The sequence below is a fragment of the Zingiber officinale genome, chromosome 8A, assembly GCF_018446385.1.
Source record: "Zingiber officinale cultivar Zhangliang chromosome 8A, Zo_v1.1, whole genome shotgun sequence".
Taxonomy (NCBI): Eukaryota; Viridiplantae; Streptophyta; class Magnoliopsida; order Zingiberales; family Zingiberaceae; genus Zingiber; species Zingiber officinale.
Genome location: NC_056000.1, coordinates 101,632,634 through 101,703,818, shown reverse-complemented (window position 1 = coordinate 101,703,818; position 71,185 = coordinate 101,632,634). Strand labels below are relative to the sequence as shown.

Sequence of the window (71,185 nt, the reverse complement as noted above, 5' to 3'; positions counted from 1 at the left end):
AAAAAAAAAGGAAAGAAATGGAAGTGGAGCTGGGCATTCAGACAGAGATGATAGATGAGACCACTCAGGCTATCCAGAAGATCAGACAGAGAATTGAGACTGCCCAGAGTAGACAGAAAAGTTACGCTGACACACGCCGTAGGCCACTTGAATTCTAAGTAGGGGATTCAGTTTGTCTCAAAGTTGCACCTATGAAGGGAGTGATAAGATTTGGCAAAAAGAGCAAGTTAAGTCCCCGCTACGTAGGACCCTATCCGATCACAGAGAGGATTGGGAAAGTAGCTTACAAGTTGGACTTACCACAAGACATGTGAGCAATACATAATGTATTTCATGTCTCCATGCTAAAGAAGTATCTTCACGACCCTAGCCAAGTGATTCAACCTCAGTCAGTGCAGATCCAGGAGGATCTTAGCTATGAGAGCAGACCTACACAGATAGTGGACAGAGAAGTTAAGAGACTAAGGAACAAAGTGTAGGACCGTGATCGTTCGATAGAGGGGGGTGAATATCGATTCGAAAACTCGAGTGTAAAAGTACGCAGCGGAAAAGTAAATGAACACAATTGATTTTACTTTGTCTCGAGCTGATTTACGACTCTCCAAGGCCCGTGGTGACCACTTTCGCTGGGCAATCACTAGCAGCAACTGAATACGACTAAAAGAGTACAAGAAATGTTAATGAAACAAAACACAAAGCTATACACGGAAAGGAAAACTTAAAGAGCAAGGCTGTTGTTCGGAGCTTTCACGTCACCACACGAGAGCAAAAAACCAACTGAATTCGAGATGATTATCAAGCTCCACCCGGCTGCTCGCCTGGATCCCTTCCGGGCGCCCTGGTGCGACGTGGCAAGTCCAGTCAGGATGCTCCACGTGGCGAGGCGACGCAGAGGATAAAAGTTGCCTCCGGGCGCCCGGATCCCCTCCGGGCGCCCGGACCACCTTTTTCCAGAGATTCCTTCTCCTGCAAAACAAGGTTAGTCCGAGGCAAAATATATCCTGCAACACAGATTGTTAGCACAATTTATAAAGTATGAATTAACAGAAAAAGTATGACTTAGATTCCGTCTTTCCGAGACCGGAATCTAGTCACGATCTCGACTTAGATATCCGAAATGGATCTAAGCCGGATCGACGCCTAATGTTCCCTTCCCGGGAACGCGTCCTCGCAATCACTCCCCTCCAGTGACTTACCTTACTTACCTGCCAGACGTCCGGTCAGCCCTTCGACCCGTCTGGACTTCTCGCCAGCTATCCGGTCACAGCGTCCGGTCCGCCCGCTTGGACTTCTCGCCAGCTATCCGGTCAGCCCGTCGACCTAGCTGGACTTCGTGCCAGACATCCGGTCAGCCCGTCGACATGTCTGGACTTCTCCTGCACACTCGATCAAAGTGACAGATAACAACAAAACTAACTTAACCTATTTGTCATTCATCAAAACCTAGGTTAGACCGTTAGTGCTACCCGCACCAACAATCTCCCCCTTTTTGATGAAATGACAACCTGGTTAAGTTAGTGAAAAGACGCAAAAATAAATAAATAAAACAGGTACATGGGTACATGGTTTCTAAAGTTAGTTTTAGTGTTTTCAATTAGGTTTAGCTAACTTAACCACCTAATCCTCCCCCTTTGGCATTCAACAAAAATATGCAAGGGTAAACAAGAATAGTGTAGAGTTACTGTAAAAGTTTATTAATTTAAGAAATAGCTAATTTTGGAAAATTTCTAAGTTTGATTCAAAATTCAAAGATATTGAAAAATACAATTTTAAAACCAATTTAAAAGGATATTCAAGTTGACTTGGGGGAGCCAAGTTGAATTTTGAAAAGTATAAGTTTAAAGTTAATCAAGTTTAACTTTTCAAACGTGTAAAATTTTCAAATCCGGGTTTTCAAATTTAGATTTTTCAAAGCAAGATTTTCAAAAAAAACAAGTAAAATTTTAGCCAAAATAAATTGTTAAGGCTAAAAGCTAAGTTTGAAAGTTTAATTTTCAAGCATATGTTACAAAACTAAATAAGTTTAAATTTGTAATAATTTTCAACTTTAAAATTAAGTTTTAAAAAAAAAAAAATTAGGTGGGGTTTTTAAACTTCTAATTTTTCAAACACTCGTTAAATTTAACTTTTGAGGACCTGTGTTCAAAAATAAGTTAGTTTTAAAATAGATGTACAAAAACATACAAGATTTTAATTCATTTCTCCCGAACTTGACACTTAAAATTAAACAGCTGTCTAACCAATTAGGTACTAACTAACTATCAGAAGATAGTAGCTTTCACTTGGTTAGTCATATTAAGTTGATTATAAGCAGTCAGTGTTTGACTTGACTGATGAACTTAATCTGATTACTGTCTGATTTGTATTTAACGTCCAGACTTATGCTGATGCACTGAAATAAGCATCTTAAGTCCAGACAGTTGGCCTATGCATCTCACCCCTTTCTATGTTTGTCAAACACAAGCAAGGTAAACCTAAGGTGTTGATGAGATGCTCAAAACTAGTTCTATGGGTACATGCTTTCTAAGGATTCAAAACTAGTCTAAGGTCAAAACTGTTTTTGAAAAACTAAAAATGGAAAGTTTTGAAAACAAACAGGTTTAACTTATAATTTGAAAACAATTATTTTTGAAAACGATTTTGAAATTCAAAATTCCTAGGCTACCAAGATAGAACATAATCAATGCAAGTCTGAAATATCACTAGATAGATCCAAAGTATTTTACAGGTAGTGTAGCTACATAACCAGAGCTACCGAGATGATGAAGGGGTAGTCCAGATCCCAAGGATCGGAGAGCGCCATCACCTCAGTGTGTCGGGTCTCCTCGGCAGCTCGTCCCGATGAAAATCAGAGTTCTCCTGCTGGAGACTCACCATAGCTCTCTCTAGTCCGGCCATACGGTCGACTAGAGAGCGGGGAGCGTGACGTGGTGCTCGAGCCGGGGGTGGAGGTGGAACATCGGGCTGGTGCTGTGCCCTCCTCCGCCAAGACATAGTCCCGTCATCCCTATCTACGTGGATACCAGCTAGGGAGAAGTTCCTAGCTGCTATAACATTGAACTCGGTCATATAGGCAATGTCTTCTCTAGTGACATCAATGTGCAACGAGGACATATATTCTGTCAGAATGTGACAGAACGGCATGTGGACTCGTCTATCAGTCACGTATCCGGCTGAGTAGATAATGGTGGAGAAGATATGTAGGCTGATGTCAATATCTAACCTATGACTCAGGGCATAGAGTAAAAATGAATGGAATGGGTGCATCACAGCGATGTCCCGAGTAGTCAGTGGTAGAATGCAAAAGACTAAGACCCTATAAAGAGCGTAGTCCTGAACTCGAAGTTCTACCGACCTAAACTGGATCAGAGTGGGATCCCGCTCTCCCCCAAAAAAATACGAATAAATCGTATCGAGAGTAATATGTGAGTAGGGATCTCCGAATGGTAGATCCCTGGGAGGATAACACAGGAAAGGACAATCAGATAGACGTAACTCTAAAAACTCTCGGATAGTCGTAGGGGAAAACGTGATATCAGTACCCGCCGCCCTAGTGGTATAGGTGAGATCGTCTACTTTCACTAGGTTATTGCAAAATTCAGCACACAGACTTATGTTTACTGGACTGGTACATTTGACAAGGTTCTTTAAGTTATAGTGGTTTATAACCTCTATAACGGAGGTACACGAATTTAGAAAGAACGATCTATCTATACATTTAGTCCTAATGGCCTTATAAATGGTTGACTCAAACTTAACCCTTAGTTCATTTGTGGGAAACCTAGGGTCAGTGCTAGCATTAGAGGGTCTAGCACCAGTATTTGTTCGTTTCCTACTGTATATAAAAAAGACTTTCTAAGAAAAAATGAGAAGACAAATTCTAATAAATTTTTCAGATAGGGGAAGAAGATTTACCGAGGAGTCATCGACAAATAAAGATCTGACGACCTCGGTTGAATCGCAGCAGCGTCTTCACCGCAAGAAAATTTTGATTTCAAATACTCTCGCACTGAGGTTCGAAGTGAACCTTGGCAAAAGTAAGAGTTTGTGGGGCAAGGGTTGGGGGCGCCCGCTGCCCCTTATTTATAGGGAGCTCCGGGCGCCAGGAGCCTTTCCGGGCGCCGGGGTTGATTTTGGGCGGGGCGCCCGGATCCCCTCCCGGGCGCCCTGGAGGAGAATACCAGGGGCGCCCGCCCCTGGTGTTTGACGTTTTTTTTTTTTAAATTAAAATTTTGAAATTGAGTTTTAAAATTTGAAATTAATTTTTCTAAGTTTAAAATTAAAATTTTGAAATTAATTTTTAAGTTTAAATTTTTTAATTTTTTAAGTTTAAAATTAAAAAATTAATTAATTAATTTTTAAGTTGAAAATTAAAATTTTGAAATTAATTTTTAAGTTTAAAATTAAAATTTTGAAATTCATTTTTGAGTTAAAAATTAAAATTTTGAAATTTATTTTTGAGTTTAAACATTAAAATTTTGAAATTAATTTTTAAGTTTAAAATTAAAATTTTGAAATTAATTTATAAGTTTAAAATTTAAAATTTTAAAATTAAATTTTTAAGTTTAAAATTAAAATTTTGAAATTAATTTTTAAGTTAAAAATTAAAATTTTGAAATTAATTTTTAAGTTTAAAATTAAAATTTTGAAATTAATTTTTAAGTTTAAAATTAACATTTTGAAATTAATTTTTAAGTTTAAAATTAAAATTTTGAAATTAATTTTTAAGTTAAAAATTTTGAAATTAATATATTTTTTTTAAAGTAAATTTAAGCCTTATTCATCTCACCCGATCTATATTATCAATCAGGGAATCCTATGATTTTGTGAGATTAAATTGGATTTTTAATTATGGAGTTTTGGTTTAACTTGTGTTAGATTCAGATTTAGCTTTGGTCTCCACAAATAGGCAATCTTCGGATAAACTTCTAAGCTTGGTGAGTCACGTGGACGTCATTAGAAGTAACCAACCTTTCGAGGTTTTCCGAATAGTCCTATCCACGGAGCTTAGTACTAAATCTTGGTCTAACTGGTTAGATTCATTTAAGGGTAGCTTCGGTCAGTTCCACTTGGCCAAATGCACCAGATCGAAACCATATCTTTCTAGACATGCGATGCCCAAGTTTCCCTAACGTACTATCATCCAAAAACTTCACCAGTACCATGATTCAAGTTAAACTTGGTCTCTTTTTAACTAATCCTAATTACCCTGCCGGGTTAGTTTGTTTTAGGTTACCCTGTCGGGTAAGTTAGTTTTGGAGGTGCCAGCTATTCTGGAGCCTCCCCCTGAATTATTAGCTATTTATTTAAATTTTGGTTTTAGGTTTGTGTCGATTCCTTTTATAGTTATAATTAACTTGGTGATAGTTTATATTTTGTTGAGTTTTAAATTTTGAATTTTTCGATTTAGGTTTGTATTTTGGTTTTTTATTTGGTTTAATCGAGTTTATATAATATACTTTTTCTTTAAGTATATAATATTGATTAAGTCCTACTTGCGTGGTCAGACACGCTTTTGGAACCCAAGCTTGATTAGTTGATTTGTATTGAGTCATTAATGACTTAAAAGTTTTATTTGAGTTCGACTTGTATCCGAGTCCGGTTTTATTATAACATGCTTTTTGATTGCTTAGGATTAAGTCAAGATTTTTTGATCTTGTTGTAAATTTTTCTAGCATTTCTTTTAAATTGTTAATCTCATTTTTTAATGATAAATTCTCCTCCTCAAGTGTTAGATCTTGAGTTGGATTTGAATTTTTGATCTGTTCCTTGAGGTTTTGATTTTCCTCAAGAAGTGATTTGTTTTCATTTTCTATTTTGATTAATTTACTATTTAAAAAGGAAATAATTCTAAAAAATTTTTTGTTTAAATTAAAATATACCTCATTCAGGCCTTCGGAAACGAGTACGGACTCGTGGCTTGTTTCGGGTTCAGACCCGTCTTCATCTTCCGACTCGTCTTCTGTTTCAGCTTCGCGGGCCATCAGTGCGAGGTGGCTCTGATGTTTCTGCTCTTCTTCCTCCGATTCGTCCGAGGAGTCGTCCCACGTTGCTTTGAGGGCCTTCTTTTTGGTTGGTCGAACTTCAGTTTTGTTATAGTGTCCCTTTTTATTGCAGCCGAAGCAAGTCACATTCTTTTGTTCTGAGGGAGAACTGATCTTTTGAAGGTCCTTTTTGCTGAAGCTCCTTTTTCTCCTAGTGAACATTTTTCTTACCAAGTTCACCAGGTGTTCTTCGTCTTCGGAGTCTTGGTCGGAATCTTCCTCATATTCAGGCTTGCTCCTCTTTTCTTTGGAGGAACCTGCAAATAACGCTATACCTTTCTCGGCTCCAGCATTAGTTTGTTCATGTAATTTTAATTCACAGAAAAGCTCGTCTAATTTTAACTTAGAAAGATTTTTTGAAATTTTGTAGGCATCTACGATTGATGCCCACAAACTATTACGTGGAAAAGCATTTAATGTGTACCTTATTAAGTCTCTATTTTCCATCTGGTGGTCTATCGCATGAAGCCCGTTGAGGATATCCTTGATCCTCGCATGGAGCTGATTCGCCGTTTCACCTTCCTACATTTTTATATTAAGAATTTTATTTAAAAGCAGGTCTCGTTTTGTTACCTTGGCGTCGCTCGTTCCCTCGTGCAGCTCGATCAATTTGTCCCACAGCTCTTTAGCATTTTTGTGTGGACCGACTCTGTTCAGTTCTTCTCTTGTTAATCCGCACTGTAGAGTGTTGATCGCTTTATTTTCTGTTAACGCCTTTTTCTTCAAATCTGCTGTCCAGTCTTCAGGATCCAATATATTCCCGGAGTTGTCTGCTGGAATTTTATAGGGTCTCGTAACGCTCATCCATTGGTCGAAGTCTGTTTTGAGGTAAACCTCCATGCACTTCTTCCAGTACGGAAAATCGTCCCCGTTGAAGAGTGGAGGTCGTATTGTGCTGAATCCTTCTGTCTGAGACATTTTAGTCCTGTGCACAGAAGAAAAAAAAGGAAAAAAAATCCCAAGACTTGGTCTTGGATTAGTAGTGCGGAAGAAAATAATAGAAGTATCTAAATTGGTGTTGCACCAATTTAGATTTAATTGCAACGTAAAACTGAAAACCGAAACAAAAAAAATTAATTTTTCATCCCCTGTCTGATTGGTGGTTGCACCAAATCAGAGCGGTACCTGCTCTGATACCACTTGTAGGACCGTGATCGTTCGATAGAGGGGGGTGAATATCGATTCGAAAACTCGAGTGTAAAAGTACGCAGCGGAAAAGTAAATGAACACAATTGATTTTACTTCGTTCGGAGCCTGTGACGACTCCTACTCGAAGGCCCGTGGTCCTTGACCACTTTCGTTGGGCAATCACTAGCAATTCGAATATGATTACAGAAAAGAGTACAAGAAATGCTAATGAAACAAAACACAAAGCTATACCGACAGAAAGGAAAACTTAAAGAGCAAGGGCGCGTTATCGGAGCTTTGTCAGCGTCGCTGGAGCACAGAGCAGCAAAGCAATCTGGGAATTCTGAGATGATTATTGAAGCTCCACCCCTGGGGCTTCTTTTATATGCTGCTCCGCACTGGATCCCTTCCGGGCGCCTGGTGAGACGTGGCAAGTTCACCCGGATCCCTTACGGGCGCTCGGACCTCCGGGCGCCCGGACCACCTTTTTTCAGAGATTCTTCTCCTGCAAAACAAGGTTAGTCCGAGGCAAAATATATCCTGCAACACAGATTGTTAGCACAATTTATAAAGTATGAATTAACAGAAAAAGTATGACTTAGATTCCGTCTTTCCGAGACCGGAATCTAGTCACGATCTCGACTTAGATATCCGAAATGGATCTAAGCCGGATCGACGCCTATTGTTCCCTTCCCGGGAACGCGTCCTCGCAATCACTCCCCTCCAGTGACTTACCTTACTTACCTGCCAGACGTCCGGTCAGCCCTTCGACCCGTCTGGACTTCTCGCCAGCTATCCGGTGAGCCCGTCGACCTAACTAGACTTCTTGCCAAGCGTCCGGTCAGCCCGTCGACCCGCTTGGACTTCTCGCCAGCTATCCGATCAGCCCGTCGACCTAGCTGGACTTCGTGCCAGACATCCGGTCAGCCCGTCGACCTGTCTGGACTTCTCCTGCACACTCGATCTAAGTGTCAGACAACAACAAAACTAACTTAACCTATTTGTCATTCATCAAAACCTAGGTTAGACCGTTAGTGCTACCCGCACCAACATAAAAAAGTACCACTAGTGAAGGTCATCTGGCAGAACCAGAAGCATGAGGAGGTTACTTGGGAGCGTGAGGACAGTATGAGACAGAAAAATCCAGAATTATTCTAAGTTCGAGGATGAACTTTTATAAGGTATGGAGAATTGTAACGACCCAAATTTCCTCATTACGAGTCATAATAGTACTTAAAAATATTTAGAAATGCTTTAGAAATATTCTAGAGATTTTAAGAAATTTTAGAGTATTTTTATGCAATTTTCAGAGTTCGTTTAGTATTTTTAACAAAAGAAACGAATTTGGGGCAAAAGAGGTCGTCCGAGGATCAAACGGAGACCTCTCGTTAAGCAAAGTCTTAAGTTGTTTCGGATGACCAGGAACCCAGCAGGGCCGTGCGATCAAAAATAGATAGCGAAAATACTTTAAGCAAGAGTAGATAATAGAAATATCTAGGTATTAAAAGAGATAAGTTAAGGGAGGAATTGGGGTTTTATTTCCGTGACCTAAAGTTCCTCTCCTCTCTCGCGGCGACGTCGCTCCCTTCTCGGTGAAACCGAAAAGAGGAAGCTAGGGCTTCTCTCCCATGACCGGTCCAGGGTGATCTCCGAGGGCCTTCTCCACCATCGCGATCACCTTGTCGAGGAGAACATGTAGACGAGAAGAAGTTCGAGATTTCGAGTTTTCTCCAAGCCCTAGAAGCGATTTCAGTTGTAAGTCCAAGAACAAGGTAAGTGCTTCTCACCTGCAGTAGGAGTAGCTCACGAATCCTTGTTCTTCTTGTTTCTTCGAAGCATGTTGTAAGGAGTAGTGTTTTGATGTTTGCTGCCGTGAGTCTCAAGGAAAGGAAATGTATGGTGTAGGTTAAGCATGTGAGTTGTTTTCTTGAGGCTTTGTAATTAGAAATTCAGATTTCGATGTAGATTTTTCTACTTGGGATCTTAACAGGTAGGATCGGTTCATGTAAGAGCCTTGTAGGTTTCGGATGCTACTACTAGGCAATGAACATAAGATAGCTTGGATAAATTTCGAGCATGTAGTTAGTTTTCTTCCTTACTGCTAGCTTTCGGTTTTGTGTTATGAAATGAAGATGAACAACCTTTGGTTTTGGGAGCATTCAGTTAGATCCCTTAGTGGTGTAGTTAGACCTGCAGCCTTGATTTCTGTTGCTCTATAAAAGTATAAGCTTGAACAAGTTTTACATGGGTTTTGTTTAAAATTCCAGCAAGCTTCACATAGGCTTTAATTCCAACAAGTTTCAATTTTGTTTTGTGCTGTAAAAGGGGCACAAACAACCCCTTTAGAGCTTATAGTGCAGATTTTGTTGAGCTTATAGTGCATATTTTGTTAAGCTTACAATGCAGATTTTGTTAAGTATTATAGTGCAGATTTTTGTTAAGTATCATGGTGAAGTTTTTTGTTAAGTATCATAGTGCAGATTTTGTTAAGTATTACAGTTTTAGAATTGTTTAAGCGTGGCATTTTTAGAATTTGTTTAAGTATTGCAGTTTCGTATGAGGCAGTCTTTTATTATAAGTATTAACAAGTAATAAGTATTTTATTTGAGAAGGATAGTACCCGACTTCCGAGGTTGTCGTTAAACAAATTCAGGTGACCGGTTCTGAGGTCTCGACCCTGGTAAGACCAAGGTCTTTACCCTCGTAGGGCTGGTGGCTCGCTACCTCAGTTTCTATTAGGGAGCGCGCAATGGTACTAAGCCTGGGCCAAGAGATTATTATTTTGAAGTATAAAAGTATAAGTTTTGAACAAGTGAAATAAGTTTCACATAAGTTTAAAGATCAACAAGTTTAGTTTTCTTTTATGCTAGCATGTTGTTTAGATTGTTCTTACTGTTATTTACTATTAGTTGAGCAGATTTACATGTTTAGCATTTCAGTCTGTTTTGGTTTCCTTGTTATTAGATGAGCATGAGTAGTATTCCTTTTAAAGCATTCAGTTCTTAGATTTCTTCCTGTTCAGATGCATATTCGAGTTTTGTGAGTTAGATAGCGCTTACTAAGCATTCTGCTTATAGTTGCATTTTCCTCTTACTGCAGATAAAGGGAAAGGAAAGTTATAGTGAAGGAAGGCGACAAGGAGGTGTGGATGGATGTGTGATGTCTGGACTATGGAAGCCTTGGGATTTTGCTTAAGAATTCATTAAGATTTTGTATTTAGACCGTTGGGATTATTCTTTCATGTTCTGGATTTGTTCATTGAATATTTTAAGTTTTAAAATTCTTCCTTTTATTTGCTATGCGCATTAGTTCCGCTTATCCGAGTTGTATTATTGTTGCATGCATGTTCGGATTAATGTATAGTTTTAGCATGTTGATTAATATATATAGTTTTAGTTGGGAACAAATAATTAAGTAGAATGTATTAGATGAGTTATTTATGTTTCCAGCTATTACTTATTGCATGTTTCGAGTTTGTAAAGAGTTATAAGTATAACTATCAACATGTGAGCAACACTAGATAAGAAAAGTTAATAGTACAATAACGTCCCATTCTCACAGACTAGTAGAGTGGAGGGTGGGGTGTTACACCATCTTAAGGGAGAGTATTAAGAAATAATTATTATTAGTAAATACTTATTTGTTTCCTAGTTATTAAAGAATAATTATTATTAGGTAGTACTTATTTGTTTCCTAATTATTAGAGAATAATTATCATTAGGAATTACTTATTTGTTTTATAGTATTTTATATGTTTTCCTATTTTATGTGTTTTCCTATTTTTCACTTTATAATGGTATTTATATATCACATATTATCATTAATAAAGTGTATGAATTATATCGTCAACAAAACGTAGGACATCTTTTTGATTTTTACCCTATAAGTTTTGTTCATATTAATTACATTTATTTGTGAATAGATTTTTAACTATATGTTTATAAAAATATCAATAAATTAACCTAAACTCCCTAATAGCAAACTCAACTTCCTCTTTAGTCCCTACGTTAGAAAAAAATTATTCCCACTCCCTATATGCATACTTTTCATTGCTTCAACTCCTTAATGCACTGATTTATTCCCACTCCCTATATGCATACTTTTCATTGCTTCAACTCCTTAATGCACTGATTTATTTAATTGTCCTCATTTTTTAGATAGAAAAGTCTTAAATGATGTATAATTTCTTCTAAATTCAGCACTATTTAATTAGAATCTAGTATATTTTTTATTAATTGGGCAGCTCCAATTAATTAGGAATCAATCAGTTTGTCGTAAGGGAGCAGAAGCCCTCATAATTTTTTATAAGTATAAAAGTCTAAAATGAGGTATAATTCCTCCTAAATTTAACACAATTTAACTAGAATCGAGTATATTTTCTATCCAATTGAGCATAATTTTTTTTTGCCTGACCAATCAATTGAGAGTCATACCAATCGATTGGATTAAGCTGGATCGATTAAGCTAAAGTTAATCGATTGGTATGAGCTCCCAATCGATTGATCATGCGAAAAAAGAATCATGTTCTATTTAATAGAAAATATACTAGATTATCACATTTAAGAGGAATTACATCTCATTTTAGACTTTTTGTATCTAAAAAAATGAAGACAATTAGGTAAATTGGTGTGCATTAGGTAGTTAAAATGAAGTTGAAGTAAAGAAACTTTTGTATGCAATGAGTGAGAATAAATTATTCTGATGTAGAAACTGAGGAGAAAGTTGAGTTTACTATTAGGGAGTTTATGACAATTTGCTTAAATATCAATATTATTCTTTTATTATTTAATGACACCAAAATTATTGCTGCAATGAAACTCACAAATGGTTAGGTTCAACCAACTTATTTATATTTTACTAAATGACTAAGTTGTTTTAATATGTTTAGAAATGGGCTTAAATTTTATATAGTATTGTGTATATTAAGTGTATAAGGACATAGTAGCTAGAGTGCATATGAAGCTCGTGGTTTGAGATAGTTAAGTTTGTTATGTTATGCTCGAGTGCTTGAAGGTTAGTAAAAAAAGATAGAATCAAAGTTGATTGAAGAAGAAAGGACTGATTTTTTTTTTAGCAAGCTAGATTTTAAGACGAGAAATTTTGAGCGGTTGAAAACTTGAAGATAAGAGGCTATAGACAATATCATTAAAGATAATTTAAGATTGAAAACTAAAAACATATGAGCTGTAAGAGATTAGACTTGAGCTTTAACACAAGTTTATAATAATCAAAGCTTTCATTTTAAATACAAAACTGATTTACAAATGAATTTGCACTTTAAAAAATGACATAAAAGGATGTAAATTGATTTGTAAATTAGCTTATGGTCAAATTACTCACCAAAATATATTTTGTTGGACATAAAAAAACTTTACATGTTCTATCTGAATGTCTAAAAGGCAGCATAATCTGATTAATAAATGGACTTTTCCCCCAAAAAGAAGCATAAAATAGATATACACTATTTAAAATTTGATCAATATTAACATCTATGCACCTTAAATGAAACTAATCAAACTTTATTTCATAAAAAATTAAGTCGTAAATGATCCATAATCAACTTGTGTTTATTTTTTATCAATTTTTTTTAAGGCGCGAGCTAATAAATTTGTGTGCACTTCCAAATTAGGAATTTGACAGTATTTTTATCTTTAGACATGCTTAGTAAAATATTGTTGATTTCTTGCATTCAAAAGAGTTAATTTTGTTGAAAAATTTAACTTTAAATTGTTTTATAAAATAACTTGCATCCCCTGTATGTAATTTTTAATTAAAATATTAATATCTTTATGCTTGAAAGAGTTTATTTTAATGAGAATTCTGATTGCAAGGTATTTTTTATCCATTTTATATTTATTTTCAAAGTGCAAACTGATTAACAAATTAATTAATGGCTTGAAAAAAAATCAAAGATTTTAATTGTTTTATAAATACTCCATTCTCAATTAATTAATTAATGGCTTGAAAATGGAAGATTTTAATTTCAAGCTTTGTCAGTTAAAATATTCCATTGTCAATTATAAATTGGCTAAGTTATTTTGAGAATAGTTCGGGGGTAAAATGAAAATTTCGCTAATACGTTTACTTAATTCCGAAGTAGCCGAGAAGACTAGCGGATTGGGAACGAAAGTTGACGCTCGGCTCGGAACCACGGATCCCACGGCCCAACCACCAGGAGTTGCGATTTAGAACACGACCCGAGTTACAACGGGGGCGGAGTCATCTTATTCAGAGTCGTCCGATAAAACAAAGGACCACCGCCATCACCACCGCCGGCCCACGCCACCGCCACCTCTGTCGGTGCTCTCCTCCTCCTTCTTCTCCCTCCCCCCTTAGCTTCTGTTCAAAACCTCCAACACATCCTTTCTATACTTGCAGAATCATCAAGATTTCCCCCGTCCTCGCTCCTCGTGATCAGATCTGGGCCAGGAAGAAGGGGAGGAGCGAGGATGTCTTTGAACATGAAGACACTGACGCAGGCTCTGGCCAAGGCTGGCGCCGTGATCGAGAAGACTGTCCATACCACTGTGCAAGAGGTGACCGGACCGCGGCCGCTGCAGGACTATGATCTCCTCGACCAGGTCGGCTCCGGCGGCCCCGGCCTCGTTTGGCGCCTCTTCTCCGGCCGCCCGCGCGCGTCCGCCCCCTCTGCTCCTTATCCGCTCGTCACCGTCTGGCTCCTCGACAAGCGAGCCCTATCCGAGACTCGCTCCCGCGCGGGCCTCTCCAAGGCTGCCGAGGATGCCTTCCTCGACCTCGTCCGGGCCGATGCCGCCCGCCTCGTGCGAATCCGCCACCCTGGCGTCCTTCACGTTGTCCAGGCCCTCGACGAGAGTAAGAACGCGATCGCCATGGTCACTGAGCCGATCTTCGCTTCAGTCGCCAACGCCCTCGGCCAGCTAGACAACATTTCCCGCGTCCCTAAGGAGCTCAACGGCATGGTGTGGACTTTATATATATATATATTTTATAATGAACAACTTTAGTTTCTCATCGATTAACTGAATATAGGGATGATAATCTGCTTAATAGAATCGTAATCCAATTGTGTTTTTTTTTGCCTTAGTATGAGTGGGTCTGGGATTTCTTTTTGAATTAGTTGGATCACATATTGCTCTAACAAATTTAACTCTTCATACGGTATCCTAGCTGTGGATAGGAGTAGAATGATGCCTTGTGCGAGGAACCTATTCAGAATAAACACAACATTGAAGTGCTGCTCTATTCCAGAGCGATGATGAACCTAATTAGACTGATTGCCAAATCCCCTTGAGGGGGGATGATTACCTGGTTTTCTAATGCGGAACCAAAATCGAACCTCATACTGCTTTCCTGGGTTGTGATGTGATCTTCTTATCAATATACTAATGAATACTTTCCTCTTCCCACCAAACTATTTTCTGTTCTACCTTTTTCTCTTTTCTCCTTATCTGATATTCAGTTTTCTTTGAATTATTCTCAAATTAGCATGGGCTTATTCTCTTTCCTCCTTGTTTATTAGTTTTTCTTTATTATGTTGTACCTTATAACTTCTTTGTTTCTGCAACACCTAAAAGAAAATACTCTCTTGGTCTTTACCACTCTGTTCTATTATTATTTGTTGTCTTAGCAACTTATGATTTTCACAGGAAATTGATGTGTAATTTCCAGTTCTATTTACAGAAGTATATGAATCATAATTTTCATAACTGGCTTTACAATTTGTGAAGTCCATATGACATGGTTATTTTTATACCAATTTATGGCAGTATTGCAATTAAATCTTTTTGTGAGAACATTAATCGGCTGACCATGTAGTTTAAAACACATTTGCTTTGTTATTGATAATTGTGGGCGCTTGTTTGGCAATTTGCCTAATATTATGCTTACCCTACTATATAGTACATAGAAGTAGACAAATACTGCAAGGAAACAAGTTGAAAATCATAACTGCCATTTTGAGGTACTTCCTAGGGAATTCCACAGTAGACAACATGTATCTACTTGATTTGTTAAAAAATGATTCGATGATCAATTATCGAACTATTATTTTTGATATAGTCATAGATGGAGCTTGGTAGTGTAATAGGATCCATATAACTGGCCATAAATAATTGGTACAATTTCACTTGTAACTCAACAATTTTATTAGTTCTTTTCAGCCCTGTAATCTTTTTAGTCTTCCATAGTTTTATCAGTTTCTACTTTCTATTACTCATTTTGTGTTTAGTAATATTTATGATGACCTATGAAGTTATTGGAGAGGTGGTTGTCCATCATGGCACTTGGTTTGGCATATTCTGCAACCTGACATGTAAGCCAAGAAATGTATAGGCTACATGTGATGTTTAGTTTGATTGAACAATTTCATGACTGTCAAATTGGTCCTCTTCTAAATACCAACAAACATTTATGTCAGTTTAGATAATTAAATTATGAAATATCACTGCACATGTGACACCTAGTTTGGTTTCACAGTCAAATTTGTGGACCAGCTAAGAGAATTTATAAGCTTAGACAGGAAACTGTCATTGTTTTGGCAGATTTGCACATCTTGGTAAGAGTGAGCCTAAACCTAGACATGATTAGGTAGTCATAAAGGCATTTTTGTGGGATGCAAGAGCCGCCATGGGCCTCAACATTGCAACTTACTTGGGGTATTGTGAGATTTTAAATAACACCCTAGCCTAGTCTCGCACATGAAGAGTTGTGAGCTAATGAAGGGAGAGTATAGGGTTAGATGACAAACTATATATACTTGGGTTCTAGTGTTTTGTTTAATGGTTGAACCTAGTAAACTAAAGAGTCTTTCTCTGATTTGACTCGGATCAAGTTGATATCCCTAAGATGAAAAATCATTACATAATGGGCCAACAGATAAAGGCATTCCAGATAAATAAATATTAAATTGACAGTACCTAACTAATCACCTCAATAGAGGTGGGCTATTATTGTTGACAAAGAAGCAGTGCATTTTCTAGTCAGTGTAGTTCTATAAGGGCTCATATTGGTCTTTATTTATGTAGGGAAGTAATTCTAGTTCTATAAGGACTCATATTGGTGTCAAGTTCTATAGGGGAGTAATTCTAGTTCTATAGTGACTTATATTGGTCTTTTGTTTATTTTCCTCTTAAGCTTTGTATGTTTTCCAACTTGTCTAGGAAATGGGGCTTTTAGAGGTCAAACATGGAATGCTTCAGATTGCAGAAACCTTGGAGTTCCTCCACACCCAAGCACGCCTTGTTCATCGAGCTATATCTCCAGAGGTATTTCCCTATCTAACTCTTCCTAGTTCCTTCTCTCTTGAATACATACAAGGCAAACAAAATTTAGTTTTATTTTATTTTTTTTACTTTACTCGTAGTGTAGATTTAGTATTGTTTTGTATTCTTGCAGGGGCTAACATTTTTATTGTGATCTACTACATTTTATTGTTATTATCTCCCAACATCTTTATTTTATTTACTCTGGACTGAATTGTAAGAGTTTGCATGTGCTAAAATTTGACATAGCTATTTCCTGTTATAGATTTACAAATAGATTGAGTTGCTAAAAGGAAAGACTAAATTTGAAAAGGAAAAACGCGTTGTTCATTTTGAAATCTAACTTGATTGCAATAAATTAATAGTCAATTGAATTAAAATTTTGTTGTAACATAATGTGACAACCCTTGATTCACTTCAACACGTGGCTAAACATGTTGAGATGAATACTGAGTTTTACTTTTTTTTAAATTTTCTTTCACTTTATTTTTTTTTACTTTAAAAAATAAAGATGGACATTTTAATGAATCAAATCATATTATTTCACTTGACACACTTCAACATGCAATTCTGTGTGTTGACAATTCACCTTGGCATGCTTTGGAGTGTGTTGAAGCATGCTGAGTATCAACATAAGTATGATATTTGATACAAGCAACACATGAAAGACTACCCGTGTCTATAGTGACTATCAGGTTTTTCGATAATTCACCAAAATGATAATTTCGGTCATGCTGTCTAACATGGCATGAAATTTCCAACCATGTTTAGCAATCGAGATGTGATATGATGCTTCATATTACACTTCCAATTTATGGGTTCTGGCTATTAGTGAAAGCAACACATGACAAAATCGCAGTGTTGATAGTGTCTGCAGAAGAGAAGGAAAAAATCTCTCTATATTACTATTAATTTGCTTACATGTAGGTATTTATATACATAAGGAGGGAAAAGAAAAAATCAATCTCAATCCCTACAATCAAGGGAATCTAAATCAATCATAATTCATACGATTAAGGGAATCTTCGGAAGGATTCAACACTCCCCCTCAAGTTGGAGCATATATGTCAATCATATCCAACTTGTCACAAAGTTCTAAGAGTTATTTTTCTCCTAATGCTTTAGTGAAGACATTGTTGACTTGGTTGGATGATGATGTGAATGAAGTAGTAATTTTCTGGCTCATTACACACCCGCGAATAAAGTGATAGTCAACATCAATATGCTTAGTCCTCTCATGAAAAATCGGGCTACTTACAATGTAAATAGCTGCTTGGTTATCAAAGTACATTGGTAGAGGTTCATTGTAGGTGAACCTTAATTCTTCAAGCAAATTCTTTAGCTATAATATTTCGGTTACGGTGTGAGCCATGGTTCTCTACTCAGCTTCAATAGTCGACCTAGCAACAACAGTCTGTTTTTTTACTTTGCCATGTTACTAGATTTCCCGCTAAATAAGTACAATACCCGGAAGGGGATTTCTTTTGGTCTTAGATCCAGCATAATCGACATCAGAATAAACTTCGATCTTTAGATGTCCATTTCTCTTAAATGAAAACCCTTTTCCTAGAGATTTCTTAATGTACGTAGGAATCCTGTAGCGGCATCCCAGTGAACTTACTTCGGCTTATCCATAACATGACCGACTATTCCGATTACAAAAGAGATGTAAGATCTCATTATTGTTAAGTAGATGAGTTTCCCAACAAGCCATCTATATTTTACCTTATGCTCAAAGAACTCTCCAATATCATTCCAAACACTTAAATAGATATCCAATCGATATCCATAGGTGTATCAACCGTCTTTATCCCAAGCAATCCCATTTTTTTTGAGTAAATCTATATCATACATCGGTTGGCATAATGAAATTCTAGATTTGCTGTGAGTAATTTCAATTCCTAAGAAATACTTAGGCGCCTCATATCCCTTGTCACAAAGTGTTCCTGCAAATATTTCTTACTTTCGTCTATCCCATATATATCACTCCTGAATATTAGGATGTCATTAACATAAATAATAAGAATACAAACATAAAATGATTAGATTTGTACTGTTTGAAGCCAACAACTCCGATTATATTATTGAATTTATCAAACTAGGCTCTGGGACTTTAATTAAGTCCATAAATAGCCTTTTTAAGTCACCATAGTAGCATTCTCCTCTCCCTCTGAGCAATATACCCGGGAGGTTGCTCCATAAAATGGTCTCGTGTAAATCGCCATAAAGGAAGGCATTCTTCACATCTAACTAATACATTGGCCAAGATTGATTGACAGTTAATAGAATTCAGGCGGATAGTAGGAGAGAATATCTCAAAGTAGTCAACACCATAAGATTGTGTAAATCCTTTGGCCACCGGACGAGCTTTGTATTAATCAATAGTACCATTAGCTTTAAATTTCAGAGTAAACACTAAAACAACAATATCAACCGAATGTGGTGCAGCTTCCAACTCCCACATACCACGAGAGATAAGGGTAGACATTTCATCCTTCATTGCAGTTCGCCAAGTCGAGTGTTGATAAGTCTCAGAGTAGGAAGTTGGAACTTCTGTGGATGATAGAGAAATAAGAAAAGCGCGGAACGCATGACCAAGGTAACCAAACGAGCTATGATTAGACAAAGGATGAATAGTGCAAGACCGAAAACCTTTACGAAAAGTAATAGGAAAATCAATATTGAAGGGGCGAGGAGTATCACGAGCTGCAGGAAGAGGAGGTGAGGGACATGGATTTGGTTTTGACCGAGCATGCCTTGTGTACACATGTAATGGTCTAGTAGATGGAGTATTTGTAGTGGGAGATATGGATGGTGGGATAGGTAATGGAGGAGATGCCAATGTATTATGTGTGATCGAGATGTGGAGAAAAGTATGGTCGAGACTCAAAAAATTGTAACATCAACACAGGTGTAACTGCATTTTGTGAGTGGCTTAAGACAACGATATCCCTTTTGTGTATGAGAATATCCAACAACGATATCCCTTTTTTGTATGAGAATATCCGACAACAATATCCCTTTTGTGTATGAGAATATCTAAGCAGGATACATTTAATAGAGTGAGGAGACAATTTATCCAAGCTAGAGTAAAATTATTAACAAAGCATACACAACCAAATACGTGAGGAGTCACCGATAAAAGAGATTTGTTAGATGAAGATAAGAGAAAGGGATATCCCCATTTAACAGTAGACATCCTATTTATGAGAAAGTAGACTTTTCTCACTGTATCGCCCCACAAAACTTAGGAACATGCATGTGACTAGAAGAGTATGAGCTACATCTAAAATATGATGGTGTTTGTGTTCAGTAACGCCATTTTGTTGGGAAGTGTATGAGCAAGAGGTTTGATGAATTTTGCTATGAGAATCACAGAATATAGACACAGTCAATGCATTGTCGTTACGATAAATGCGCAAGACAACATAATATTAGGTTTTTATTTCATTATAAAATGATATTAACACCTTAGAAACCTCACTCCTATGTTTGAGTAAATATAACCATGTCATACTAGAATAATCATCAACAAAAATTATAAAATATTGAAAGCCCTCTCTAGACTCAACTCTACTAGGTCTTCAAACATCACAATGAATAAGTTCAAATACAAAAGAACCATGCTTATCAATTCTAGAAGGAAAAAAAGTACGATGGTGAAATACCGAATAGGAACTAAACTTTTAAGAGTGGAAGAAGATCGGTGACCTAGATGACAATGCCACCAATAAGGAGACAGTCGCTGAGAGTGTCCGAAAACTCATAGGTGTAACTGAATCCAGATAGTATAGGCCATCATGCTCATGTCTTCCACTAATTATCCTTTTCGTTTGCAGATCTTGAAAAATACAATAGGATGGATATAATGATACAAAACAGTTGTTTTTGTTAGTTGGCTTATGGACGGTAAATTCACAGGAAATTTAGGTGCAAAGAGAACATTATTAAGGGTGATATTTGCATTGGGCCCGACAACACTTGTTCTTGTAATTGGAGAATATGTATCATTGGTTTAGATGGACAGAGGATAAATATGAGGAAACAAAAGAGGAAGAGAAAACAGACTTGTTACTAGTAATATTTACAGAAACAACGGAATCCAGCATCCAAGACCGCAAACACACTTATAGAGGATGAGGTGACAGAGGGAGTGCTAGCAGAAGAGCGAAACAATTTCTCATAATTAGTATGAGAAATAAAGATCATATTACTGTGATCACCTCGGTAGATGCATTATTAACCCAGGCTTACTAAATTCCACCCAACATTTCTCTAAGATATGGTTGGACCAGCCACAGTGAACACACAAATGACTTTTGGTGGTATCAGTTCCATGACCACGACCGTGACCTCGAAAGAACCCCCGACCACGAGCAACCATAGTCGAAATGTCTGAAGATGAAGAAAAACTAGTATCAGGATGACCCATGGTCACACGAAGAATCCAAGATAACATTCGATAACGTGAGAATACTATCACTTGCGATTATCTCGAACGAATCGTAGAATAGAATCTAAATCGGATTGAGACCTTACGACCAAAAATTCCTCCCACTGATTCTTTCAAGTCTAAGCGTCACAAGAGAGAGGATAGTTTAGCAGAATTTCATCGGCAACCCCTTAAGAGTAGAAAAATAGTTACCGTCTTGGCGAAGAGAGAAGAGTTTTTCATATAATTCAAAGACTCGAGAAATATTTTTGTCATTCAAATACATGCCACATAAAACATCCCACATCTCTTTGCCAGTTCCCACGAATATAACATTAGTGCTCACGGACTCCTCCATACTGTTGAGAAGCCAGTCCATAACAGTCGTCCAAAATCTAATCTGAATATTTCAGATCTTTAGAGTTAGGATGGCCGGACAGAATATGATCCTTCTTGTGAGAACCTAGGAATAGTTCAAATGAATGCGACCATAGGAGGTAATTGGTCCCATTCAATTTGATAGTGGTACCAAATTAGGTTTTGAAGGGGAGCCTTGGCGTAACGGTAAAGTTATTGCTTTGTGACCAAATGATCACGGGTTCGAATTCTAGAAACAACCTCTTGCAAAATGCAAGGTAAGACTGCGTACAATGGATCATTTCTCGGGACCCCGCATGGCGAGAACTTCGTGCACCGGACTGTCCTTTTACCAAATTAGGTTTAGAATCTGAAGACATCATCATAGGAAAAATTCAGAGATGAGTAGTAATAGATCAGAATAATATTGGTTGATTCCCTCTCTAGCGATCCAATACTTGAGATCAAGCAACCGGTTGATCAAAAAGTTCCAATAGATTAGATGAGGCCAAAAGGAGAGGGTTGGTAGTGACGCAACAACAGGCGACTCAGCAATATTAGGGTTTCTGGTAGTGGTGATAGAGAAATGAGAAAAGAAAAACTAGGTTAGAGAATGGTTAACCTTGCTCTGATACCATGTAGAAGAGGAGGAAAAAATCTCTCTATATTACTATTAATCTTCTTACATGTAGGTATCGAAAAAAAATCAATCTCAATCCCTACAATCAAGGGAATCCAAATCCTTACCATGAAGGGAATCTTTGGAAGTATTCAACCATGTCAAATTTCGACAATTCACCAAAATGATAATTTTGGTTGTGCCATCTAGCATGACATGAAATTTCCAACCATATTTAGTGATTAAGATGTGGTGTGATGTTTCATATTACACCTCCAATTTAGGGGATATTTTGTAGCTATTATCGTACTTAATTACAGTTGCAACATTAGGGAAATGAATTAACTTCGGGCTCATCTTTCTTCTTTTTGTTTTGCTTATTCTGTGAAATCATTTGAACTTATGTGACATAGGTTTTCTTTGAAATAATCTGGACTTGATATAATTTTCTTACCCATACCAATGTCAGTGCAAAATCTGATGATCATTCGTATTTGATAATTGGAATTAACTTGGTATCAGATTCTCGAATCTGATGGACTTTGATTCTTGCTTCTTTGTGTCATTTACAGAACGAACAATCTGGTTTCATCAGCTTTTGTTGTAGCTGACCTGTGAATACTATTTATGTCTCTTGATATAAAGGTTTTAAACTTCCTGATTCTCTGTTGGTCCAAAATTTCTCAAGCATTGCATGACATCTTGGTGACAAAACATTGGATGACATGTTGGATTCGTGCTTGAATTTGAATTTCGAATTATTTCACTAGGTTATTAGTTTTACATAACATTAGTAAAATGTAATTGACTTATCCATGGTGTAAAGTACCAAGTTGTGTCGCCTAACATGGTCAAAAAATATCATTCTAGTGTGAAGTTGATACATGAAAAATTTTAGCACTAGGCTTTGTAGCGCATGAGCATTCCCATTATTAGTTACGTGTGCTCCTAGTTAACACACATGCTTGCCTGGCATGAGAGGCTACAGAAGGAATTTAAATAGTGTGGGGGCTTAAGGGAGATTACTGGATAATGATGATGATTAGAAGGCTGCTAGCAGTGGTGGTGTGGATGCATTGAGAGCAATAGGGAACGAAGGTGGCACGTGGAAGAACCAAGTAATAAAAACGCCTCTAATATGGAAGGGCAGTTGGGGGTGGGAGCGCAGTTGTGGACAATCGCAAGATCAAGATTACTAGACATTACAATTTGGAACTATTCTATATATATAACATTTAATAAGAATTATATATAACAATTATATAAACTAACTAAATAATAATACTTATTTAATTATTATATTTGTATAGCAATTAATAATTTAATATGTAATTGATATATTATTTATATTAATTAATTATTTGTTAATTAGATAATTTTGTGAATTGACAAAATAATTTCATGTTTAGTAAATATTGTATTAGTGAGATTACATGGTGTGGAAAATGTGATAGCTATATTAATATTGTTTTTGATGTTCTTCTCAATGAGATACTAAAACAAACTAACTTGGAGACACACACATTAGTTAAATATTCATTTTATTGGCAATTTACATTGTGATATTTTTAGATGCGACAGTCGGATCACATGCCTTAAGCAACATATTTTTGGTGGATTTGGATGTTTTCAAAGTGTCCTAAATTGCCAAAAGAAATTCGTCAAGGAGGAACTCGATGCCTAAAAATATCAAAGTAGAAATCACAATAATATGAAGATTTTGATAGACGAGCCTCTGCAAAACTTGTCTACAATGAATTTGAAGGCCATGACAATGCTGTGACTAAGAATTTCTCTTTGTGTTTCGTGCCTCCTATGTTGAATATGAGTATTAACAACAAATGCAATATAGTGGTGACATAAATAGTGTTAGTGGAAGTGGTTCAACCGTTGCACTAACATTTTAAAGGAGTGGAGTGTTCGTGTTATCTTATCACAAGGTGGTATTAGTCATTTATTTCCTTTCATGAGATGAAAGCGTGTGCTGATATTGATCCAATGATCTTCCTTGAGTGGACAAATAAAAGGATTGATAATATCTGCATAAGGGAGAAGAAAATCCATTGTATTTTTTCCCATTTTAATGGAATTCCCTTTATTGTAATGAATAATACGTACTATTGTATATGGTGTTCAACATCCAAACATCACATCTTGGTGTCTAACATTTGACTGCTTTTGAAATTGTCGGTTCGTACTATATGAATAAATGAAGAAAATCAAGACATGGATTTTGTTTGCAGGAGGCAATGAAGCCCATGTAGGATTACATTAATATGAAATAGCTGGACAAAATTTATGTAGATTAGCATTATTAACTTCGTTTATACTACAATAACAAGTATTTCATAAATTTTTAATGCAATCATATAATATCATGATGCATCTTACATATAATGGATAATATAGCTTGAGAGATAGGTATATATATTGCAGGTTGTCACAAATAATGTTGTCAACTTTGAAAGGGTTGGAGAGAGATTAAACTAAGAATATCTAACATTGTTCTAGACACCTAAGGGCATCTCCAACGCTTTTGCAGTAAAGGAGGGTTTTTTGTGGCCCCACCACAAAAGGAAGAAAAAGACAAGAAGCTGGGTTTGAAAAATCGAACATAGCTTCTTAATTTTAGATGACACATAGGAAAGAGAAACATAAAAAACTTACAAAAACCTCTGTTGGAGATGCCCTAATGTAATAAATACACTGCATGACTTGATGATGGTGGATATCGATAAACTCATATAATAAAGAAGCGATAAACTTGATATAACAAAGAAGGTATTGTAAAGGTAATCTTTAACAAAATTCCTTGAGTTCATGGATTAATAAGGAAATATGTTACATTGAGATTTTATAATTGAGAGCAATTAGGTTTATAATCAACTTACTCCTTAAAGTCATCGTCCTAAAAAAGTCTAATTGAAGGTCATGTTCACTTTTGAAAACTGAGAAGCTTCTAGGTACTCTAGTACTAATGAGGGTGAGGAGATAAAATAATTATGATACCTACTAGATTTTCACACTACATTGCTGAGATTGTAATGATATTAGAGTCTTTGTACCTTGATCTATACAAGGTCGACATGGACAAGAAACCACAAATGAGAAATGACTATCACTTAATTTACAAATGATAGAGGAAATAAAGAGGCGCTTATAATCACCAACTATGTATCAACATTATGATAATATAATCACTAGAAGTTTGAGATAATTGTTGATAATAAGGAAATTTCAATATCAACTATTAATAATATGATTATAGATTATTGTCTTAATATGACATGAATAGGTGTAGTCACACTTGGGTGCTCTCGTAGTAAACCTCAGAAGTATAATTTCAAGAGTACAATTAAATAGAGAATTAACTACAAGAGCTATTTATAAGAGACGAATAATTTGAGAGGTAAATGACTCTTTTGTTAATTCTTTGACGATTCAAAAATGGATGGTGGTAAATAAAAAATTTATTATCATTGTCAAGAGATATAAAAAACTATTTTAATTTTGTTCACTTATTTATCTTACAACTGAGTGGTGATTAGAGTATGAAGGATTGACCCTAATCTTTAAAAGGTTGTAGTATGTATTCTCTTACAAATGACGTTTTGGCTCTTGCTTTGAGAAGATGATCTACATTCACTATAATATGCATTTTCAATTATGGGTCATAAAGGGTTTGGTGATGATCTAGGCACATTTGATATTGAATTTACCTAATTTGAGGATGATCCAATAATGAATTGGCAAAGTGCGTGGGGTTGAATATCTATTACTTGATAAAGTAGGAGATCCACTGCGTACATATCAGTTTCTTACCCAAAAGATTAAAAAAGTGCAAGCTAGAGAAGATGCTAGTGAAGAAGATAATGACAATGATGAAGCTCTCAATTGAGAATTTCTATTGTGTAGATCTTGACCCAAATATTCTCAAACAATTTAACCCCAAATACAAACAAAAGCTACAAACAAAAGGAAAAATATATCTCTTTCAATCTCTACTAAAGTGAGACAAATTTTCTAAATCTAAAAGGAAAGACAAAGGAAATTGTTGATTGTTAGTCAAAATTCATTTAATGCTATCAATGAGCAAGAACATTGTCCCCACAGGGTGTCCAGTTGGCTAGAGGGTGATAGATTTATTACAATATGCAGAGATCAATTCTCGGCAGACACATGCCCTTGGAAAAAAACTCCTATCCTGGCCACTTGGCGATCGACTATAAGCTGACCCCAATTTACCTCCCTTCTCATAACCTAGGAACGACTTGTGAGGGATATCTGGGTGAGCGTAATTACCTTTGCTACAATGAACAAGAACATGATGAGAGTGATTAAACTTTGTTGCCGTCTAATGCTTTTGATGAGAAGTACGAAATGATGCTAGCGATGTCAACTACTTATTGAGGTGATGATAATGGAGATGTTTTGGATGGTTATAAAACTTATGTTCCTTTAACACATGAGTCCTAGACATGTGAGAAAGCCATACACATGCAACCCAGGATGATGATTATGATGCTAGGGCTATTAAGAATCAATATTAACACTATAGTTTAGAATTTTGTGTAGGGTCATGTGGTAGGGTTGAATTGTATTGTTTCAATAAATTATCAAAACTCAATAGGTTCAAATCTTGTGTTGTTGTGTCAATTATATCAATGAATATCATGTCATGATGACGCTCAACGCCACTTGGCATGATATAGCAAGCGTCAAAATGAATTAGAATATGTTTGTTATTTTTGGTAGTTTGTGTCCGGACAACATAATGCCAATATTGCACTATTCCAAATGGAACACAAAGTTTAAATTTAGGTATATAACTCTTTCTTTTCTTGATTTTTTTCCTCTTTCCACCATTTTTCCATTGACACTGTATGTCAAAGCATCAACATGATAGCGAAAAAGTATCATTTCGATCTTTTGAAACTTTAGTATGACTCGAGATTTTTGAACTTATAAATGAAATGAAGCTTATGACTATCAAGATATGCAAGAGAGTTTAGCTGAGTTTCAAGGTTCATCGCGCTCTCATCTTCTTATTATAGCTTTAAATATCATATGGTGATTCATCATATTAAAACTTAGGACATATATGTATCTTTATTGTATGTCTATACCAATTCTATTTCCAATAGTGCCATCTAAGTTTTAACTCTTTGTGGTGGACAGAGATATGGTGATGCAAATGTGGGGAAATCAATATTTGGAAGGTTGATCTTTACTAGGATGTTGCTAGGACCGATAGTCTTATCCAATACACAATATGTCTTTTGGTAATAAAAAGGTGGCATGCCCTATGTTTCACTAAACTTATCTTAATTATTCGCGTGACATTTAATTTGATTTAATATTGCATCAAATTATTTTTAAAAAAAGATAAATATGTTTGTTTGTGTTTACCATTTGTCCAATGTTACATATATAGTTTTTAAAAATAAAAAACAAAAAAATATATTGAATTTCATGAATATGAATAAATTTGAATTTACTGCATATCTTAAGATGTAGAAGTCGTAGATCAATGTATGCCCATTTTGGATGCAAGTTCTTAGACTCAAAATAGTAGTAGAACAAGCCCAAGCAAGAAGTTAAAAGTCATGGTGTCTGCAATCAAACTTTAAGTGAGTACAACTTGAACTTTCTCAAATTTTATATGTGCAATGAAAACAAAAATATAGGTTTCAAATTTGTGTTACTAGTAATTATTGCAACATTCAACAACCATTGAACATCTCATGAGCTAGCGCCGAAACGTAACCTTAACAATTAACTTCTAAAACATAACCTCAACAGACAAATCGACGTGACATGATAATATGATACAAAACTATATCATTCTGATCCGAGTTTGAAACTTAACTCCAGATTCTAAACTTTAAACTTGAAGCCTCTTAATAATTTATAGAGGCGAGGTATTTAAACAATTTTGACCTTGCTGCCCAGTTGGATCTAGGATGGTGTCCTGAACCATATAAATTTGTTGCCGGTCAAGAATATGTACTTGCATAAACGTAAATTCCCTTAACTGAAACTGGTTTTGCTAGGGAGGACAACTGCAAAGATTCCATTTATTGGGTATTTCTCTTTGCTATTTCTGTTCACATCTGCTTGCACTTGCATTTTGTTTCACTCTGTTAATTTTGTTTGTCTTTAATCTGAGACCTTCCAGTTGATAGATATTATCTAATGTGGCTATTCTTCGGAAATTCTCTAGCTAACTTTTAGTTTTATCAAGAGCCAAACTAGTATAGTTTCTGATGCTTGTATCTCTTTGTTTCTTCAGTCGATCTTTATTACATCAAGTGGAGCTTGGAAACTAGGTGGGTTTGGGTTCACAGTCCCGCTCGACCAGGCGACAAGTGGCTCAGCACAGATATTTCATTATGCGGTTAGTTTCAATCATTCTGTATGTATGTTGTTTGGTTCATTTTTGATTTGTATTCTTTTACATAGAGTTTGCATTGTATTTTAGACAATTAAGAAAGAGGCAAGTAAGATCATGATTTTTATCTACTATTAATCCTCATACTGTCATATTGATAATGACTGATAATTGCAATTATTATTGTTCTGTTAACTTTCAACCGCATCTTCAAACAACATGTCGTGATCTATTTATGGTAGGTATTCCTTGCTATATTCATGGATTAATTGGTTTCATGCAGGAGTATGATGTTGAGGATGCAGCCCTACCGATCCAGCCATCACTAAATTATACTGCTCCAGAATTGGTTCGCAACAATGCAACATCATCAGGATCTCCTTGTGATATTTTTAGTTTTGGTTGCCTTGTCTACCATTTGATTGCCCGGAAGCCTCTTTTGGATTGCCATAATAATGTTAAGATGGTAAAATATACAATTTAGTTCTTTCTATTACTGTGAACAAAATTTAGTTTCTATCCACTTGATAACTTTGAAAATATTAATAGAAAGTTTATCACAATCAGTTTTCTCTCTCTTATTTCTTGCTATAAACTTGTTTTATGTTTCAGTACACAAATAGTATGACATATTTAACAAGTGAAACTTTCTCTGCTATTCCGCTGGAATTGGTTGTCGACCTGCGAAGGATGTTATCGATGGATGAGAGCTCTAGGCCAAGTGCATTAGAATTCACTGGTAAGAGCTATGTCCATTACTTGTAAGGTAAATTAGTTTGTGCAGGGTAATCTTAATCACCTAAATGGAATTTTTATTGTATATTTATTTATGTTTGCAAAGGATTCTATTAAAAAGAGAGAAACAATGAAGCATCTGCTAGCCTAGTTTTTTGATTCTTTATTATGTATCTAAGTGTGCCAACTTAATCTCTCTTGAAGAAACTAAGTCAAAGTTACAGGCATATCAACAATTTTTGTTTGGTTTAAATGTACTGTTGAAAAGATTTAATATATGGTGTTTTGAAATAAAGGAAAAAAGTTGAGATCGTAAGGTGAAGAGAGACCTGAAGGAAGTTTATCTGTTTATGTATAACTAAAGATCTAAAATTTGAATGACGTGATACATGATGGCCAATGGATGGATAAATCTATGTACTCTGACCCAATGGTTAACACATTCTTCTGTTTGTGATCTTAGACAATGGTTGAATAGATGAACTAGGGAGATCTTAAAATTGGCTTCCACTTGTTAGTGATATCTTGGAGCATCACTAGTTTCCCTCAGGAACATGAGTTTGACACAATGCTTGCTTTATACATATGTATGGATAAAGCTTTAATTTTGTTTAGCTACATGCTAGAAAATCCCTAATGCTCTTTTCTGGCTATGCAGGTTCTTCCTTTTTTCGTGATGATACCCGATTGCGTGCTCTTCGCTTCCTGGACCATATGCTTGTGCGACCCTCTGCTTTTCATTTTTTGCATATAGATAGCCTAATTATATAGATGGTGGGAGTGAGTTCATAGGGGTTGGAATAATATTTGTGCATTCACAGGAAAGAGATAATATGCAGAAGTCAGAGTTTCTAAAAGCTTTATCCGATATGTGGAAAGATTTTGATTCTCGTGTTTTGCGCTACAAGGTCTACACCATAATTCTCTCTGTTTTTTTTTTTGTCTCAAACTGTTTATGCATTGGTTGATTCTCTCGTTTATTGTATTTCTCAATCTTACCATTGACTTGAAAGGCTTTAATTCTGAATTTCAAAGGACTGGGCGTGTGGGTACATATCTCTTTAGATATTTCTAGGGTATGTAAGGTGCATTATATCCTAGTGGTAATTTTTGCAAACTTTAGCCTTTCAGACTGGGAAATGGTAAATTCCTTTGCTAACTAATTTATATGTTATGGGAGGGTATTAGATATATGGATTTATGGACTATGTATCAAGAGACTCATTACCTTAATACATTTTAGAATTGTTAAATGAGATCTTCTGATTACATTCTCTATACTTCTACCTCATTGGAAACCTAACATATTTGAGAGAGGATTATCAGCTGCGATATGCTTATACTTTCCTTTCTGTAGTTTTGCTAAATGGCTGAAGCTTAAAATTTGAAGCTTTGATTAGTGAAAGAAATTTTTATATTTAGCCTAGAGATTTGGACAAGAACCTTTTCCCCCTTGATTATGTTACCTCTAAATGCAGTTCATATACAAGTTTAAGCAGATAGAATTGAGAAATTTTGTTTATTTTCATGAAAATCGAGTTTGAACTAGAGAAGCTTTATTCTTAGATACTTGGTCTCACATTGCTAGTTTGTGTTGTTGGGTACTTGTTTAACTGAGCAAGTGAACAGGCTTCCTTGTGGTTAACTATTTTGGGTAAGTTTAAGCTTCTGTCAAACCTTAAGATAATATCAGAGGAAATATGATTAGCCTAGGCTTTATAGGTGTGTAGTTGTCTTGCGCCTACTCAGATGTTAATATGATAGGTAGTATTGACATTACTTATTTCCGCATTTAATTTGTATGTGCATGCAAGATATAAAATTTCAAACCGTGCTGGAGTTTAGATTTATTTCGATTCATGACTGATAAATATAAATAAATGTTGCCCATTTTCTTTCTTGGTTTGAAGTTAGTCCCCCTAGTTGATTAGGACTTCAAATTCTACCGTGTAGTAAACACTGAAAATTTGTTTCTTGGAGATGGATTTCTTTGTGATATTTTAGAATTAGGGTTAACTATAAAATATTTCTAACCTATTCCTACCCTTCAATTTCAAGAAATCAATGCTAGCCAATTTCAACTCTAACAATTATATCCCTTCAATCCTTCATTAGTTTTATCATTCGGTTATAGTCTCACACATTGGATGTGACGAAGGAAAAGGGGACTTTGAAGTCAAAGGAAGAAGAAGGAGAGAAATATGAGTGTCGAAGGCATACGAGAAGGGGCGTCGGTGTTGAACGAAGAGGAAGGGGTGAAGGAAGAACTCAGAGGAAGAGAAAGAAGAGGTGTAGGACGGGGTACCATTTCAATTTCGGCTCGAGGAAGAGGAAGCTAAGTTTTGTTTCGGACAGAGGAGGATGCCACTAAACCACAAAGGAAATTAACCATAGACCGCTCACTACATGACACCTATATCGAAGATCTCATATGCTGATTGGCAAGCGAAATGAAAAGCTCCACGTATCTTGATAAAAATGGCTTTGATATTATTAACGTTGGTTAGAATCTCATTTTTTTTTTTTTAATTTTAGGTTAGCTAGTGAAAATAGTATCTCAAGCTCATTTTTTCAATTATTTCATTAACAACATAATAGGAAAGGGTTAATGCTAAATATAATCTAACCTTTATCACTTTCAATAAATTTTTCCTCTTCTTTAGTGGGCAAATATATCTCAAGTTCATAACCTATTTAAATTTCCAACAATTCTCTTACTCCATTTATATTTACCATTCATTTACTATTGGAGTAAAAGGTTATATTGCTTACCCTAAGCAGTCTAGTATCACAGGCTCTATGGTAAGATACAAGCAGGTAAATCATGGCGGACATTTTGCCTTAGTGCAACAACCCTTTGCATGGGGAGGTCAGACACCCAATGAGATATTTTGCATCGGAATTGACCCTAAGATCTATTGGAGAAAACACTCTGTAGGTACCAACTGCTCTAACCCGTGGGGGTATTCATTTACTATTGGAGCAAAACGTGATATCGCTCACCCCCAAGCAGTTAGTATCGCTGATCCATGACAAAATGCAAGAGTAAATCACGGGGGCATTTTGCCCTAGCGTAGAAGCCCATGGGGAGGTCAGACACCTAACGAGGCATTTTGCACCCACTTGGTATACCCCAAGACCTATTGAAGCAAACACCCATATAGATACCAACTAGGATCCATTCATTTACTATTAATTATTGACATAGTTACTTAAAATAGGTTTACAAACCCAATTCACATATAGTAATGACACTATATTATATGTGTATTTATGTATATATGTCTGTGTGTATAACACAAACATACATATAAATGAATGTAAATGTATGCGCCGCACACACACACATACAGTGCCATTACTATATGTAAATTAGGTTTGATAAAATTATTTTAAGTAATTATGTGAATAATTAATAGTAAATAAATGGTAAACATTAATAGAGGAAGAGAATTGTTGGAACTTTAAATAGGTTATGAACTTGGGATGTATTTGTTAACTAAAGGTGAGTATTAGGAGTGATAAAGGTTGTGATATATTTAGTCATTAACCCTTTCCTATTATGTTGATTGATGAGATAGTTGAAAAAAATGAGCTTGAGATACTATTTTCACTAGCTAACCTAAAATTAAAAATTGAGGTTCTGACCAAGGTTAATAATCTCAAGATGTATTTGTCGAGATGCGTGGAGCATTTTATTCCGCTTGCTAGTCAGCATGTGAGATCCTTGATATAGGCGTCATGGAGTAAGCGGTCTATGGTTAGCTTCCTTTGTGGTTTAGTGACTTCCTCCTCCCTCTGAAACAAAACCTAGCTTCTTCCTTTGAGCCGAAATTGAAATGGTACCTCATCCTACACCTCTTCTTTCTCTTCCTCCGAGTTCTTCCTCCACCCCTTCCTTTTTGTTCAACATTGACACCCCTTCTCGCATGCCTTCGACACTCATATTTCTCCCCTTCCTCTTCCTTTGACTTCGAGGTTCCCTTTTCCTTTGTGACATCTCGAACATTGATACTAGTGGCACTATCATGAGTTGGTTGGGGACCGAGATCTTGGCTTGGCTCAATATTTTAGTCTCTGGTTCCAAGGTTTAAAATCTCAAGCCGTGACGAGGTTTCGGTCTATGACTGAAATGATAGTGTTTTGGTATCGTATCGATGTTTTGATGCATGGTGTCAGTAATGGATTGAAGTTGAAAAAGGAAGGAGATGAAGCATATCTATGTTGAATGCATGGTTTTAAATCTTGTACCATGTTGGGTGAAGCCAAAACATATCATTCCAGTAAATTATCGAAACTTGATACCACTTAGTATAGACAATGTTTCTTTCTTTACTTCATTTCCTTCTTTCTTCAACCTCCAATTTGTCACCAGCACCATACATCGGAGCGTCGACACGATATTGGAACAATATTTTTCTGGTCAAAGATTGAAACTAGGACACAACTTGAGTTTTTGAACCTTGGTGCCGAGTGGTATCGAGTTTTTGGTGATTTACTGGAATGATATGTTTTTTCGCCTGACACGGTATGAGATTTCAAACCATGTTTGGTTCCAATAATGAAGTCATGTAGAAGCGTAGTATATGAAGAGTAACCCGTAGGTAGGTATCTCAGTAATTTAACCCTAGATTCTGAGATCTCAAAGGACCATTCTTATTGTTGTGTAACTCATGTTATCCGTCACTAGTAGGATGATTATAATTTTAATGGAGACTTTATGTTTATAGACTATTATTTTATAACTTACATTTTAAGTAATTTCTCTTTCTTGTAGGTTCTTCCTCCACTTTGTTCTGAGCTGCGGAATATGGTAATACAACCAATCATTCTTCCTATGATCCTTAAAATAGCTGAGTCGCAGGTAAAATTTGCAAAAGTTCTTCTTATTTGCCTTTTGCTTTTCAAAATTTCCTTCTTATAGAGCACTTTACAAGTTAGGTATTTGTTCAATTTATTACGTAATAAGAATACATTTCCATTTAGTTGGAGACTAATTTTGGCTAAGTTCTATTCATTTTCCATTGGTTGTCTTAATTTACATTTCACCAAGCAACTTGATAATCTCTCTTCTAATTATAAAGTTAACTTTTATCCTTTTGATACGGTTTTTTGTTTACCATGTGGAAAGTTCTCTAGCAATCAGTATATAAGAATATATAAATCTTCAAAATTGTTTGAACTTTAAATGATTAGGGAGTAACTAATTAGCTAATCCTAGATGTTCTTTTCAGAATTATTTTTGAGCTTCTCTAAGAGTTTACAAAGAGGGTGATTGAACAGAAGCCAAGCACTAACTTGAGATTTGTATGTCACTGTATGATAATACACTTTGTTCATGCAAGGTCAGCTAGAGAAATTTTTATCCATTGACTCACTTAGTAATAGTATGGGCTCATAAAAAATGCCAGCATGTTGTTCAGAAGTCTAGTATACCATGTAATATGATTAGTTTCAGAAAGACTGGTGTCTCTGTAAGTAAGAATAACACGATGTTAGTATGTACATGATAAGATCCCATGTCATATATACAGGGAGAACATTGATTAAATGGAAGAGGAATGGGAATTTTGACACATTTGAGGGAATATACCTTCAGATGCCAAATTCTAGATACCTAATACAAAAATGATCTATGATTGTTAATGGGCATCCAAGAAGCTGCTAATTTTAAAGAAAACAAATAGTTCTAGATAAGATATAAGGGATAACTATTTCTAGAGAAAATAAAGGAAGATATTCTAAATAGAATGAGTAATTGATGGAATATTTGAATTAATCTCATTGTTAGTAGGATCCTATCAGTATCAGTATGTTGCATAAGGTCATAAAGGAATTATCTTGCAAGTGCCAAGCTGTGCTGTCTTGAGGAGTAGTTCAAAGACTCTAAATTTTTGTCTACCTTGCAGATGATTAAAATATTTGGCATATTCATGTTTGCTGTGCTAATAAACTAAAAACTTCTAGCTAAGCACATTAGAGGCTTTTATTTCTAAAGAAATAATTAATTATTGAGAAAAATAAAGGGATTAACTAATTCGAGCGAAAATAGAGTTAGTATTCTAAATCAAATGAGTAATTGAAGAATATTTGGTTTGATCTCCTTTTTTTGGCATCCTATCTGTACATTGCAATTATAACTATTAACTAGTATTACAGTCTTAAAGAATTATCTTGCAAGTGGTGCTATAACTGGAGGAGTAATTCAAAGGTTCGTTTGAACTTCTGTCTTTTTTTTTAATGCTATTGATTAAATATTTCGCATATTATGTCTTGAACCTACGAAACTAAGGATTCTGGATAAGCACAACAAAAAATCTAGCATATAAGATGCTTCTTTTAGAAAAGATGTGCCTTTAAGCAATGGCAAGAGACGTTGTTTGAAAGTTAATTAAAACAAAGGTAGTTGACTTGAATGTCTTTAGAAACAAAGGTGTAAACATAAAAGATACACCTGAAACTTCCAAGTTAGACTGCCCTAAATAGAGTTCATTGGTGGGACCCAACTTCAAATGTTGGATTTGCCTATTTTACTTGTAGGATCCACTCATTGCAATGGCATGCCTTATTATGTACATCCAGTCATCTGCTCTTCACTTGCTGTCATTACAAAATGGAGGGACATGGGCAAGTGAATAGTGTTCTGATTATTGTGTTTCCCTGCAAGTGACTCACAAATTTAAAATTCTATTATTGGTGTTTTAGTGGAATTTCATGAGTGATCTTTATTATACTTTTAAAATACACTGAATTTGAGCCTAATAAAAGCATGCAAACTGATGTTCTTGCAGGACAAAAATGATTTTGAGCTTTCAACTTTGCCTGCACTTGTACCAGTTTTGAGTTCTGCATCAGGAGAAACACTTCTTTTACTTATAAAGAATGCTGAGCTTCTTATACACAAAGTAAATCAATTTTGGTAACTCTTTAATTCTGTAGATATAGGCCACAGTTCTGACTTGTGTTTTATGATACAAACCTTTATATATATATATATATATATATAAAGAAAATCTTAATTTCCTTGATTGTTTATGCTCAATGATATCTGTATTTAAATGTCCAGTTGGACCTATGAACATGGTTGGACATCTGGTTATGGCATTGATGATTGCTAAAACATTTTAAACTTTGTATTGTGCTGGTGTGATAGCTTTGTCGCTGATGCTTTCTTTATCTATAGAATCCTTGAATGATGTGTCAGCTTTTCAGATCCTTGTAGACAATCAGCTTAGTGTCACTCTTTGGTTGTACTTCATGATATAAACTCTTGTAATGTTCTTCAGGGTTTAGTTGTGGATTAATGCAGGCTTTTTTTGTATCCATATTCATGTTGTACTTTGCAGTTGCGTTATTAGAGCATCTATTATCAACTATGGTCTAGCCAATTTAAAATGAAGAAAAAAAGGTCATTAAGAACAAAATTGTCAAGTTAGCTTTTAGTTAGAGCTTTGTATAAGCTTTTGATATTGCTGTATTTTTTTCTGCAGGGTATGATCAATTTTTAAAAAAAGTTTTAACAATTTATTTTTTAATCATTGACATGGTTGTTCAGTTTGTTACTATCTCGTCTTACTTTGTCTCTCCAAGCTATTTTCTTAAACTAACCCAACATATTTAGCACTTTGTTTAAAGAGATTGATGAGTTTAAAGAACCATTATGCTTCATATTTTTCAGAATTTTACTTGCAGCCTGTTGATATTGTGTGTTCTTTTCTCCTGAACTGCAAATTTGACTTGCGTTGGTTTGCAGATTGTCCTTATGTGCTTTTCTTTAATTAGAATATCTACAGAGCATAGTAGTTGCTTTTATAGGACGTTCTTTTGCTATTCTGCTATATCGTTGGTGCATCAGTCTGCCTTTATGCACTTTACAGTTACAAACATTACTTCATGCTGAATGCACTTTTCCAGGCTAGCCAAGAAGATCTGGTATCTCATCTACTTCCCTTGTTTGTTCGAGCTTTTGATGATTCTGATCCCCGCATACAAGAAGAGGTTTTGCGGAGAACTATTCCCTTGTCAAGGCAACTTGATATGCAGGTTCAGGTTCTTATTTATATATGCATGAATAATAACTTTTTTTTATAGAAGTGATGACTTTGAAGGGTTATGATACTTGAGATGCATATGTAAGTGTTAAATCTTTTCTGAGACGTTGTCAGTTGATCTTCCCATCTCCTATCAATCTCTTTTCCAATTTGTTGAAAATGTATGGTAAATAACCAACTAAAATTATAAATTCAATTTATGCGGATGATAATTTTTTTTTCAATTATTCAAAAACCTTAGGAAAACAAGCATTCTAAAACCTGAATGTATAGCTAAACTTCATGATCTATATTCAAGTTTGATTGAATGATGCCTTTCAATTTATAACATCTTAATTAATAGCAGTAATTACTTCTGTAATCAAGTAGTTTGTTAATGATCTGCTACTATTGCATCTGGCAAAAACAAAGTCACACCGTATATTGGTGTATCATTGCAATAGGGAAATGTAGCTTGTTTGAATTTTGAACGATTTGTAGAAAGCTTTAGCCTGCTTTTTGGTTCAATTTAATTTATAAACTACTTTGGCAATAAATGTTTTGACATTTGATTTTACTTTTTCTTATTTCCATTGATGGTAGTCACACCAACGGTTTTTTCTTTGGTACAAATATTTTGCTAGTAATCACACACTCAGGTTATGGTGTTGATTTGAATGAATTACATATATTTGTTAGTTTTACAATACTGAGAATTTGAGATAGTGATCTGTAGTTCCCAGAAAAATTTACTCTAGATTTGAATCATAAGTAGATCATTTATAACACTTGAGGAGGAAACTACTGAATTATTTACAAGTACATAAAGAACACTATACTCATATTTAGGAGTCTTACATAGTACCTAATATTATAATATCTTATGCCACACTGATTATATGCATATAGTATTAATTCTTTCAACTCTGACTTTATCAAACTAGTGCATATATTGATCTATGTATAACTTGTTATGTAAAATAGAAAGATTTAACAGGAAGGGAAAAAAAGTGACTGTGATGCTTGATGAAGATGAATATACAATATTGGTGAAACAATTGATGAACTTTGATTGCAAAATGCAATGGATTGTTCTTTGAAAGAATTGACATCTGAAAATAATATAAATATGAATTGATTTGATTTTCAAATGAGTAAAAACTTGAATCTGCAAGTATAATCTTCTTCCAACTGTCTCTCTAGCTGAAGATACATAGGATTCTGAAGTTGGTTAACATAAAATAACAGCATGAAGAGTTTTAGGGATTTTATTTCTACTTTTATTGCTACCAATTAATTCAAGGGCGATCAAGTAGATTCTGATATAACTCTGATAGATAAGAAGATGTTAAAAAAGTTACTAAGTAATGTATAGACAATTACTCGAGAAAATGAAAATGTTGATAGTAGAACAACACCCAGCATATCTTTTGAAGTTTTGACCAACAGATAAGTGAGATTAGACTTCCAACATCTACTCTAAGAAGATAGAAATGTTGAGAGAGATCTGACGTTTTGATCATTTTATTTTGACAGAGGAAGAAGATGCAAGGAGAGACATCAATTCAGAGAGAAGGAGATTTTAAATGGCAAGAGAATAATTAGTCTCATCTTGGCGTGTAGCAATTTATCAAAAGACTGATGGATGCAAAATGATGGAAAAAGAAAGAATTTATCAGTATGTTGACTTGAGACAAACCAGAGAAGAGAGGAAGACTTGAATGAAAATAAATAGTGTACATGCGTTTTGTAGTGCTATTGTTATTTTTTCAAAACTTGGTCCCTCTTCTTTAATACTCTCTCTTTCTCATTATTCCTACCTCCCTGATTTTCTATCTCTTTTGAATTACCTTTTGTACTATGGTGAGTCACCTGGACATCATTAGAGTAACCATGCCTTCGAGAGCCACCCCCCTTTTACTTCCTTTTGTTCTCATCTCCTATATATATTTTTCTCTCTTTTTATCACTATTGGATTGGCCTAGCTCGGGCATAATAAGGGTCGTGGTGGAGCAAGGATGCACTATTCTTGGCCATGATCCCCATATCTCGCACTTGCTGTGCATCTCTGACCAAGAGAAGTTTCCATTGAGTGGATATTGATCTAGTTTGAAATCAAGGGATGGATTGACTGAGGTCAGTCAATAGTTGCTTGTGCGGACTTTGATTTTCTGCTAATTTATCTTTCAAGGGCCGGGCGAGTTGGCTTCTAGTGAGTAAAGAAAGACAACAATACTTTTCAAAATGTGTGCATAGAGCATCCACACCAGCTTCCTTATCTAAAATGCATAATTTAAGATAAAAAAGTTACTTTTTTAAATTTGGATATCCACTTTTCAATACATCATATATCAACTTCCCTATTTCCTCTCTCTCCTCTATAATGTTTAGGGAATGGAATTTATTCCCTAAATTTAAAGAAGTCTTGTTCATAAATGCATAATTTAGGGAATAGATAGGGTAACTGATGCAAAAGTTTTTTTTTAGCTATCCTATCCAAACTTTAGGAAAAAAATCTTCGAATAGGGTATCTGATGTGGATGCTCTTATAGTTTTCCATAAACTAATTTGGTAGTATAAAAGCAATATCACAAATTTAATCCAATCAATAAACTATAGCGTAGATACCATTTAATTAATAACTATTGTTCTTAGTGATGGTGCAATCATGCTCTACCTTGGTCTTGTTAGACCAAAGGTTTGTCTGGGCAATATGCTATGCCTTGATGTTTGGGCAATATGGCTTGATGTTAGAGCAATTATGTTTGGAAAATATGATTAAGGTTAAGTTAGGTTGATAGGTCAGGTAGATTAATGGTGTCGGGATATTTAACTTGGAGAAACACCGAGTTAAGGTTGACTAGTTGATTGGACACTTGACAAGTGGAAAGTCCAACACTTGTCGGCAAGTGGAGCATTGGCAAAAGTAAAGAGAAACAAGTGTTTGGCATGTAGAAAGTCCAATAGGTGTTAGCAAGTGGAAAGTCTAACTAGAATTGGCAAGGTGAAAGTCCAACTGGGTTGGTGGCAAGGTAAAAGTCCAACTAGGGTTGGCAAGTGATGGAAGTCTAGGTAAATCAAGGTTAGCCTAGGTAGGGCAAGGTTGATTGGATGCTTTGCAAGTGAAAGTGTAGGATGCTTAGCAAGTGAAGAAAGTCCTGATACTTTAAGGTTGAGTTAATGCTAGGCAAGTGGAAGATCCGGAGGTTAGAGGCTTCTAGGCTAGTGGAAATTCTAGTGGGTCAAAAAGGATGCAAGGTTGGGTAAGTGGAAGTCTCAATGAGTTAAAAGTAACTGACACTAGGTAGACGGTGAAGTCATAATAGTCAAGGTCGATCGGTACTAGGAAGATGAGGAAGTCTCTATGACGATGTCTCTTGGTAAGACGTGGAAGTTTAGGAGGCGTGACCTCTTGCTCGGGAAGTCTAAATGAGATGAGAGTCTACGAGTGACCTTAGTTTGGATTTCAAGTAGACTTGACTTGAACGAGGAGTCAAACTTAGAGTTCTTTCATAGTCAGTGTTTCAGTTGACTTCTGGTTAATTCGATAGGGAAGTCGACTTGGGTTGGATTGCATGTGAAACAAAGCGAGTGTTTCTATCCGTGGGTTAATCAACTGTGCAATTGACTGAGGTACGAATAGTCGATTAATGAGTAGGAATAGTCTACTGCTAGAATAGTAGAAATCCTTGTAGAGAGTCATTGATCTAACAAGTTAGATGTGTGATTTCCGCAAGTGCACAAGTAATAAAATATCATCCTATGGAACCGTGAAGTCGAGTATCAGTCCAAATGTAAGTAGGCTATTTACATGAATCGAAATCAAGAGAATTTATTGTGAAAGCAAACGAATTAAGTGAGAAGTTGTGAGAAAATCGGATTTAAAAACAATTCTAGGACTTCGGTTTTACCACGATGATCATTGACACTCTAATTGTAATCCCCTCTTTTACCTCAGTGTTCGATATGTTTTAAGGTGGTTTATCCTAAGGTAACCGCTATTTCCTCTCGGACAATAGTAGTGTATCTACCAAACGTGATCCCTACTTTCGTGGTAATACTACTAAGGCAATCGCTTTCTCAAGGAGGTTGCTATCACGATGCCTCATGATCCTCCATACCGCTATACCTTACTTCGTGAGGCCGAATCAGGGTAAATCCTTTATGTTCTGTGAAAACCAATGGTACCCTCGAGAGGTTTTGGACTACTTTCATAAACAAACTCTCAAGTTCCGAATTTATAGGTTGGAGAATTAGGTTGACCTCTCAGTCTTTCCCTGTTTCCATATGATATGTTAACGCACGCTAACACCATTAACATGTAAGTATACTAAAATCGAATCATGTATTAAACACATCACGCGATAAAAGAGGAGATTAATAAAACACATCGAGTTACCCCCTAATTCTAGAATTACGGAAACTACTCCATGAAAATGGAGATACAAGCCACAGGCATAGAATTAAGCATTCTACAACTCATATGAAAGAGAGAAGAGTAAGAGAGCTCAGTCGTAGATGTCGATGTCGTCTTCGAAAGATCTCCTTGGCTCCTTGGTGGACGGAATCCTTGCGGCTCCTTGGAAGACGACTCTCTCCTAGGGTTCTCTAATCCTTGATCCTCAAATAGTGCCCCTAATCCTTTTATAGCCTCAAATGTCTTCCAAATCTTGCACAACTTTCCTAGAAAACAGGGGTGTTGCCACTGTGCAATGACCGTGTTGGGAAGCATGTTCAAGCCGTGTTGGGAAGCACGACTATGCCGTGTGGCATGCTAGATGTCTCCTTGGCCGGCATTAGGAAGAACACGGCCACACGACCAGACCGTGTTTTGTACCGGAAGTTTTGGTTGATGCTCTGATGCTCATTCTGCTCCAATGGTAATGCACAGGGGACACGACCAGACCGTGTTTTGTATTGGAAGTTCTGGTTGACGCTCTAATGCTCATTCTACTTTGATGGTGATGCATGGTCGTGTCGAACACATGCTTTCAATGCTTTTCATCTTAAATTGAGCTCCAATTTCATGTCTTGTCAATAAAACACGCCAAGAGTAGTTTTCCAAACTAAAAGGATAGATAGTGTAAAAGCTAAGAAACTATGCAAAATATGCTCATGCATTGCAATAAATGTATTCTAAACAATACCAATAACTTGTGCATGAATCACACACATCAGTTGTTGGCAACAAGAAGCCTTTCAAATGAGGATTTTGGTAGTGAACACTGCATTTCTTAAGCAATCAAATGTGAATGAAAGCAAGCAAGCAACAAGTAAAACAAGCTAAGAAGAGTTTCATCTTGTTAATGTTTCTTATGTTGTAAATTGTTTTTAACATTATATCTTCTTATTGCCTATGATTGTAAGCTCATATTCTATGCTATGAGGTTTCTCTATCACTAGAAGGTATTCTAGAAGGAAAAAGTATAGAGGGATTGTTGGAGTGACTCATCGATGAGTTATAGGTCGTGGAATAGGAACCGAAGGTTCCAAATTATGTAAATGATAAGTGTTTGCATTGTTGTGTTTTGTGTTTATGCTTAATATTTTGTTACATGCTAAAACAATTGTAGGCATCAGCCAAGCAAACAAATGATCAACTATTCCCCTGTAGCTTTTCCAATGATCCAACATCAAGTTTAAAATTAAAATCACAATTAATCCAGTTGTATGAGTCTATAATTTCACATTTACCCCTGGTGACTCATTGTTTAGGAGCAAAACTAATTTTATATAACATAACAAAACCATGTCGACATGCTTAATATATAATCCCCATTAGTGGGCCATACCATAGACTATATATATATATATATATATCATTTTAAACATTTCGCTACAATAGCTCTTACCTTGTACAAGAACTCCCAAAATGTTTCTATTTTGAGCCCTACTTGTCTATTTCAGTCATGGATAACAACTATTCTCTTCAACAGGATTTTCCTTTCTTTCATTACAAGAGAAGCACCATCTCTTCCTAATTCCTCCAAAAATCCAATAATCCTAATTTCTTTTCTCCTTCTACTCCTATCCGTTTTCTTTCTCCTTTCCTCTTTCTCTTTATTTATTTTTTAATTTTCTTCTTATTTCCTCTTTTCATGATTCTTTTTTCTAGTAACAAACTGTTTCTCAAAATTTTCAAACCCTGATGTCTTCTTCAAGATCGAGTTCTCCAAGTTTCTACAACCCCACATCTCTTCCTTTAATAGAAATCCAACCACGCTTATTCTAGAAGATCTTATTCTTACCACTTTATCCATGAAGATCCAGTTCTCCTACGACCTTATCCATGAAGATCCATAGGCATATGTAGTCAAATACAAATGCCTTATCTTCTTTTAGCACCATCTAAACTTATCTGGGGCATGCATGGTCAAATACCATGTTTTTATCACTACAAGATAACTACAATATCACAGAGTAAAATGCAAATATGCAATTGATACATAAATAAGGAATTACATAATAAGCTGACATTAAGGCAACATGTCCTTTGTTAGCATTAAACCCTATCTATATATGGATGATCTATATATATTACCTTCCTTTAGCTAAGCCATGTACCATGATAAAGTTCACAGTTGAAGGCAGATTTATCAGGCAAAGGCATCTGATGCTATATATAGTAGTTAGAATAAATTCCATCTAAGAATTTTCTACTCCTTCCCTTTTTCTTCCTCCTTTCCTCTTTCTCTTTCTGTCTTTTCTTTTCTTTCTATTTTTTCTCTTCACTACTCCCTTCTATAGTAACAAACTCTTTCTCAAGATTTGAGCAAAACCTAATCTCTCCTCTCCCCTCTTCAAGATTAAGTTCTTCTCCAAGTTTCCACAATGCTCGCTTCTCTCCCTTTTGTAGAAATCAAAACTCATGCTTATTCTAGATCGATCTTATCCTTACCACCTTGTCCATGAAAATCCATGGGCATACATAATCAAATACAAAGGGCTTTCTTTTAGCACCATCCAATCCTATCCATAAAAACCATGGCTATGCATGGCCAAATATGTTCTGATCCTCATTTTCTCTTCATAAAAACCATGAGCTACACTAGGTTGACAAAAGAAAATCATGTCCTTATTTTTACAAGTACCACCTCACTTTATTAAGTTGGGGATAGGATTCTTAATGGGTTGGGTTCTCTACATTCAATCCTCACGAGAAGAGAGGGGGCTCAACAATGAGAGGCTATTTGCATGGGTCACTCGCATTGAGGATGAGCCAAGGATGGTGTTACAAATGCTGTGGCCTCCTACTAAGAATTTAGTAGAAAACCATAGCCCAGGAGTATACACTTTGATACTTAACAGAGAGACTATAATCACATTTATCACTCAAACATACACCCATGTGGGACTAAATTATATGGGTAGAATTATTAACTGACAAATCTAAGAAAAACGAGCATCTAAGACTTACACCAAATATAACAAACAATAAAGCACAGGGTGGGAAAACACTAGAGAATAAAATTTGAAAATTAAAATTCCATATGCTGGGCAATTGATGTGCATCACCTATGATTTTATCTTTTCATACAGTAGTATAAAAGACAGAAGGAAAAAAGTTGGTAGAGAATAACTATATTATTTTTCTAGAAGATAAATAGTGTTCTAGTCAATGGCTAAGCTTTTTTATTTGCTACCCATGCTATAATTTTAAGTGATATTGAACTACAGTGTGAGGCTACAGGTTAATCTCAGTATTTGTAAAATTGTTTCCATTTTTTGTTTTCTTGAAAAAGAAATTGAAAATTGTATAAAAAAATGGAAAACATTTGTACATCTTTTTGATACTATCGTATGACAAATATTGTTTGTTACACTGAAGCTGATTGATGTTACCCAAGACAAGAACAAATTATCATAAAAACCATCGAGAAATTAGAAAAATAAGGCAACGAATAATGATGTGTTTTCAGTTTTCATAAACAAATATAAATATCTCCCTACTTGTAGTGGCATCCTAGTTTTGAAGGCAAGCCTTTTTTTTAACCAATAAACTCTTGTACACAAGCACTATATAAAGTTTATTATGAATTATTGGGTGCTGGTCTTTCCCCATACTTCATGCCCCAAAACAAGACCTAATCTTTATCTTCTTCTTTCTCTCTTCTTAAGTGTTAGTCATCATTATATAATTGTTTTTGCATCCCTTTTAATGTCCACATCTTAATATCCTTTCCCACCTACATTTACTGTCACGGCAAACTTAGGCAAACACTCTACCATCTCTTTGTTAGAGCTGATAGAGAGCTAATAGAACAACATTTGTTAGCCGAACTCTGCTAATTTGATCAGCTTCCATCATTTCTACTTGTTGCAAAGTTTATAATATACACTAATTTAAATTGAATCAATGATGATGACTATCACAATATTTTGAGTGTATTGTAGTGGGGGTGTACATGTTGCACAGTTATGCTTCTATCTTAATTTATTTTAGTTGAAAAATTTATAGATCTTTTGCATGATGAGCTGCTTGCTATTCTTCTTGTTGTCTATACTTTGTTGATTATTCAGCACGTCCCACTTTGTTACTATGTAGCTAATTGATTGTGTTTTCTTTCACAGTTAGTGAAGCAAGCTATGGTTCCTCGTGTTCACAGTATGGCTCTGAAAACTACAGTTGCTGCTGTAAGTAGAAAATTTAAATCCAACTGTTTCTTTCATTGGGGTATATGTCATAGCAGTCATAGCCTTCTTTGGTCAAGTTTAGCATGATCATCAGCTACATGCAATATCGGATTTTTGTGTTGGTTCTGACACTAATTTATTCTACCATGCATAACTGAAGGTTCGATATAACTCCCTGAATTTCAAAATTTCTTGAACTGACACGACTCACGAGTATATGACAGTAAAGTCTTTGTATGTGATTCTGTTGTGTCTTGCCTTGCTATATTCAAAACCATAGGAATGATAAAACTTATTCTCAGATTATCTTTTTACAGAATTCATGTTGTCTTCCTTTTTATAATTACAGGTGAGAGTAAATGCTTTGCGTTGCTTAGGAGATTTGGTTTCAACACTTGACAAACCTGCAATTTTGGATATCTTGCAAACACTGCAACGATGTACTGCTGTGGACCACTCAGCACCAACACTTATGTGCACACTTGGAGTAGCAAATTCTATTTATAAACAAGTACATTGAGCTGAACTTGTTGTCTTAGATACTTTTTCAGTTTATTTTTTCAGTTCACTTTGAATTGTTTCCATTTTGTGTTTAATGTTCTCGTTTCACATAGATATTTCAGAAAAAATGTTTTCAAAGAAAAATATATTTTTTTTCATAAAATTCACTTATTTATTTGTGTTGAACACTAGGTTTACCTTTTTTGTGTGTGTGTGTGTATCTTCTTTACTTTGTTATTTCCCAAGGTAACAATTCCGGGTTTGACTTTTTTTTTCCCCCACTATGTAGTACGGCCTAGAATTTGCTGCTGAACATGTGCTCCCCCTGATTTTCCCCTTGCTTATTGCTCAGCAACTGAATGTTCAGCAATTTGCCAAGTACATGCTCTTCATCAAGGATATCCTAAGGTGCACAATGGTAGATATTTTTTCCCTTCATATACAAGTATAAAAGTAATTTACAAGTTATCCTCTTTCAGGAAGATAGAAGAGAAACGGGGTGTCACAGTGTCTGATTCTGGATCTCCGGAAGTTAAACTCTCTGCCATGTCAGCTAATGATATGAAGACTGAACCATTGTCAAAACTAACTGAACAAAACTTATCAACCAAGAGTAGGCCGTCATGGGATGAAGACTGGGGTCCAGCAGTAAAGAAGATCGGCAATACATCACTTCCTGGGAAGGCTAGCCATCAACCTGAACAGTCAGTACTAATTGTGCAGCAGGCGCCTATCCCTGATATTCCTTTGCAGTCTTTGACTGCATCATCTAGCCAGCATACTTCTCCAACATGCACTCCTGTCGACATAGAATGGCCTCCTTCCAACTCATATTCTGGGTTTGGTACAAAATTGGGTGTTAATGAAAACCAGAATCCCATGGGGACTTCTAACAATTCTTTTAATGATTTGGATCCCTTTGCCGATTGGCCACCAACATCAAGTAATTCAGCAAGCAGCTTAGGGACTGTAAATGCACCATATCAGAGTTATGGAATTTCAGGAGTAGGCATGATGAGCAGTGCAGGATTTTCCACCAACAGTTCTATTGTGCAGTTACAGAAACAAAATGGGAGTTTGATCTCGAACCTAAACAATCAAGGTGGTTTGCCAATGAAAAGTCAAAGTGTTGGTCAGCTGAACCGTCCATCTGCGTCACTTGCTGGAGGTCAAGGCTCTGCATCAGGTGTGAGTTACTTCAACCCTAACAGTAGTGCCACTAAAACTTCAGACATAGGATCGATATTTGCCTCGGTTAACAATGGACAGCCTACTCCTAGAATTGCTCCACCACCAGCAACTGCCATTGGAAGAGGACGTGGCAGAAACCAAGGGAGTGGCAGACAATCAAAAGCATCACAGTCTAGACCTCTTCAGGGACCATCGGAACAGCCTCCCCTGTTAGATTTGCTTTAGTCGGAAATTTTCTTCTTGTTATTCTTTTCATGTTTTGAAAAAGTTGGCCCTTATCAGCTCCACCAGAAAATCATCTCTCAGAAAATGCAAGCATCTGTGGAGTTTCTATTGTTCTAGTTGCACTGTGGCAAATTGATACACCTCATTCAAAGTGTCCATACATGTGTTATCGAAAATTTATCCAGTCACTCTTGTCTTGTATCAGCAGTGATTTTTTTCTCCTGTCACTTTCAGCGTTTGTTTGACACAAGGAAATGAGTCCATAATGGAGTGCATCTGTCAATTGATAGGTCAAAGAATTGACTTAGTCATGGTGAGATTTTTTTTTTGTTCAAATAGTTATGGATTTTTTGGTTTCTAATATATGACTAGTTAAAGATGCATCTAAAAGTGTGCGCAAAATTTCACTATGCAAGTCATATGTGAGACTATCAATGTACTCATAGAAGACCCAAGACTGGTATATGATTTGATACAAGTTTCAATTTTTTTTTGGATGAGTTAAAAATTTGTATAGTCTTGGTTCAAAAATCTTTAGGGATCACGCAGGTCTAACAAAGTATCATATTAGAATAAATACTGAGAAAATAAATACTGAGAAAATTATGTTTACGGTTCTATACTTGCACTTTTTTCAATTTTAATCTTGTTATAAGTTGATTTACGTTTTCAGTTTTGAAACTTGCACTTTTTCTAATGTTACTCTAGTCAATTTATGTTTTTAGTCTCATAACTTATAATATTTTCTAATTTTAATTTTTTTTTTTTAAAAAAAAATCAAAATCCATATGGGTCATACAAAATAAAAGTCATATGGGTCATAAAAAAATTAAAAATTTCAAATTCAAATTACATTTCCATCATTAATTGGGCATTTTCGGTGGAAAATTTTAATTAACAAAATAGATTGGAATTTAAAAATATTTCAAATTATTAGATTAAAAACATAAATTGACTCATAAAAAGGTTAAAATTGAAAAAAATATAAGTTACAGGATAAAAAATTTAATTTCAAGGATTGGTATATATGAATTTATTTTTTTAACAATCTTCTCCATCTAGCTGTATAATTTGGATTTATTAAGTTCATCTAGGTGAATATAATTATTTTAAGTTCATCTTGGTGAAGATATTTATTTTATCCTATAAAAATTAATGTCATCTAGTTGATTGAATAAATAATCAATTGACTATATTATAAATGAGTTGAGATGATAGATTTAGGAAAAATCAAAATATTGTTCCTTTTCTTCATATCATCAAAGAGGAATTATTTTTTATTTATCAATAAAAGGGCACCACACTTGGTATATTCTACTAAAATTTTTTCTCTATCTGTCTAAACTGTTGCTGATTGATATTATGATGAAATTATAATTTTATAGTTAAATTAGCGATCGAATATTATTTCAGTTGTGAATTAGATCGTTGTTTGATGATTTTTGTCTAAACTAAATTAAAAAGCCCAATTAGTTCATTAGTTGCTCTTCATTAACATTGGTTGGAGCACTTAAGTTTCTTTTTTTTTTTTTTTTTATATATTTCTCCTAATTTTGTCACTTGATGAGATTCTTTAAGACTTTCAACAACACTAAGTTGCACAAGCTACAAAAAATACAACTTGACACCATGAAAAATCCATTAAAATTAGATCTAAGTTAACTTTATTCCTAAAATTTTATATTAGACAAAATGTATACTTATAAGATCTAAAGATCTAGAACTTCATCGTGTATGGAGTACTCTTGCTTGAACTATTTTTATAGTAATATATATTTTGGGGAGATAGTGTCGTGTTACAACAACATGAGTCATCGAGTAAGAAAGGGGTTCGAATTTTCGAACTACATTTTGAGTTTCCATTGCTCTTCCTTTTGTTGAACTTTTCTTTTTCAATTTATTTATCTTTTTTATTGCACTTTACATTTCTCTAATTATTTATTTTCTCATTGCACTTTATTTTGTCATTACATTGCAATTATTTAATTGTCTTCTCGCATCTCACTTTAATTTTATTGTTGTAATTCATTTAATTAATATTGTCTTTCCGAATCTAACTAAATATTTTTTAAAATTAATTCACTAAAAATATCTCTCTTAAAGGTAAATTTCTCATTCATGCTTAAAATTTTTCTTTTGTAACTTTCTCAATCTCAATTAATTAAATTGGGGTTTTCAACTTTGATTATCTTATTTGTTACATTTAGTTAAGATTTCTTTTAGGCTCTTGATTAACTTTGTTTTAATTTTCGTTCCAAATTTTATTCTTTTCACTATGTAATTAGAGTTATTTGTTAGCAATAGCCTTTTAATTTAGATATAGTTCCTTGCAAGTATTTGTTCTCTTTTGTTGTTTGTGATAAATAAAAAATTATTGAATTAAAAATTCAGATTTATTTGATTTGTCGAGATGATCTTGACATGTTGTCTAGTTGAACTCAATACGTTGAGCTATTGAGCTAGCTAGGTTGGGTAGGTCGAGTTGCCAGGGAAGGTCGAGCTGTCAGGGAAGGTCTATTTAAGAAGGCCAAGTTGCCAAAGAAGGCCTAGCTGCTTAAAAAAGTCGAGCTACTAAGTTGACTGAATTGTTGAGTGTAAGCAAAGAACTCGAGATGTTGAACGTCGAGACGCTAGACAGGGAGACCAATTTATCGATCCGAAAGGTCTGATAGGGGGGTACCATGCGGGAGGCTGAGCAAAGAGCTCGAGTTGCCAAACCAGGAGGCTAGGTAGGAAGGTTGCCGAACGAGAGGTCAAGGCCACCAAGTAAGTTGGGCACTTAGGCAAGAAGTAGGGTTGTTGGGCTGAGAGGCAAGGTTATATAGCAGGTCGATTTATTTTTTGACTCTATCCAAAAGACTTAATACCAAGCAAGCTATTTTCCATTTTATAACCCCATAATCTTTTTTATATAATTTCAATATGAGACTTTGATTATATTGTAATCTCAACAATTCTCCGCTCAAACTAGGACCACCATACTCCAATCTGACCTCCCCTCTCCTTTGTTAAGGTTCCCCACATGGCTATATCTTAACCATGACTCTAATATCACTCGTTGGATGGATGGAATTCACATATCTTCAAAATTGTATGATATTATCTACTTTGAGCCTAAGCCCTCATGAAATTATTTTTGAACTCTACCCAAAATATCTCATACCAATGGAGATATCTTCCATCTTATAACCCCATGATTTTTTCTCATATGTTTTCAATGTGAGACTTTGAGTATAATCTTAATAATTCATACATACGTTTGTTCTTTTATGGTACAATGATTCTGTAAGTCCCTTGGACAACCAACTAGAGAGGGTGAATAGCCTGCACAAAAACAAACGCAACCTTTCTCGATCTTTTATAGCTTAGTTAAATAAAACACTTGCATAAAAAGAATTAAGTATTTAAATAAAGAAAAAGAGGCACAATCGATTAACTTGGTTACAACCGGGGAGATTATTAATCCAAGGAAATTAATAGCTCACTAAAATCTCCTTCAGGTAGAGAAGCCTCTTATAGTAGTCACAACTCAAAAATAGAAAGCTAAACTCAAACAGAACTAATCACAAGTGTTGTTTCTCTAATTTCTTGTTATTCTTAGCTTTTGGACCAGGTCTATATTTATAGCCTTGGTCGGGGCGCCTGGAAGGGTTTCAAGCGCCTAGAGGGGGATAAAACTTTATCCCCTCTGCAACGGATCACATTTGATGCGATCCAGATAAAGATCACAGCCCGGGCACCCGGAAGGGTTTCGGGCGCCTCGGACTGGGTTGGGGCGCCCTGAATATGAAAGTCAACATTTTGTTGACTTTTGGTCCCGGTCTTCCGCTATAGTTCTGTTCGCCTTGGTACAGGTCTTCCGCTCCGGCTTCGCTTGCTTAGGTGATCTGGGTCATCTGGAATAGAGCTCACTCAAACCCAACTTCCGATCTTCGAGCAAACTTCCGCTTTGGTTTTTCGTCCCTCGGAAATGCCGCGCGCCTCCTTCCTGTCCACCCACATACTTTTTCGCAGCACCTCGTCCCTCGAATGCACCGAGCCCGTTGGCTCTCTCTCGTTCCGTCCTTCTCGCTAGTTGCATCTTTTGCTCGACTTCCTGTGCTCCTAAGCTCCTGCACACTTAGACACAGGGTTAAACATTAACAGGACCTAACCTGATTTCGTTAATCACACAAAATCATCTTGGAGTACCAACAATCTCCTCCTTTTTAATGTGATTAAACCCAAGTTAAGTTAGGGTAAACAAATAGTAGCTTATAAAAAAAGATTTGCAAGTACCAAAAATTTTGCAAGTGCAAAAATTAAAATTTTAAAATTTGTACTACCCTCCCCCTAGATTTAATCTTTACTACTCCCCATTTTGATCACATTAAAAGTGGGGTATGCTAAACATATTACTTGGAAAGTCTAAAGTTCTAAGGGTTTTTTAAAAATATCTGAAAAAAAGAAGTTTAAGCAGTTGAAAATCTGTATTTTTTAGATTTGGAGAAAAAAAATCCTGAAAATGTTTATAACAGTAGAGCAGTAAAAAAAAAAAAAATAATGTTCAGGAAAAATAACTTTTGGGACCAGGGTTGTATTTATAACCCTGGTCAGGGTGCCCGGAAGGATTCCAGGCGCCCCGGACCAAAAAATCAACATTTTATTGACTTTCGGTCCCGGTTTTTCGCATGGTTCCACTCGCCTTGGTCCGAGTCTTTCGCTCTGACTCCGCTTGCTTGGGTGATCTGAGTCATCTAGAATAGGGCTCACCTGAACCCAACTTCTGACCTTCGAGCAAACTTCTGCTTGGGCTTCTCGTTCCTCGGAAATGACGCGCGCCTCCTTCTCGTCCGCTTGCATACTCTTCAATAGCACCTCATTCCTCAAACGCACCGAGCTCATCGGTAGGGATGTCAATGAGTCGGGTTCGGGTCGGATTCTATATCCTCCGTCCCCATACCCATCGTGTATAGGATCTCCGATGGGTATACCCATACCCATTCAATGATCGGATATCTTCTATAGTTATAATTTTTCTTTTTTTCTTTCCAACTATTATCATTCAACAAAAATATATTAAAATTAACAACCTATTAAAAAATATATATAATTAAAAAAATAGATTAAACATCATATAGTCTCCTCCTAATATTAACAAAATAATAAGTTGATTTTGGGAAAAGAAAATTTTCTTTAATATATGTATATATATTATTTAATATCGAGTATTCGGATCGGATATCGGGTATTGATAGTCCCTCCATACCCTCCTCCATTCGGATCGGATGTCGGATCCTCCATCGGGTTCGGGTGAAATTGCCATCCTTACTTGTCAGTTCTCTCCCGTGCCTTCCTTCTCACTAGCTGCATATTTTGCTCGACTTCCTGTGCTCTGCACACTTAGACATAGGGTTAAACACTAACAGGATATAACCTGATTTGGTTGATCACATCAAAACTACCTTGGGGGTACTTACAGATTCAACCATAGCAATTAATGTGGTAAAGGGATTCGTTCACCCAATGCCCCCGTCAACCCGTTCCTAGGTCAATACAGAAGAGGTAAATCACGGGTGACTACTAACAATTGATGAAGTGACCAAGATATGAAAAAAGATATGCTCAGATACATTAAATTTCAACCCTATAATTTAATGTGATAATACATTATGTCTCAATGATGGTACCACCCCAAAGGGACAACCATGATAGGAATCAAGCACTGACTATTTCTAATAAATTGAACCATACTCGAACGCTATCACCTACGCAGGCTGCTTGGTAGGGAGGTGGAGAACGTGAGGTAAGGAGTTGGATGAACTCTTTATTGTGTGCTCTATGCACTCTATCGTTTTTTTACCGAGCCTCCTTTTAGATCTCCGAACTATGGCAATATTAAATGGAAGAGGAATGGCCATTTATTATCTTGTGGCTTGAAATGCCAATAGCGCGCAATCAATAATGACCAGCTGTTACCATCCGAGCTATTACAAGTCGGTCGAGAATGTCTGACCGTTTAGGTCGGCTATTAATATGTTTGTCACATATTTTAGCAGACCAGAAAAATAGTGCGAGTAACAAAACATTAACTAGTGGGGCTAAACTCATTTGACGTGTGCATGCAAATCAATTGGAATTAATACAATAATCCTAGTCTTGAATTTGCACTCCTATAGTCACGTACGTGAGAAAGAATCTACCATCAATAAAATTTTACAACATTCAAAATTATGATTTAATATAAACCAATCTTTATACCACAAAACTCGAACTTTCATTCACATTACAGTCCATTTTCTATTTTCTATTTTTATTTACTTTTCCAACAGCATTTAAACACACTTTTGTTAATGCACACGTGCATCCACTTCAATTTAACTTTTGATTTGAGTGTGATGTTTCTTTAAAAAATTTCAATTGTTTATTGACCCCCTCCAATGGACTCGTCTCAATCTTTTGAAGACCCTCCAATTGATTCATCTCAAAATTATATCGAATGTTAATTCAGTTGGGTTAAATCTAATAAAATAATAATTTTATATACATTTCATTTTAAATGACATATTAATTTATTTTATATTTTAAATTAAAAATAATATAAATCGAATAAATTAGTCCAATTAAGTTGTAACATGACCCCTTTAAAATCATTAATGAACATTGAATTGGAAAAACATGTCAAACACAGAGTTATTAGAATTATAAATTATTATATGATGTGATCCATAGGGTAACTAATAAACATCACGTGAAAAAGAGAAGTTGCTGACTCTATTGAGGAGGTGGTTTTAGAAAAAGGAAAACCAAATGGATCCTGACTTCTTAAGTACTTTGACTTCTTAGGTGTATACCTTGACTTCTTGGGTGCACACTTTGACTTTTTGGACGCACCCTGGTTTCTTGGGCGCACCTCGACTTCTCGGCATCCTAACTCTTTGGTCTCTCGTCTCCTTGGCAACTCAATTCGGAATGCATGACAATTTCTGAAAAAGTATAACTATAACATAAATCTTAGATTATTTTGGAAAAAAAGATAATCATACCATAAATTTTGAATTATTTTATAAAAAAGACAGCGGCGTAAATAAGTCTTGGATTATTTAAGGAATTAAATAATGATAATGTGAGGATTGGAATAGAAAGAAAAAATCTATTATCTCCCTGTAAAAGGTAACCCTTTTTAGCATCCAAGGTAGATAAATACACACATCTAAACCCTTAAATTGCTCTTCTTTGTCTTCTTCTCCCTTTAACATGAGCGACAAAGTAGCCGCGTTGGGAAAATCTCTGGATGTCATTATAATCTCTTTCCTTCTTGTTTACTGTCATCTAAGCTCGCATAAACTCATCATCTTTATTGTCATCTAGTGATTGACAATTAACTCAACTTGTCGATGATTCACTCGTCGATATTCGTGAGCATAATCATTGTGTATAACCTAATATGGTACTTGAGTCATATTTGACATAGCTCAAGTTGACTTAGATTATGTGGTATCTATTGTAGTATGCTAATGGATTCGAGAGTTAGACATTTGATGCGAAATTAAAGACCTTATCTAACTTTGATCCAAATTGAATTGTGACAAAGATTTTTAGATTTAGCAGGACCAACAAGGCAAATCCATTTATAATAATTATTATAAAGATTACATATTTTAAATAGTATTTTAAATATATATATAATTTTTTCCATGTTAAGTCAAGCTTTGTATAGAAACAAACGAGCTCCCCCCCTAGGTATGCTCGTTGACCATAGGTTGACCCAATAATTTGATTTGTACTTACTTGCTCCATAAGTTTCTAGATATATAGTCAACCTTTTTTCCTGCGCTAGGAAAAAAGAAAAGATTCTCTCATTTTTAAAATTTTATAAAAAAATGTCATTGATTTTCAATTAATACCTATTTTTTAATAAGATTTCTTTATAATAAATGAAGTGTCACATCTAAGATGAAAAAAAATAATATATAAAGATGGTCCCATGCATTAGGTGTATAGGATCGAAATTTAAAGCTGAATTTAAATTTAAAATTCTAAACGTAAACTTGAATTTAAATTTTTTATGGGTGAGGAAGAAAAAAGATATAAATTATTTTGAGTGGTTTTAAATTCTACCATAAATAAAGTTTGATAAGTTGATGTAAGTATACAGTCGTTTTGTATAAGGGTGTTAAAAATGAATTCGATCGGTTCGGATTGGAAATTTTTGGATTGGGATTAAATTCGAGTTGAAGGGATTTTGGATTGAAAATTTTTGAGTCAAATCAGGTCGGGTTTGGATTGATCTGAATTTAGGGTTTAATTATTTAATGAGTACTTTTTGATGTTAAATTGAATTTTATTTTAAAAATTAAGATGATTTTATATAGAGTAATATTAATGTTAGTATGATAATAATTAAATATTTATATATATATATGTAATATTAATGTTAGTATGATAATAATTAAATATATATATATATATATGTGTGTAGAAAACTAAACTACGTGATGCTATTGCAATCCATGAAGAAATACATAGTCGGATTATATAATTAAACCGGTGGAGGATCACATACAATATTCATAGTAATTTAATTTTGATGAAGCATATAATAGCTATAATCATCTGATGATATCTCTGCCACCGAATTCAACGACTGGTACGAAGGCGAAGGCGCTGGAAGAAGAAGAGGAGGAGGCTGCATCGCTAGAGCCGGAAGGTATTCCGCCGCCGACGGCCATATCCTGACATCGACAACGCTACCACATGGGCCGGCAGTAACTCCTCCGGGATAACTGATGGCCGGCTTCTCCGGCACGACGGCCGAGAGAGTAGAGTCCTTTCCGGTGAGGCTCTGCACCACCGACTTGAAGTGCTCCGTGTCCGTCCGCACGTGCCGCGTCTCGATGACCACCACTTTGGGCTGCGATCTGCCGCCGGTGGATATCCTCGTCCCCATCGAATGAGTCCGAGGGTGCATGGGAAAGCCAGCCGGGGTGGGTGGGTGCTGCTGCCGCGACTGGAGGCAAATAGCAGCAGTGTTGCATTGGTTTATTATAATCGGTGACGTCGATGGAGTTAGACAGATTGAAGACGAGGTCAAAGTAGGCCAAGAAGATTGGAATACTGATCAGAGACGATGTATGGTAGGTGTAGACAAATAAATGGTCAACGCCTCGTGCGCAATAGGATTGTTGATGATCAGTCAGTGTTGGTGTTCGATATATACATCGATCGTTGAGTAATTATATATCAAATGAAGCTTCTTGTCTGATACGGTGCATGAGGAGGGGACTAGGAGGTTGACGTGGTCAAAAGTCAAGTACATAAGATGGTCAAAAGTTCAGTCCCCGTGAAGGTCAGAAGTCAAATATATGTAGCCCGATCAAAATTTCCATTGATATGACAATCAAAAGTCAAGAATACAGTTGGGGTGAGAGCCAGCCTCGATGGCAGTTAAGGACCGGGCCCACAGGCCAGGTACAGTTACGGACCGAGCCAACAGACCACGTAAAGTCGCGGAAGGAAAAGCCTCTGGCGTAGCACAGACATAACGTACAGGTCAGGACGAACAAACCTTGAACAACTGAGGGTAGAAATAGGTCGGTATACAAATCTAACGTACAGGTCAGGATTGACCAACCAAGGATACAGGTCGGACTTCTAGCCTTACAGCACAGGATACATGGACAAGGATACAGGTCTGGTTTCTAGCTTTGTGGCACAGGACATAACGTACAGGTCGGGATTGACCAACTAAGGATACAGGTCAGACTTCTAGCCTTGTGGCACAGGACATAACGTACAAGTCGGGATTGGCCAACCAAGGATATAGGTCGGGGATTCTAGCCTTGCAGCACAGGGTACATGGACAAGGATACAGGTCAGGCTTCTAGCCCTGCGACACAAGCATAGCGTACAGGTCGGGATCAACAAACACCAAGAGCCAGGGCAGGGATAACAAGAGAAGGAGGTCGGGCGCTACGTGACAAGCAGTCCAAGGAATCATAACCACTTGTCAGAGAATAATCACTGTCTGTCAGAGAATATGCTAATGGTCGGGTATTTACAGCACTCTGATTCCTTTCTAGACCTATAAGAAGATGCCACATATCACCCACCGCTAGACAAAGCCTGACATCTAACATTCCCTGACACCCGTCAGGCTCTAAAAGAATCCGTTGCGGTATAAAAAGGGATTCTTTGTCCCTTACACAGATATGCTCACTTGTCATTTCTTACTCATCTTCACTTTTCGTCCTTTCTCTGTGCTTCTAGGGAAAAAGTACCTGACTTGAGCGTCGAAGGGCCTGACCCGAGGACTTTTTCCTTTGTTTCTGGTCTCTAACGACTCGTGGGCTCGTTTGAGTGTGCGAAGAGCCCTAGCGTCATCATCCTGGTCCTCACCCTTCGTCATCCGCCCGTGTGAACCTTTCCGGAGAGTGCCAGATAGATCGGACGCCGCAGCGACTTTCCGTCAACCCCCAGTACATCGAGGCCCACCTTCATCCGACTCAGCTTCCGGACGGGATCAAATTTGGCGCCGTCTGTGGGAATACTGTTGGGGATCGGACGGCCGGCTTGAAGGGGGGGGGGGTTGGATAGACGACGCCCCCAAATTGTTCGCTTCCTACGTTATTAGCTTACGCAGCGGAATAATACAAAAATAAACAAGCTAAACAAAATACAAGACAAGAAATGTAAACCAAGCTATACGATCATTTACGTGGTTCGGAGATAAAGCTCCTACTTCACGGTGTGCCCGTAAGGTGGACGATCCCTATCTGTCGGTGGATTACTCCCCGGAAGATCTCCGGCTAGCTCAAACCTCCTTGTGGGTGGAGAAACCTCACCACAAACTCACCAAGACCTCTTGGACACAAGGGAAACTCTTGAGCACTTGTAGATTACTAATTAGACCTTAACCAAGTCTAATTTTGTCAGGGATAACCAAGCTTCTAAGCCTTGGTTTTATAGGTCGCGGGTTGAAAACCCCGCCTACCAGTCGACTGCCAAAACATGTAGTCGACTGCCCTCTGTGGAAATTCGACCATTACATCCCAACGGCTCGATACCAGTCGACTACTAAAATATGCAGTCGACTGCTAAAATATGCAGTCGACTAATCCACACTAATCGAACAAATAGAACCATTCTGTTCGCACCCAGTCGACTGCGCGGTCGACTGCGCCAGTCGACTGCGCGGTCGACTGCGCCAGTCGACTGCTAAAACATGCAGTCGACTGCTACAGTACTGCTACAGTAACACTACAGTACTGCTACAGTAACGCTACAGTGCTGCTACAGTAAACCCCTAAAACTAGGATTTTACTCCGAGTATAGTCTCTCGTGCACTCGTACCCTCACCCTTATGACTCACTTGACGCTTCTTTTGCAGCTTTAATCTCTTACCTTCAAGCCTACTTCCTTTGGCTCTCCTCCCTCGGATGCATTCAAGCCCGCGGCTCGTCGCCAATGCCATCCTTCGCGTATGCCTCGAAGTTGCTTCCCTCGGCCCTTGTCCTCGCTGCCTTGTCCACGGTCCCTTGGATGCTTCATCCTTCACCGGACCCGAAGCCATCAACTTGAGTCGCATGTGTATCCTGCAAACCTGTACAACTCAAATACACATATCAAATACAAGGATGAACCTAACTTAAACCCTTTGCCCAAACACCAAAACACATGGTCGCACGGACCATTAGGATTGCTCTAACAATCTCCCCCTTTTTGATGTTTGGCAATACATTTAAGTTAGGGAAAACAAATAGAAAATAAACATGCTAAAAACAATGGACTTACGATGCCAAGGCTACACACTTTTGACTTACAACGCCGAATGGACTTACGATGCCAAGGCTACACACTTGGACTTACAACGCCGAATCATAAACAATGAAACATGCATTTGAACCTATCCCAAGGCTCCCCCTACACCTATGCTCCCCAATGAGCTATGATTTTTACAACGGGCTTTTTAAGAACCTATCCCAAGGCTCCCCCTACGCAAAGACACTTTCAGGTTTTCCCAACTAAACCTTACTTCTCCCCCTTTGTCTAACATCCAAAAAGTTCTCCAACAATATCCAAATTGTTGAAAACTTGTCATCCAAATTGACCCTAAACTCATGTATTAATCCCCCATGGATTTCATACACATATAAGAGATGACCCGATCAAAATCCACTGCTGAAAACACTTTCAGACTGGTATCAGTCGACTGCCAGAAGTACCAGTCGACTGCCCCCATGAAAACGAGCTTATAGAGACATTCTGTGCTCATGAACAGTGTTACCAGTCGACTGGTAACTGTACCAATCGACTGGTACACTATTCATGAAAAAATCAACCTTTTCTAGCCAACTTCAGAAATGCGCCAGAAATTTCACAGACCTCCAAAACATCCCAAATTTTGTGGAGAGGTCTATTATATCAATGTCTACTTGAGAAAAATATATATAAAAATATATTTATCGCCAATCCTAATATTGACACAAAACACAAAACTAGCTAAAAAGTTCAATTGAACCTTGACCTAAAGTCCTAGTTTTGGCTTCCTCTTGATGTATTTGCCCATACTAACCCATAATGCATCCGTAGCATTGGTTTATATGACATCTATACATCCAAAACCAATTATCATGCTATATGACCCCAATGTCATATTTTCAAGCATGAAACACAACCCATGTGTGCCAATTCCCTAGGTTTGAGACTCAAGTTCGTCTCCAAACCACTTGACACAGTCCATGACCCAACCTAAACTCCCAAGTAAAACCCACCTGAGATCCATTGGCCATGGTTCCAAAATTGACTCTTAGAGCTCCCCCTAGAGCTCTTAGCCTTAGCCACCTTCCTAGGTGACTCATCCACAATGGCTAGGTCACATCGGTCCACCCCTGGTGACACTTGGCCTACAAACGTAACTTTCTTAACCTTGGACACCTTGTCCTTGGTTAATTTCTTCTTACCATTAAATGACTTTTCCTTGCCATTTATTGACTTCTCCTTGCTATAGTCATATGCAACCCTAGCATAAGACTTTCCCTTAGTCTTGGAGACCTCTCCCTTGCCATGATCATTTGCCACCCTAGCATATGAACTCTCATTGGCCTTGGAGGGACTAGATCGGTATCCCAAGCTCGATCTATCATTGTTGGGTCTTTGGCTACCCAACATCATCCTTAATTCCTTAGATCCAACATTGAATCTCTTAAGGAATTGTTCTAACTTATCAAGCTTTCCCCTTAAAGCTTGATTCTCCTTCTCTAGGTTTCTAACCCTAGAGTTAATTTGTCCAAATTGGACATTCCTAGACCTACCCTTCCTAGGCATGTGTCTCCCCTTCTTGGGATTAATGCCTTGGGTCTCCCTAGGTCTATTGTTTCTAGATTTTTCATGCATAGATTTCCTAGGGTTTTGATATGCATTAACCCTATTCCTATCATGATATCTAAATCCAAAATTTTGCATGGGTAAATAATAACACTTATTTCTAGCATGCATGGGAGTATAAGAATTTAAATTTGAATTAACCTTCAAGTTAGGGTATACCTCCCTTACCCTTGAAGCTCCCCCTTGACTTGAGCTTTTCTTCTTCTTCTCTTCCTTCTTCAAATGCGCCAACTTTTTGATCTCTTTCTTCTTTGGGCATTTGGTGTGGTAATGCCCCCGCTCACCACACGTGAAGCACACTATGTGCTTTTTCTCCTTCTTCTTCCTACAACTCAAATTAGATTCAAAATGAATTGAATTGAGTTTAGGAGCTACCTTCTTCTTACCCATAGGACATCTACTCTTGTAGTGTCCCTTCTCATTGCACCCAAAGCAAGTGATATGGTCCTTTGACTTCACTTCGGTGGAGGTGCTTGCTAGGTTGATTTCCAAGACTTCTTCTTCTTCTTTTTCACTCGTCTTGGATTCTTCTTCAACCTTTGAGGATGTAGATGCTATATCTTCCTCATCCACACTTGTGGATGACCTTTCTTCATCCTTTTCCTCAAATATGACCAAATTCACTTCCTCTTCTTCTTTTGATGTTGAATTGGTCTCCACATCTGATTGATCCTTCTCTACTTGAGCTTCTTCATCCGTTTCTTCGGATTTTTCTTCTTCTTGTGTAGGCATAGGTTCTTCCCATTGAGCCTTCTTTATCTTGCTCCACAAATCGTGAGCATTCTCATATTTTCCTACACAACTCATCACGTCATTAGGCATAATATCAATCAAAATGGATATTACTTTATCATTTGCCTTTGATAGTGTGGTTTGCTCCTCCGTCCAATGTCGTGATCAAAGCTTCTTCCCTTTCTTGTCTTTAGGGACTTCAAATGGCTCTTTGACCACCATCATGGTGTCCCAATCCGTGTTGAAGAAGACCTCCATCTTCATCATCCAATATGTGATGTCCCACAAGCCTCTACCTTCAAGCGTTGGCGGTTCAATTAAGCTGGTCATCTTTGCTTCCTTGGCGGTTAGTCCAATAGAGAGCGGCCTCGCTCTGATACCACTTGTTGGGGATTGGACGACCGGCTTGAAGGGGGGGTTGGATAGACGGCACCCCCAAATCGTTCGCTTCCTACGTTGTTAGCTTACGTAGCAGAATAATACAAAAATAAACAAGCTAAACAAAATACAAGATAAGAAATGCAAACCAAGCTACACGATCATTTACGTGGTTCGGAGATAAAGCTCCTACTCCACGGCGTGTTCGTAAGGTGGACGATCCCTATTCGTCGGTGGATTACTCCCCGGAAGATCTCCGGCTAGCTCAAACCTCCTTGTGGGTGGAGAAACCTCACCACAAACTCACCAAGACCTCTTGGACACAAGGGAAACTCTTGAGCACTTGTAGACTACTAATTAGACCTTAACCAAGTCTAATTTCGTCAAGGATAATCAAGCTTCCAAGCCTTGGTTATATAGGTCGCGGGTTGAAAACCCCGCCTACCAATCGACTGCCAATACATGCAATCGACTGCCCTCTATGGAAATTCGACTGTTACATCCCAACGGCTTGATACCAGTTGACTGCTAAAACTTGCAGTCGACTGGTGTAGTCGACTGCTAAAACATGCAGTCGACTGATCCACACTAACCGAACAAACAGAACCATTCTGTTCGTACCCAGTCGACTGCGTGGTCGACTGCACCAGTCGACTGCTAAAACATGCAGTCAACTGCTATAATACTGCTACAGTAACGCTACAGTACTGCTACAGTAAACCCCTAAAACTAGAATTTTACTCCGAGTACAGTCTCTCGTGCACTCGTACCCTCACCCTTATGACTCACTTGACGCTTCTTTTGCAGCTTTAATCTCTTGCCTTCAAGCCTACTTCCTTTGGCTCTCCTCCCTCGGATGTATTCAAGCCCGCGGCTCGTCGCCAATGCCATCCTTCGCGTATGCCTCGAAGTCGCTTCCCTCGGCCCTTGTCCTCGCTGCCTTGTCCACGGTCCCTCGGATGCTTCATCCTTCATCGGACCCGAAGCCATCAACTTGAGTCGCATGTGTATCCTGCAAACCTGCACAACTCAAATACATATATCAAATACAAGGATGAACCTAACTTAAACCCTTTGCCCAAACACCAAAACACATGGTCGCACGGACCATTGGGATTGCTCTAACAAACACATCCACCTGTTCTGGGATGTGAAGATGGACGACGTCGGGAGGTTCTCTGCAATTATCACAGTTCCGGAGGATCCCGATGAACATATTACCTTCTACCCTCACTCCACTGGTATTCAGGAGTCGAGGGATCGAGTGGAGCTTTAGTTGGCCGACAGGTTAGTTTTTCCATTATGTTTTTTCCCTAACTCCACGGGTATTTGGGAGTCAAGGGACCGAGATAAACCCTTAGCTGGTTGGCACGACTCCCCAATCAGGTACGTTACCAGCTTTGCTCCCTTTTTACAGTTATAGGAGCTACTATAGCTCCTTGATAAGAGAGTAAGATCCTAGTACTTGATCAAAGACTAGGGCTTTCGATTTTTGATCGGACACTAGGGGCCCAGCTCCCCACTCATACACTAGGGACACAGCTCCCCGCTCTTACACTAGGGACACAGCTCCCCTATCATTGACTCACAGTATGACTTCCCGATCAGAATCTAGGGGCCTCACTCATTGATTACAGGCTGGGGGCCTTACTCTCTAATCAGGGACCAAGGGCCCAACTCCCTGATCAGGTGTACTATAGGCTTTGCACCCTTCACCATGAGGGCCTTCATCCTCTTACTGCTACATGCTCTGGACCCTTCACCATGGGGTTCTGCATTCTTTTACTGCTATAGACACTTCCCTCTATTATTACTATGTGCTCTATATTCTCCACATGTTTTGCATGCTTTTTACGTCTACAGGCTCTGCTCCCTTCACCCGCGGTGCTCTGCTTCTATTGCTACGGACTCTGCTCCCTTATATGGCTATGGGCTTCACTCCCTTTGACGGTCGGGGCTCAAATTATTCTTCTCCCTGACTCCACGGACATTTGGGAGTCAAGGGATCGACACTATTTCTCTTACTAGATGTACGAGTATTTGGGATTCGAACCAGTCGGTTGACATCACTTCGCCATCAGGTATGATAAAGGCTTTGTCCTCTCATATTGCTATGGGCTCCGGTTCTATGGATTTCAAGACTTATCCTCCCCCGATCAGGGTCGAGTTATCGCCACTGGTCTCGGACCAGAGTATCACCACTGGTCTCGGATCGGAGTATCACTAACGATCTCTCGGTCGAGTTTCCAGACCAACTCTCGGTCGAGCTTCTAGACTAATTCTTGGTCAGGTCTCCAGATAAAGTCTTGGTCAGACCTCTAGATCAAGTCTGGGTCAGACCTCTAGATCAATTCTTGGTCAGACCTCCAGATCAATTCCTGATTAGGCTTCCAGAATGCTTCTTGGTCAGACATTCAGATAGTTTCCTGGTCAGGCCTCCAGATTGCTTTTTGGTCAGGCCTCCAGAACTTTTCCTAGTCAGGTCTCCAGAACATTTCCTGGTCAGGCCTCTAGAGCATTTCTTGGTCAGGCCTCCAGAGTATTCCCTAGTCAAGCTTTCAGATAATTTCCTGGTCGGGCTTTCAGATCATTTCTTGGTCAGGCCTCCAGAACACCTCCTGGTCGGGTCCCAGACTCTCGTCCCATGCGAGTTATAAGTGAGCATGCTCTCACGTCCAACGACCGTCTAGGTCGGTGTCCCAGACTCTCGCCCAAGTGCGAGTTATAAGTGAGCATGTTCTCACGCCTCCAGACTCTTGCCTCAGTGCGAGTTATAAGTGAGCATGCTCTCACGCCCACTACAACAAAAACCCTCATAGACATCGGTTTTCCACCGGTGTCTATTACATTTTCGACCGATGTCTATGAAGGCGATGTAAAAGGTCTGCCATTTTAGACATCAGGTTAAAATCGGTGTAGTATCACTTAACGACACCGGTGTTCGAATCAGTTATTAACCAGTGTAGTATCACTTAACAACACCGTTTCATCAACGGTGTAAAACCGATGTAATATTATATGTTAATAACACCAGTTTTGGCAGTGGTATATGACCGATGTAATATTAGTTAATGACACTGGTTTTGCAGCGGTGGAAAACCGATGTAATATCAGTAATTTTTAACAACACAAATTTGATTTCTGAAAAAGTGAAAAACCGACAGTAACCAAAAAAATATACAAATATTCACAAATTATACAAATATTTTTCATTCAACAGTATTCATAAAATACACAAATATTTACAAATTACATAAATATTCTTCTTACAACAGTATCCATAAAATACACAAACATTATTTTTACATCAAAAGCTAATAGATATCAGAATCAAGGTAGAACATCGTGAGTCAAAAATCAAGCTGAGGCTACATTAAATTATGAGAATCAGAATCTGTTCAACTTGCTATACTACTCCATTCTTCTTGCGCCTTTTATTTCCCTAATCTCACCGCTTTTCACCTTCAAATGCCTAGTTTTCTGAGTTAAAACATCCACTGTTCTAATCTGTCAAACAAAAATATCATTTGGTCTACTTAACTACAGCAAAGAACAAAAATAGAAGAATTATACATGCTGCAGAAGTCCTAGAATATCACCATCAAAAAGAAATTGACATGGGACAATATACGCAATTTGCATTCCATGCAAATGCATGCATCATCCAAAGTTTTCAAAAATCAAATACCTTTCCTACTCAAATGTAATCTAGCATGCATTCAACCCACTCGAACCGCACTTCATCAATTTCAACTCTGGAGTACTTGAGATTTGTAAACTGTAAAAACACATAAATAATATATTAGTAAACCAAGACCAAAAATCATAGTTGAAAAAGTAGTAAGAGCACCAGGTAACAAGATGACTAATTTGAATGCTTAAAAAGAGACACATTCATCATTTATCTCAACCACATCATATAGTGATATATCTATCATTCCTGGGAACTATTTATCACTAAGAGTACATGGAAATTCAATTCATTAGTAGTCGACACAAATGACATAATTGTTTATCACTAAGAGTACATGAAAAGTAAATAAATTCCTCAGCAGCAATAAAGATGAGTAACATCAATTCATTTATATGATTTCCAATGATACAATAACATCAAAACAAGTTTTTATTTCAAGGGGAAAAAAGCTAAAATGCTAACTAGTCAACATGAATTCCAACCATATATAGATGCAACCATATATATAAGTAAATAAATAAAAGAAAAGAAAAAAATGCATCACATAAGAAAGTATCATGTTACTTACATTGATGGATTCCCATATCATGTTAATTCCAATATCATAGTCGTATTTTCCCATATTATATCATAGGAACATTCGTGTAAATGTCTTCTTCGGAATATATCAAACCAGTTGCACTTCATTAGTACTTAAATATTTTTTTTTATTTACTCAAGAATTTAGTTTACTATATCATATATCCAGTATTAAGGGAAATTAAGAGTAGAATGCTTTTCTATAGAGAGAACACAACACAGGCTCTATATGCTCCTACTACATCTTATTCGAAATGTTAAGTTGCTCCAAGGTTCTTGTAGTGCTCCAAACATGGACTCTTAGCAAACTCTTCAATCACCTGATAATTGAAAAGAATCAAATAATTTGTTACCTTCGGTTAGTGATCATTGTGATAGTTTTTCAAGTAGCACAAGTAAACAAGGCATGCTTACTTCAATACTTGCAATAAGGATCTTCAGTGGTTCACAAGGTATTAGAAAGTTGAATTTGCAGTTACAAATGAAGTAAAATAATCATATTCAGCTGTCAAAAGATAACTAGGTCCATGCTCTTAGAGAGAACCATACAAAACAAAATGAAAGGTTTCGAACATAAAAAAATTAAAAAAAAATGTTAGCCATGCCAAGACTGAGATCACTCATCTATCTATCATTTCAACCTAATAAATTAGTTACTTTGGTTTTGCAAAGTCTCCCAATTGTGTAGGAACCTCAGTAGCTTTTATCCCAAGTTCAGAGAAGAAGAAGAATAATGAGGAAAATCAATTTCTGTATTTACAACACTATTTTGATGTTAAATGTTGTTAACATGTTTGTTTAACGTTGTTGTCTCCTTGTTTAGGAGCATTCTTCATAGCCCGCATGAATTTTTAAACAAAATCATGTCTAGTACTATTTTTCATTTTTCTTATTGATGGAATTGAACCCAAATCCATTGCTAAGAATTAATTTGCCTCTGGAGCACAAAAAATTATGAATTTTCATAACCTCAATCAAAGCATTAGTTTGCTTTTTGTTCTAGCATCTAAAGCAAAAGAAAGTACATAAAGGATAGAGGATAAGGAATAACCATGACAAGAAACCAGGAAAATATATAATAACAGTAGTCCTTCAAAGACAATGAAAATCAAGTAACTAACTTAAATCTGAAGGTGATGCGTAAGTTCGAAAATCTTAATAAAATACTTTGAGTGAGGCCATATTGATAACAGGTAGTCGAAGATTGTAAACCTCAAATTTCATTCCCATGCTCTGATGAATCAAGGTATAGCAAGATTTTAAGATTTACGAACTACTAAACAAAAATATCATGAGGAAGAATCTATAGAAGTACCTGGACAACATGGGAAAATTCATTAAGGAATACATTTTGTGTGGCTAGGGACAGATGGCTGCAAGCCAAAACTTGGATGTGGAAGTCGTTAACAAAATGTTAACATTGAATATATATTCCTTAATTAGCACATAAAACTTTGAACATGCTTTAAATATCTGAGACACAAGTTTCAATATGAAGATGAATTTGACATGCAATTGAGTACCTGATCAGAAATGTAGTAACGATTTCTAGACAAAACAAGATGAAAACCATACTTGCATAACATTGGTGGGATGGAAAGCAAATAGCAGTAGGATGCTTGTTCAAGCATCCAGCTGCATGCTTCATGCTCACAATCATTCAAACTTTTTTATTCAGCTTTTTAGTTTCACAAATCTGTCCAAAAACAACCCTAATTAATTCCAAAAAAGTTTAGGATAAAGTATTTAGACATAATACTTCAAATGTAGAGAGATAAAGAAGAGAGAAATTACAAAACCGTAAATTGGGCGTGATGTAACGCCCCGCCCCTTCCTGCTTAAGCTGACGGGGGTTACTTATCTTTTCTTATTAAAAACAGCGGATGCCTTATCTATAGTATATATATTTTTTTCTTTAAACTTTTCTTTTTTACTTTTCAAATCATCATCACTAACTACCTGTCATATGATTCACATAACATACTTAACTTAAATTAAAACCATAATACTAAAGAGCATGATGAAGTGTCATAGAGTCATAAAAGAACAACATGAACATAATTCTTATTAACTAGAAGCAGGTCTTTCTCTTTAGCCAAGTCACTACTACACACGTCCTTCTTGCCCCCTCCTGCTGCTCCCTTAGTACATCCAATCCTTGCCCTTATCTGTGGTACAAGAAAAGTAAGCTGTGAGCACTTAAGGCTCAGTAAGATCCTTTCCTACTCATAAAGACCGTATAGCATAAATAAAACTCCAAGGCATAAAGCATAAAGACAACTCATCATATCATGTATAGAAACATCATATCATAACATAATCGTAAGGTATCATGGCATATCATAATAAAGTCATAAATTGCATTCTAGCATAACATAATCATGGTCATAATATATCCTAACATAAACATAAAGTTCATCCTAACATAACATAACATAATCATAAGCATTATGACATATCATGATAAAATCATAAGGTGCATTCTAACATAACATAATCATGATCATAACCTATCATAACATAATCATAAAGTTCATCCTAACATAACATAACATAATCATAAGCATTATGACATATCATGATAAAATCATAAGGTGCATTCTAACATAACATAATCATGATCATAACCTATCATAACATAATCATAAAGGTCATCCTAACATAACATGTCATAATCATAAGCATCATGGTACATCGTAACATAATCATAAAGTGTTATGCGAGATGACTTTCAAAAACATGATTCATGCAATAGTGTATGCAACATGTCCTTTGAAAACTTATTACTTACATACTTAAACATAATCATAACATGGTTAGGGCCCCGGCTTGTACCACATACATAAATGCGCGCGTCCTATGTAGGTCCAAGGTAGCAAGTCTTGAACCCTACAAGGCATACATACTAGGCCCGTTTCTTAGTCCATAGACCTAGGGGCACTTAGGAGCCCATCCCTAACGAGGCCCGTTTCTTAGTCCATCGACCCCGGGGTGCTTATGGAGCCCACCCTTGGTACAAGCCATATAAAGTAAAGTAGCATGTCATACATATCATGGTTCTTATCATTTCTTGCACATCGTATTTCTTATCATATCATACCATATAAAATTTGGGCACACAGCTCATCATAATGGTATGTAAAATTTGGGCACACAGCACATCATAAATACATGCATAGTTTTGGGCACACAGCTCATCATAAATAGCATGCAAACTTGGGCACACAGCTCATCATATATATCATGCATAAGTTGAGCACACAGCTCATCATAAATAACACACAGCATAACATAAGGGTTTCCATCATGTATAGATCATAAGTGTGCATAATTAAACATAGAAGCATAGCAATCTCATAAAACATGGCATATAAGATACATGGGAAACATAATTAGATTTCTCACCCTAATGTCTTATAGTGGCCGAAACATATAGTTGGGTTTTAGGTAAAACTCCATACCAACATGTGAACCCTAAACAAGTATCATTTCTTATACCATAAGAAAAACACCATGAGCAAGTTTAGGTAGAGTTCTAGGTTTCTCAAGCTTACAACTTATCATGGCCGAACCTTATCAAGCATACATTGGGTTAAAAATTATCATTCAAGCTTGTGAACCCTAAACAACTTTCATAGCAATTATTTCAAGGAACAACATGAGCATAGTTGAGTTAGGTTCTAAGTTTCCTAGGCCCTTAAACATAATGTGGCCGAAACTTGTAGGGCTTAAAGCTAGGGTTCAAGTGTCATAAAAGCATGAGAACCTTAAACAACTTTCATAGCAATTATTTCAAGGAACAACATGAGCATAGTTGAGTTAGGTTCTAAGTTTCATAGGCCCTTAAACATGATATGGCCGAAACTTGTAGGGCTTAAAGCTAGGGTTCAAGTGTCATAAAAGCATGAGAACCTTAAACAACTTTCATAGCAAATATTTCAAGGAACAACATGAGCATAGTTGAGTTAGGTTCTAAGTTTCCTAGGCCCTTAAACATAATGTGGCCGAAACTTGTAGGGCTTAAAGCTAGGGTTCAAGTGTCATAAAAGCATGAGAACCTTAAATAACTTTCATAGCAAATATTTCAAGGAACAACATGAGCATAGTTGAGTTAGGTTCTAAGTTTCCTAGGCCCTTAAACATAATGTGGCCGAAACTTGTAGGGCTTAAAGCTAGGGTTCAAGTGTCATAAAAGCATGAGAACCTTAAACAACTTTCATAGTAAATATTTCAAGGAACAACATGAGCATAGTTGAGTTAGGTTCTAAGTTTCCTAGGCCCTTAAACATAATGTGGCCGAATACATATGAGCATGGAATGAAGTTCAATCATCATATGAGCATAACAAGTTAACAACTTCCTCATCATGAGGCACCTATCATAAATCAACAATAAAAGACATGCTTGGTTTGAGTCTTAGCTTACCTATTTTTCTTTTTATTCATGTTTATCCGAGAGTCTAGGGGTGTGATTCTAAGTTCTAATCAACATTCTAACATATGAACATGAGATAAATCCCTACCATAAAAATACATGTCACAAGGTGTTGGGTTTTTCGGGTCGCGAAAACCGCTTTTTCGCGTCGCGGAAACCCCGAATCACCCTAGCCAACGGATCTCGTGTGAAGAAAACTTTTCAAAAACGATACGAGTACGAGTTTACAACTTAGATCTACTCCTAGATCTACATGAAGAAGAATTATACCTTCGAAGCGTGCCTTTCGCGTATCCCGCTCGTCCAAAACGCCGGATCTCGAGAGTATCAAGATAGATACCCCTCTAGAAGTATCCACACGAACACGTAGGTGGAGAAAAACACACAAAGAGGTGTGCTAGCACCTATTTGTGGTTCGGCCAAGATGAGGAGGAGAAGGAGAGGAAGAGAGCTCCAAGAGGAAGAAGGAAGAAA

The 71,185-nt window shown here is 36.6% G+C and overlaps 2 protein-coding genes across 3 annotated transcripts; one reads left to right on the top strand and one right to left on the bottom strand.

Moving 5' to 3' along the window:
* Positions 1-13,292: 13,292 nt before the first annotated feature.
* Positions 13,293-47,730, top strand: LOC122009886 (SCY1-like protein 2). 2 transcript variants are annotated; one of them, XM_042566197.1, is made up of 15 exons: positions 13,293-13,468; positions 13,551-14,113; positions 16,313-16,417; positions 28,115-28,219; positions 28,497-28,679; positions 28,826-28,952; positions 29,607-29,668; positions 29,770-29,856; positions 33,726-33,812; positions 35,740-35,853; positions 36,863-36,991; positions 45,550-45,612; positions 45,962-46,123; positions 46,403-46,521; positions 46,593-47,730. In XM_042566197.1, the coding sequence occupies exons 2-15, from the start codon at positions 13,622-13,624 to the stop codon at positions 47,527-47,529; spliced, it is 2,772 nt and encodes a 923-aa protein (XP_042422131.1). In that variant the 5' UTR covers positions 13,293-13,468; positions 13,551-13,621; the 3' UTR covers positions 47,530-47,730. The 2 variants fall into 2 exon arrangements, with proteins under 2 accessions (XP_042422131.1, XP_042422130.1); XM_042566196.1 differs by having other exon boundaries at positions 13,293-14,113.
* Positions 47,731-56,045: 8,315 nt separating this feature from the next.
* Positions 56,046-56,504, bottom strand: LOC122008511. Its single transcript, XM_042564262.1, has one exon. The coding sequence runs from the start codon at positions 56,477-56,479 to the stop codon at positions 56,090-56,092; it is 390 nt and encodes a 129-aa protein (XP_042420196.1). The 5' UTR covers positions 56,480-56,504; the 3' UTR covers positions 56,046-56,089.
* Between the last annotated feature and the right edge of the window lie 14,681 nt (positions 56,505-71,185).

Bases quoted from the DNA above. Each gene is read 5' to 3' on its own strand.
- LOC122008511 (XM_042564262.1), bottom strand. From the start codon at position 56,479: ATGCACCCTCGGACTCATTCGATGGGGACGAGGATATCCACCGGCGGC.
- LOC122009886 (XM_042566197.1), top strand. From the start codon at position 13,622: ATGTCTTTGAACATGAAGACACTGACGCAGGCTCTGGCCAAGGCTGGC. The intron at 16,418-28,114 runs GTATTTCCCTAT...TTGTTTCTTCAG, and splicing joins ATCGAGCTATATCTCCAGAG to TCGATCTTTATTACATCAAG. The intron at 28,680-28,825 runs GTAAAATATACA...TTTATGTTTCAG, and splicing joins GCCATAATAATGTTAAGATG to TACACAAATAGTATGACATA.